This window comes from Lactuca serriola, chromosome 3 (genome assembly GCF_051521515.1).
Source record: "Lactuca serriola cultivar US96UC23 chromosome 3, Lser_US96UC23_V15, whole genome shotgun sequence".
Classification (NCBI taxonomy): domain Eukaryota; kingdom Viridiplantae; phylum Streptophyta; class Magnoliopsida; order Asterales; family Asteraceae; genus Lactuca; species Lactuca serriola.
This window is the reverse complement of record NC_136410.1, coordinates 54,423,894-54,495,982: the sequence shown is the minus strand read 5'-3', so window position 1 is coordinate 54,495,982 and position 72,089 is coordinate 54,423,894.

Genomic DNA, 72,089 nt, shown 5'->3' with positions numbered 1-72,089 from the left:
AAGCACGAAGCAAGAAGCATTCAGACAAGGGTAACAATCTCAATCAACTCTATCTACTTACAGGAACTGTACTAGCATACAATGCTAAGTTCATACTATCAGGCATAACCTAATCAGGCTATCCTACTTGCTGTCTACTCAATACTAGCATGCAATTCTCATACAGCTGAAACATATAAAGCAGACACATAAGGCATCACTCCTAGATCCTTAGTCCTATTCTAGCATGCTGTTCCACAAAAGCTGATAAACATAACATAAACTTGTATGGGTACTTTGGGGAATACTTACTTGAGCTCGGCCGGTCGCGCACATCACACACTTCGTTCTTTCTCAAAACTCTTTTCTCAATTTTTAGAAAACATTTTCTTTTTGGAAAATCTTTTAATCCCTCGATTTGAGTTCAGACACCCCCGAAGGTGTGTCCGAATCCCTCAAACCAGGGCTCTGATACCAACTTGTAACGTCCCAAAAATACCGGTTAAAAATTTCATTTTTAATTTAGGTTAATACATAGAAACATCATTACAAAACATTCATAACAATAATCCATGTCTAAAAACCGGTAATATCATAGTAATAATTCAGAGTACATCCCATAAATCCATAGTGCGGAAAACAAGAGTGTGTGTGATATGCCGCTACCGTGCCGGCTCCTTTCCCCTAGATAAAGAGGTACCTGAAACAACAACTGAAAAACATAAGCACAAAGCTTAGTGAGTTCCCCCATCGTACCACATACTATACAAACACATAACATACATACTGCCAGGCTATTCTAGGGTGCCTAACTACCCGGTACGGCCATTCTGGGGTGCCGACTACCAACTTGGTGTTATAAAACATATTGTTGTGTGTGATTCGGTGAGTAAGTGCAAGCAAGCATTGTATCAAAGTTTATCCGTTCCTTTTATCCAAAGTAGGATAAAAGCGATATCTTTGGGCTCCTCGATGATTTAGTGATGACAAACGTAAATGCTCGGCCGGGCTAGGGCTAATTTGATTTGTTCAATTAGTCAGTCGTCATAAATCGGGAATCGAGATATAGTACAAAGAGAATGATTTGAAATCATGTCTCATATGATATCTAGAATGGAGGAATATATGATCCCTTATCTAAAGGACACGCGTATCTGATATGATCAGAGTTGACAACGGCTTTGGAAAGCTACGATTGCAGATCAGGATCTGAAGTCATACGCATAATAGTTATTAGACTCATCCAAGTGGGAGACTGTTGGATTAGTGTCTAAGTCCATAACTATTTTGGTATGTACTTGACCCGATGGTGCATGGTCCTTTTGGGTTGCCTTCACCAAAGCAACTTGATAGGATGAATTATGGAGAGAAAGGATTAAATATGATTTATTAATATATTATGAGAATAATATATTAAAGGAGAAATCATATTGTTTAATTAATATTAGTCAATAATTAATTGATAATTAGTTTTGTGACTAAACGAGATTAATTAAACTTAAGGGACTGGAATTGTAATTATAAGATAATTGCAATTTGGGGCATGGATTGCCTTGTATCAAGGGGTGGACGAATTCTATGGGGAAACACATAAGGAATTCGTCCAAGGGCTTGATTAAAGGAGTCTATGGGTTGCTTAGGGCTTAAGCATCCAAATTAGGGTTTCCTTGTTAGATAACCCTAATAGCCTCACTATATATAAGACCCTTATGACCCAAAAACGGAGAGAAGCTTTCTTCTAGGGTTAGAAAACGTTTTGGGTAGCCTCCATCCTCTCTCCTCTTCATCCTCTTGCTTATGGTGTTTGTGAACCATTAGAGGAGTGACAATTGTGACTCTAAGCTTTCTAAAGTCAATACAAGGAGATTTGGGATTGTTATTGCTACATAACAATCAAGGTAACATCTTAACCTATTCTCATGTTAATATGATTACTTGAATGCTAGAATTAGGGTTTATAGTCTTGGATAACTTGCATGTACAATAGAGAAACCTAGATCCAAGCATTAGGGTTTGTATGAGCATATAGGATGTCTTATGACCAAAACCCATCAGTGGTATCAAAGCCTTGATTGGTTTCTCTTGTATTGATACATTATATGATTGAAAATTTGATTTTTTGATGTTCTGGAGGCTGGACTCGCCGAGTCCATAGCTGAACTCGCCGAGTCCATGCTGACTCGACGAGTCCATGCTTGACTCGACGAGTCAACTCGTCAGAAGGAGCCAACTTCGGGATTTCTTGCTGTTTATGCTTAAGGATAGTTGCATTATCATATTAGATCAATATTAATCCGATTTTATGATATATTTGACTATATTCTTGATCTAATTGAAGATATTTATCAATTAATAAGATAATTGTTTCCTTATGTGATAACTGATTAATTATTTTGATTAAATTTGTAAATTGTTTTGCAAGAAATCATTTAATAAATCAAATATGGATAATTATGTAATTAAATGTTAATTTAGATTATTTGTCATTTGATCCTTGTTGTTATGAAAAGTTTCATATTTTCCCCTTTAGGTTTTATAGTTTAAATTTGAACCCAAAAGTTTTGTTGTTTTGAAATTTAAATAGTTAAAACCCTAATGTTTTGAAAGGTTTCAAAACTTGCCCTCAAGTTTTGGAATTTAAATTTTGATTAATAGTTTAATTTTGATGTATATTTAAATTCTAAACCCTAATGTTTTGAAATGGTTCAAAACTTGCCCTCAAGTTTTGGAATTTAAAAGTTGATTAAAAGTTTAATTAGGAATGTTAAATTCTAAAACCCTAGTATTGTTTTGAAAAAGGTTCAAATCACACCCTTATGGTTTTATTAATTAATTAAGGTGTATAATTAAAAGAGGTTTAATAAATCCATAAAGTTTTTGGTTTAAAAATTTAATTGAATTAATAGTATAATTGTTAAATTTGACCACCTAATATTTTAAAAGTGTAAAATACACCCTATACTATATATATAAGATTAAAAGTCTAACATTGTATATATGTATGAGTAAAAGTCAGTCTTACCGTTAGTAGGCCTCATTCACGAAGCTGGTCTATAAGGGGTGTTTAAGGAAATTGCCTATAAAATGGCGATTGAATGGGTATCCACTCTTACCCACCGCACTCTTGACTAGTGGAGGGTCGTTAGCCGAACGGGTAGGATAGGACGAAACCTTCCATTATAAGTATAATGAATTATTAAAGTAACTAAATGTTTTCATAAAATTCCCAATCTTAGTTACTTAGGCAAAAGTGAATTGATGCAATTCCATGAAATTACACTTTATGCCCTTGCAAAGACGTTAGTGGAGCGTGTGTGGTTTACCGGCACACTAAATGGTTCTAAGCAAAGGTAGCAAAGGGTGACTCAATGTTTGTCATAGTTCGGTGGAGCGTGTGTGGTTTACCGGCACATCGAATAGGTGACTGTAACATGTGGGGGCACCATGTAGTTTGCATGGTTATTCACACCCGCTTTGTGATCCTCGGCATCCCAGTCACAAACAAGAGGGGCATATCGAGATTTAAACATGCCATTGAAATGTTCAATGAATCTCATAGGATCTAGGAGTTTTCATAGATTTAAAACTTAAATTTCTTTTTTGTTTTTCATGGTGGAAATTAGTGAATCGTCATTCACTTACCTTCAAATGTTCTACAATTTGGGTTACGGCATCCCTCTCCCGAGTTGTAGAATATTGTGTTGGGTCCTAGCCTTAGTATCTCATTTGGGTGATTTACCAAGGACTCAATCAATCAACTAACTTGAATTCGTTTTTCTCCCGTTTTCTAGATGTCAAAGTTCGACAACTATGGTCTTACCAAATTCCGTGGAACAAGCTTTCCGCATGAAGATGATATTCCACGATTCGATCGAGGAACAAGAGATCATGCTTCACTTCCTCCACCTCCTCCAATTATTCTCCCTAACCCACAAGTTCGAAGGCTTGAAAAGTTCAAGATCACTTAAGCCCTTTTGGCAAGTAAACATAAAGAAGGAAAGTCGGTGTGTGCACACGTTCTAGGGATGAAGTCACACATTGATAGGTTAAGGTTGTTGGGATCCGTTGTCTGTGAGGAAATGGCTGTTGATTGGGTTCTTCAGTCACTTCCTAACTCATATAGTGAGTTTGTAAGAGAGTACTATATGATGAACCGCGACGTGACCGTTATAGATCTCACCTATATGCTTATTGCTGCTGAATCAGTAATGGTTTGGTGCAATAGAAAAGCAAAGTTGATTGGTGAATCTGCCTTCAAGACCTCTATGGATATAGACAATGGCAACGAAATACATGCTATGATCGAAAAGTTTGATCATAAGAAAAAGGCAATGTCTGAAGTAGTTCCATGTCATGTTCCAAAAGAGTCAATTTGCTTTTATTGCCAAGAGAAAGGGCATTGGAGACGAAGCTGCCCCATTTACCTAAGAGATCTAAGAGATGGGAGAGTCGAAACGTATGGCTCTAATATAGGTAAAATCCATTAACTAACTCTTTTAAGCTTCTATTCTAGATTCTTAATACATAATGTGATAAGATTACAATTGATGTTTTGTAGGATCGAAGAAAAGAAAGGAAGCTTAAGGGAAGAAGTGAGCATAATCTAACCGTGAAGGAATGGATTTCGATCGCATTTCTCGAAGATTAGATTCTTGAGCTACTACTTAGAGTTAGAATTAGATAGCTAAGAAAGATGTATTAGCATAGTTTTTCAATGAATTGCATTGAAATGACAAAAATTTTCCGCAATAAAATAAAATTTGATTTTATATTATTTATTTATCCTTGAAATGGCGTATATGAAAAATTGATGTTTGAATGTTTCTATTATTAGCAATAATGGATTTGGTTCTTATTATGTTATTTATGGAAAGTCGAGAGTTTACCAAATAGGGAGAGTTTCTCATCGCCTAAATTTCAATTGGACAGAAACTTGGAATCATGCAACTTGGTTGCATGATGAATGAGAAATTTCATATTTGGAAATTAGACTAATTCGTTGACAAAGTGTCAAGTGAAAGGACTAGGAGATCGAGCACACAAAGTTGTGTGTTGATCAAGTTCGCCATAAGAGTAACAAAGGTTTTCGTCATGATTTACTAAAGGTTTAATAAATATGATTATACTTATAAGATTAAGTGTAATTTTGAATTGATTAAAAAGGTTTAAATCAATAGCAAAACGAATAAAAAGAATCAAGTAGGCAGAAAGATAAAAGTTTCTCCATTCTAAGAAGAAGGGAGAGTAGCTTTTATGCTTTATGATAGGTCTTAATGATAAGAACCATATCTCAATTGATCCTCTAAGTGAGTCTTAGTACAATCGTATGTTTAAGAAGAGGAATCAAGGATTGAAGAAATGGTAAAATCAAGAAGTCAATCATACTTCGTTCCAAGACAAGTCTTAGAGTTAAGATTGTGACAATGAGTGACAAGTATTAAGAAGGTTTATAACATTCATCAAATATGGAAAGTTGTGATGTCTTGGATAAGACAAAGACCAACTAGGACCAATTTATGAAGTGTTTTGATAAAAGCTACACTAACTCTTGAATATTTGTTTGTCAAGAAATGGTTATTGACAAGAGAATCTTATATGTCAAGGAGTCAGTGGGAGTCTTAATGGTCTTGAAAGGCTTCAAGAACAAATCAAATGAACCTTATCGATCATCGCTAGCCCACGAGTTGAGGTTTACAACCTATCGTGTTGACACTATTTTGTTTCTATGATGTTCCAATTGAGTTAATTATGCATATGAGTTCTATGAGTTCTCATTTTGAACGCATAAAAGGCAAGGCACCTTGATCAATGAAAGGTACATTGATAGGAAAGGGTGAGCTGCTTAACTACTTGGAAGACGTGGTGGGCAGCTGTGCTACCATAAGGCAAGAAAGCAAGATTAAGAAAGTTCGGTCCATATGAGTTTGAATTTTTCGTAAACTTTGGTTTTAACAAATTCACATGGATAGGAACACATACACTATTTAAATCTAAGTGTCATAAGATTTTCTCCTTCATGAAAATGATTGTGAGGAAATGCTTTCACTAAGAAAGATTTTAAGAAGATAGTGATTGTAAAATTGCATTCTCGAATTCGATTATGGTTACGGTATCCCTTTCCATAATTTGAATTGTGAGGTTTGGCAATTAGTCTTAATTGTTTAGACACACATATGAACTATCTAAGGCAAAGGTGTATAAGTTCAAGAAGCATTGATAAAAGATTATCAAAGTACTAAGTATTAAAAACATGGACTTAAGAAATTCAATAAGTATTGCTTTTCTGAAAGTTAAGATGTTTATGAATACATGTCGAAGCTAGTGGGAGCATAAGTGTTATGTTTTATAATAATCATCATGATAGTGGGAGCATAAAAGTTATGATTGTATGATTATTATGGAAAGTATTGCAAGGTGGCAATATTAATTATAGAAAACAAGAGTTATACCTTGCAAAGTCGTAAGGGTTGTAAAGTTGTTTTGCTATAATTAAGGGAGAGAATATTATGCTTCATTTCAAATCTAAAGGATTAGGTTGAGAAATGTTAATAAATTTAGTCAATGGTACATAGTGTGTTCTTAAAATTTCGATTATGATTACGGCATTCCTCTTCACAATTCGAATTTTGAGAACATAGCAAATAAAACATTATGCGTCGTGTCCCATACGCTTCGGGTATAGGATCGATTGCAAATGCTTTAATGTTTGACCATTCTAAAATTTTCCAAATGTCTAGCGCGTTTAGAGGGAAAAAGGACTAGAATCAGTTTTGACTAAAATAATTAAACAACTATCAAAGGACAATCCAAAGTTCGATGAGGATTGGTTGCTTGTGAGTAGTTGGAAGCATGGTATTGAATGGAACATATCGACATTATTATGAATAGAAAAGATTCTATTAAGAATGAGTTGTCATAAGGAAATTGTGGAAATGTTTCATATTAGATGGACCATATCGACATTATTATGAATAGATAAGATTCTATTAAGAATAAGTTGTCATATGGAAAATATGGAAGTGTGTCCATATTGGGAATTGAATATTGAAAAATCTATGACTAGATTAGAAACTTTTATGCAAAAGGATGTTCAAAGGAATGTACTTTGAATGAGAGACATCATATCTAAGGAATTGTCTTGTAACAATCTCCGTTAGAGGACTTTGTAATATCATTGGCAATAGTCTTTGTGACTTTGGTGCAGTGACATTACGAAAGGATCGTTGCATAGAATGTTAGAATCTAGCATATTCTATAAGTAGCAAGAATTTGATATTCTTATACTTATGAAAAAGGATTTGGAGTTGTGAAATGAGAATGATTGGAAATGTGTTCAATTTGATCTGTTTCACAAAAGTAAGAACCATAGGTAAACATTGTGTGCATGCTAAGAGCATGGGACAGTGTAATAATTCAAGTAAGAAGTTGATTACCCGAAACGACAAATAATGAGTAATCGATATGGTGATAAATAAAAAGAGTTTTATTTATACTCAAAGGTTTGAGGCCATATGGGATTAGTATTATTCTTGTGTTTCACTTTGCATGTTTTGACTTCCAGAATAATTGAGTTTATTAAGAATAATCGAATTATTCGAACGGGCCACAGTCATTCATATGTTGGAAGTAGATATGAATGAAGACTGTTGTGAATTGGTGTGTGGATTGTCTAAAGAGCATTAGACATAAGCAAATGTTTGCTGCAACGTTCATGAGTGCTTATGAATATGATTTGAGCATTGGATTAAACTCACGCTCACTTGGATCACTCCATGAATTGTATCACGAGTGATTGGTGAGACGATAACATCTTATATTCTTGAAACCGAGATGTGTGAGTTGTATCTTGCAAATCGGTTGCACATTGATAATATGTAAACGCACTACTAAATTGGTGTTATAAAACATATTGTTGTGTGTGATTCGGTGAGTAAGTGCAAGCAAGCATTGTATCAAAGTTTATCCGTTCCTTTTATCCAAAGTAGGATAAAAGCGATATCTTTGGGCTCCTCGATGATTTAGTGATGACAAACGTAAATGCTCGGCCGGGCTAGGGCTAATTTGATTTGTTCAATTAGTCAGTCGTCATAAATCGGGAATCGAGATATAGTACAAAGAGAATGATTTGAAATCATGTCTCATATGATATCTAGAATGGAGGAATATATGATCCCTTATCTAAAGGACAGGCGTATCTGATATGATCAGAGTTGACAGCGGCTTTGGAAAGCTACGATTGCAGATCAGGATCTGAAGTCATACGCATAATAGTTATTAGACTCATCCAAGTGGGAGACTGTTGGATTAGTGTCTAAGTCCATAACTATTTTGGTATGTACTTGACCCGATGGTGCATGGTCCTTTTGGGTTGCATTCACCAAAGCAACTTGATAGGATGAATTATGGAGAGAAAGGATTAAATATGATTTATTAATATATTATGAGAATAATATATTAAAGGAGAAATCATATTGTTTAATTAATATTAGTCAATAATTAATTGGTAATTAGTTTTGTGACTAAAAGAGATTAATTAAACTTAAGGGACTGGAATTGTAATTATAAGATAATTGCAATTTGGGCCATGGATTGCCTTGTATCAAGGGGTGGACGAATTCTATGGGGAAACCCATAAGGAATTCGTCCAAGGGCTTGATTAACGGAGTCTATGGGTTGCTTAGGGCTTAAGCATCCAAATTAGGGTTTCCTTGTTAGATAACCCTAATAGCCTCACTATATATAAGACCCTTATGACCCAAAAACGGAGAGAAGCTTTCTTCTAGGGTTAGAACACGTTTTGGGCAGCCTCCATCCTCTCTCCTCTTCATCCTCTTGCTTATGGTGTTTGTGAACCATTAGAGGAGTGACAATTGTGACTCTAAGCTTTCTAAAGTCAATACAAGGAGATTTGGGATTGTTATTGCTACATAACAATCAAGGTAACATCTTAAACCTATTCTCATGTTAATATGATTACTTGAATGCTAGAATTAGGGTTTATAGTCTTGGATAACTTGCATGTACAATAGAGAAACCTAGATCCAAGCATTAGGGTTTGTATGAGCACATAGGATGTCTTATGACCAAAACCCATCAGGATGATGGAGAGAAGAAGTGTTCAACGCAAGAACACTTGAAGAATCACTTGACGGTTCGAAGATCTAACAAGAATGTGATGATGTTTGTGTAAGAAATCAATGATTTGAGTAGAATGAGGTGTAATAATCACAAGGAGGATGAATTATACTTACCAAGAGAAGAATAAAGCTTGAAAATCAGCCTTAGAGTCTTGAAATAGAGAGAAAAAGTTTGAGAGAAAAGTTGTGTTTGATTTTTGGTGAAATGAGAGCAAGTGAGTGAGAATGAGGAGAGAGGATGAATATCCAGCTCTATGAACGTGGAAATAACTTGTTAGAGAGGTAAAAAGGACAAAGAAGTGACAAGGTATGGTGGGGAGGAGTGTGGGTTAGTCATGGAGTGGGTATGGTGGTTGCTTGTGTCATAGAATAAAGGAAAGTCAACACTCCACCTCTTGTACTTCACCCACTCTTTTGGATAAGGTTTTATCCTTAAAAACGTGATAATTTAATAATTATGGGTCCTTATATGTTAAAATAAAGTTTTGGGTGAAAATACCGTGTTAAAACAATTAAAACGGGCCTAAAACGCAAAATTAGACGAAAACCGGGAGAAAAGAAGCTTCCCAGCGAGACCTCTCGGTCCTGGCCTAGGTTCGGTCCTCCTGAGGCTGGGCGAGAAGCGAAGCGGAGCAGATCAGCAAGCGAGGGTCAGGCTCGGTCCGAAGGGTCAGAAGCGAGGAGACCGAAGTGAACAGTACCTTCGGGTTCGGGTGTGTGTGCGCGAGGTTCGGTCCTGAGAGGACCTTTCGGGTTCGGTTCTGAGAAGGCTCTCGGGTTCGGCTCTTCCAGCTTCGGTTCATAGCAGGTTCGGTCCCTATAGGGACCTTCGGTTCTAAGAGGACTTTCGGCCCTAAGAGGGGTTTCGGGTCCTTAAGAGAGGTTTCGGGTCCTCAAGCCTATTTTACTCGTTTTTACCCCGTTTTAAGCCGTTTTTGACCCGGTTAAGGGTCGGAATGACCCGAACGACTTCAAAAAGTTACGGAAACTTTTGAGAGAGATTTGGGAGAGATTTCACATTCTTGGAGAGATTTCTCATACAAAGAGATATTTGGGAGAGATTTCACATTCTTGGAGAGATTTGGGAGAGATTTGACATTCTTGGAGAGATTTCACATACAAAGAGATAATTGGCAGAGATTTCACATTCTTGGAGAGATTTGGGAGAGATTTGACATTCTTGGAGAGATTTCACATACAAAGAGATATTTGGGAGAGATTTCACATTCTTGGAGAGATTTGGGAGAGATTTGACATTCTCGGAGAGATTTCACATACAAAGAGATATTTGGGAGAGATTTCACATTCTTAGAGAGATTTGGGAGAGATTTGACATTCTTGGAGAGATGTCACATACAAAGAGATATTTGGGAGAGATTCCTCATACTTGGAGAGATTTGGGAGAGATTCTCGATAAGAAGAGATAGAGTGAAAACGATTGAGAGCGGTTTCGTGTGTGACAAATGTGAGTGTCCGGCTTCGCAATGCAAGGTCTGTAAACCCCGTTAAGCCTTGTTTAAGGATCTTACACACTCCCGAGGAGTATGCAACATTGTTTTATCGGTTTGGTTCGTCACTTACCATAGTTTTAGGTTAAGGAGATCTAGATGTACGTGCTTTTCGATTTATGATCTCTCATTAGAATAACGAGTTGTTTAGTAATTACAGAATGTAAGCCCTAGTACACAAGGATTAGTTGAGTTGACTGGTTTGACTTGTTGACTTTATTTGACTTTGAATTGACCAGAATTTGACGGTTGTCACATCATCCCCCCGTTAGAGGGAATTTCGTCCCGAAATTTGCACTTTGAATGGGGATCCAAGAATTCGGAGGAAAGATGGGGGAAAATTTTCGCAATACAAGAAATTGATTATGGTGTGGAATAACCCACCAGATGTCACATGTCGGCCTTGGAATTTCTTATTGTTTATGCTCTCAGTTTAATCCTTGGCATTACTAGTATGCATGCTTTAATCGATGCTAGATTTAACATATAAAGAAGTTTAGAATTTAAACATCGATGTTAGAAACACGTACTGATATTTGCGGGTTCCGGGGTGGTCTCTCCTTCGGTGATCGCAAGCACCCTTCCACCACCCCTGGCATCTCTTGTTCTTGGGCAGTCCCTTTTAAAGTGTCCCGTTTCTCCACACTTGTAACAGGTTGGGCTTGCTCCAAATCCAGGGACTTGATTGATGGGTCGTGCTGGTGCCTTACAGAAACGGACAGTGTGCCCCTCTTTATCGTAGTTTTTGCAATGCATCTTCCGGCAAGCCCCAGTGTGATGGAAGTTACACTTGTTGCATTTCGGAAGGGTTCCAGCGTATTGTTTCATGGGGGTTGGCCTGGTGAGGGTTGTGGCAGCATGAACATCAAAAATTAGCGTGGTTGTCGTAGTGTCATGGCTGGCACGATGGTCGATGAGTTGTTGTGCCAACTCCTTGGCACTGTCGAAGGTAGTTGGTCTTGAGGCCAATACACTATCATGAATCTGGGATGATAGCCCCCAAAGGTACCGTTCTACCTTTTTCTCCTCTGGGGTGACCATCGCAGGACAAAAGAGTGTTAGGTCATTGAATCGGGCGGTATAAGCTTCGAGATCCGTCCCCGACATTTTGAGGTTCCAGAGTTCCTCTTCCAGTTTTTGCACTTCGCCTCTTGGGTAATATTCTTTCAGCATCAAAGCTTTTAAATCCTCCCAGCTTATAGATTTAGCCACTGCAGGAGTAAGCGACTTAACTTTGCCGTTCCACCAAGTAAGAGCTTTTCTTGTGAAGGTGAATGCCGCATACTTGACCTTGCTCGCTTCGGGACAAGCACAGATTTCGAAGACTGCTTCGGTCCTTTCGAACCATTGCATCAGCGCGATGACGCCCGCTTCCGTCGAAAGGATCGGGTTTGCCATTCGTGAAGTCTTTGTAAGAACACTCTTTAGTACGCCCCGTGTTGTCCCCCTGATTCGAGTTAGTATTCCTGGATCCGAAACCGCCGGAACCATTTGTACCCATTTGCGACATTGTTGCCGCCACGGATGCTGTTACTGCAGCCTGAAACATCACAGGATCAAACTCCGGAGGTGGTGGCGGAGGGGGCGGTGCTGAGTTTCCGGAAGGTCTTAGTCTTTTCCTTGGTGGCATGGTTCTGTCATAAAATTTGCAAGAGAATGATCAGATGGTAAGTTCCTACTAGCAAAGACAAGTCAGTTGTTATTGAATTAGATTTTTCTGCATTATGCTCCGATTTAAGAATGCCTTATTTGTAATTCATAAAGGAAGTCCATATGAATAAAATTCATGAGTTTAGTAGGTTTTGTATCCAAGTGAAACCTTGAAATTTGATCCAACCTTTGAAAGAGAATTGGGAATGATCCAGGAGCTAAGTTACTCTAGTCCAACAACTTGACTAGAGTGGGTTTCAGATAGACTCCTATGGTAGCATGATGGAAGTATTTGGACAAAGAGTGTCACAAAATTTAGCCGACTGACAAAGTCATTGATGTTTAAGATGTAACAGGCTTGGGAAAATTGACCTTGTAGAGGGTCTTACATCACATCCGGAGCAGGAGAGTTTTGGCTGCCAAAAGGCCTAACCAAGAGTACCTACAGTACAATATAGTTTCATAGAGGATGCCACATAGGACATTGATAGGAAAAAAGATTCCTTTTTAACAGAGAAAGAAAGTAAGGTATCTACTACTGGCGGCGGTCATCCTTCTGGTGAACCCTCAGTTCAGCTAGTTGCCGCTCCTTATCAAAGCATGTGCCTTTCGTACACCCTCTGGCGTACTCGGAGTTCTTATGACTTCGGTTCGTGTTTCAGCCAGTGCTTGCATTAGGGTTTCATGGTCTCTCTCAGATTTTTCACGAGTGTACTCAAGGTGATTGATGCGGATTTTATGCATTCTTGTATTTGCATCGACCTCTACGATATGATGGAGAGTTGTTCTGCCCTGAATCTCATTTCGGGCAACTCTACGGACCAGGATTGGAAGAATTCCATCTGCTGAGCTTCCTTCGCTTATGTCGTAGAAGCTTCGGTCTCCACTAAATGGCATAGGTTGGTCTTGCTCTTCGCTCCAGGTTTCTAAGCACTGTACCCAAGGAGGCGTCGGGCCTTGAAAAGCCGGACGAGGGATAGGATTCGGAACAAGAGCCATCGGGTTAGGTTCTCCACTTCAGGCTCGGTGTCGGAACTGTCAGCAAAGCCTTCAGCTTGGTAACCATCCACAGGGATTGGGTAATCATTCTTCGGCTCCTCTCCGAGCCATTCAGTATTGTCGTGGTTAGGGTAGTACGGGTCGTCGTGGGGATAGAATCCAGCCATGATATCTTTGCGAGAAATGGGAATATAAGAAATAATTAGGTAGACGTACTAATTAGATAATTATAAGATGATCTTTATCAGGTACTTCAGTACATTGTTTAGTGCATACTAGTCATATGTATTTGGGACAGGATAGACCTTCTAATAAGCGACCCTAACTCTAAATCCCCAATCCAACGAGAACAGGAAGTAAAACAAAGATCCACAGATTCTAAGTCTATGACGTCCTGGATACATATAATTTTAATGTATCCACTAAGCAATTATTGACCTATTGATAAAAATCTATTTAGTTCTCAGATAAGTAATTATAATAACACCGAATACCCCTATGGTATTTCATTGTGGTAGTGTTGGTAAGTTTTTAGACTTGTTGCCACATCACAACCATTCGTGGGCATATGCTAATCACTCCTCGGACCAGCATAGTTGATCAGGCTATGCCAATACCAAGACTGACCATACATCCCCAAGCTTACCTGTGATATCCAACAATCATTACTTTTGTTTTGTTCTAGAATGATGCTGACCTTAGTATGTATGCATGCATGTATACTTTTAATAAGAAACTATTTATTTCTCAAAGTATAGTTGTTTTGAAAACTTTAAATCAGAGACTTTAGTCCCAATGCATTTATAGTTTGTATATCTTATGTGGTTCGATATACTGAGTTCACTATAAACAATGCTATGATACCAATCTGTCACACCCCCAAACCAAGGATGGCGGAAACGTCCAGGGGTGGAGGACTGCATGTACAGTATCACAACAACATGTATAATTGTGCTCAAAGTAAATACAACCATCATAAATATAATTGAAAATTTTACACCAAAGTATATGTTTACATGTTCCAAAATCAATTACATTATGATGACAAAAATAAATTGTTGACGGTTTAACGTCCCATCCTCAAAGCGCTGAAGTTTTCCTGTTTCACTGATTTCCTAAGAATACAAGTAGTTTTGAAAAAGTGTCAACAATTAAGTTGGTGAGTTCATAAGAGTTTTGTTTGAAGTAGAAACCGTTTTCCTTGTAAAATCGATAGAGTTTGATTTCCAGAAAATCCAATATTTTCTTAGTTAAGTGTGAACAGACTATTCCTATATGATGTGTTAATGAACCCTGGAATGACCCGTAGATTTCCCCTATAATCCTCCAGCGTATATAAGTTATATAAGATTTAAGTTAGATAAAACGTTGAATATAGTGGGTCTGCCCTAGGTCCACAACCCAACGAGGAACAGGAGATGAGGCGGGCACCACCAATTCTAAGCCAATCAAGACTAATTTCTTATATGACTCAAGCATATACGCTCAACGATTATAGTTGAAGTCTAACAATTCTAGACGAAATATAGTTTTAATATCATAACAACTATTTTATGTGAGCCTGGTACTTTGGAATGTACCCTATTTGTAGTTAAAAAAAACCCGGTACTTTGTATCTGTACCCCTTTTTGTATAAAACCCGGTACTTTGGAATGTACCCCTTTTTGTATAAAACCCGGTACTTTGGAATGTACCCCTTTTTGTATAAAACCCGGTACTTTGTATCTGTACCCCTTTTTGTATAAAACCCGGTACTTTGTATCTATACCCCTTTTTGTAATTAAAAACCCGGTACTTTGTATTTGTACCCCTTTTTGTATAAAAAAACTTGGTACTTTGGAAGGTACCCCATTTATGTGAAAACCTGGTACTTTGGAATGTATCTATTCATGTGAAAACCTTTTGTAATGTAATGATCATAAACTATACCTATTATAGTTTATCAAAATGTTTGAAATGTACATGCAACCTAAATATACTTATTATAGTTTAGTATGTTTATTTGTGGTGTATTTGAACCCTTTCTATGTAAGTCAAATGTATAATACAATATAACTATGTTTATCTTGCTTTGTTTTGTACTAATGGTTATGATGGAGGATTCTTATAAATTCAGTAAGTAATTTTCCTATTATATAAATATATCTTTACAAGAAATACGTGTAATATATGAAGTCATCAAAGATTTAACACTTTGCTCAACATGTTACAAAGTGTTTTGAAAGTTAGAAGCTGTTAACTAACTCTTAACCTTTCTGCACTGTTTTAGAAACATCATAGAAAAATCATACGAAGTCGAAAACTAGATCCGTAAATTCTGAGAGTTCCTAAATTGTGTCTAGTTTACTGATAATTTTTATCATGATTTTTAGAAGCTTTAACTTGTATTAAAATGCTCATATTCACAGACTGGTCCGGACTTGTGTTTAAAAAGATAGGCTGTTTTGTAAAAATAACCATAAATTGTAGAAACATCTTGTGGAGATGTGCAAGTAGTCATTTTAAAGATAAGAAGTGGAACTACTTGCACCTAAAACAGTTTTGAAAACTAAAATGTTTAAGTTGTCCAAAACAGTCCGTGAATGGAGTTGAACGTTTCTGATGAAGGCTGTTAGAAAAGTTTAGTTATGTTCTTGGTGTTTTAACTTGTATCCCCCCCTAAAAACTTGAGAAAACATGAAAATGTAGGGGTATGAACTCACCTTGAGTGCTTTCAGAAGATGGATGTGTTGGATTAGTGTCTAAGTCCATAACTATTTTGGTATGTACTTGACCCGATGGTGCATGGTCCTTTTGGGTTGCCTTCACCAAAGCAACTTGATAGGATGAATTATGGAGAGAAAGGATTAAATATGATTTATTAATATATTATGAGAATAATATATTAAAGGAGAAATCATATTGTTTAATTAATATTAGTCAATAATTAATTGATAATTAGTTTTGTGACTAAAAGAGATTAATTAAACTTAAGGGACTGGAATTGTAATTATAAGATAATTGCAATTTGGGGCATGGATTGCCTTGTATCAAGGGGTGGACGAATTCTATGGGGAAACACATAAGGAATTCGTCCAAGGGCTTGATTAAAGGAGTCTATGGGTTGCTTAGGGCTTAAGCATCCAAATTAGGGTTTCCTTGTTAGATAACCCTAATAGCCTCACTATATATAAGACCCTTATGACCCAAAAACGGAGAGAAGCTTTCTTCTAGGGTTAGAAAACGTTTTGGGTAGCCTCCATCCTCTCTCCTCTTCATCCTCTTGCTTATGGTGTTTGTGAACCATTAGAGGAGTGACAATTGTGACTCTAAGCTTTCTAAAGTCAATACAAGGAGATTTGGGATTGTTATTGCTACATAACAATCAAGGTAACATCTTAACCTATTCTCATGTTAATATGATTACTTGAATGCTAGAATTAGGGTTTATAGTCTTGGATAACTTGCATGTACAATAGAGAAACCTAGATCCAAGCATTAGGGTTTGTATGAGCATATAGGATGTCTTATGACCAAAACCCATCAGTGGTATCAAAGCCTTGATTGGTTTCTATTGTATTGATGCATTATATGATTGAAAATTTGATTTTTTGATGTTCTGGAGGCTGGACTCGCCGAGTCCATAGCTGAACTCGCCGAGTCCATGCTGACTCGACGAGTCCATGCTTGACTCGACGAGTCAACTCGTCAGAAGGAGCCAACTTCGGGATTTCTTGTTGTTTATGCTTAAGGATAGTTGCCTTATCATATTAGATCAATATTAATCCGATTTTATGATATATTTGACTATATTCTTGATCTAATTGAAGATATTTATCAATTAATAAGATAATTGTTTCCTTATGTGATAACTGATTAATTATTTTGATTAAATTTGTAAATTGTTTTGCAAGAAATCATTTAATAAATCAAATATGGATAATTATGTAATTAAATGTTAATTTAGATTATTTGTCATTTGATCCTTGTTGTTATGAAAAGTTTCATATTTTCCCCTTTAGGTTTTATAGTTTAAATTTGAACCCAAAAGTTTTGTTGTTTTGAAATTTAAATAGTTAAAACCCTAATGTTTTGAAAGGTTTCAAAACTTGCCCTCAAGTTTTGGAATTTAAATTTTGATTAATAGTTTAATTTTGATGTATATTTAAATTCTAAACCCTAATGTTTTGAAATGGTTCAAAACTTGCCCTCAAGTTTTGGAATTTAAAAGTTGATTAAAAGTTTAATTAGGAATGTTAAATTCTAAAACCCTAGTATTGTTTTGAAAAAGGTTCAAATCACACCCTTATGGTTTTATTAATTAATTAAGGTGTATAATTAAAAGAGGTTTAATAAATCCATAAAGTTTTTGGTTTAAAAATTTAATTGAATTAATAGTATAATTGTTAAATTTGACCACCTAATATTTTAAAAGTGTAAAATACACCCTATACTATATATATAAGATTAAAAGTCTAACATTGTATATATGTATGAGTAAAAGTCAGTCTTACCGTTAGTAGGCCTCATTCACGAAGCTGGTCTATAAGGGGTGTTTAAGGAAATTGCCTATAAAATGGCGATTGAATGGGTATCCACTCTTACCCACCGCACTCTTGACTAGTGGAGGGTCGTTAGCCGAACGGGTAGGATAGGACGAAACCTTCCATTATAAGTATAATGAATTATTAAAGTAACTAAATGTTTTCATAAAATTCCCAATCTTAGTTACTTAGGCAAAAGTGAATTGATGCAATTCCATGAAATTACACTTTATGCCCTTGCAAAGACGTTAGTGGAGCGTGTGTGGTTTACCGGCACACTAAATGGTTCTAAGCAAAGGTAGCAAAGGGTGACTCAATGTTTGTCATAGTTCGGTGGAGCGTGTGTGGTTTACCGGCACATCGAATAGGTGACTGTAACATGTGGGGGCACCATGTAGTTTGCATGGTTATTCACACCCGCTTTGTGATCCTCGGCATCCCAGTCACAAACAAGAGGGGCATATCGAGATTTAAACATGCCATTGAAATGTTCAATGAATCTCATAGGATCTAGGAGTTTTCATAGATTTAAAACTTAAATTTCTTTTTTGTTTTTCATGGTGGAAATTAGTGAATCGTCATTCACTTACCTTCAAATGTTCTACAATTTGGGTTACGGCATCCCTCTCCCGAGTTGTAGAATATTGTGTTGGGTCCTAGCCTTAGTATCTCATTTGGGTGATTTACCAAGGACTCAATCAATCAACTAACTTGAATTCGTTTTTCTCCCGTTTTCTAGATGTCAAAGTTCGACAACTATGGTCTTACCAAATTCCGTGGAACAAGCTTTCCGCATGAAGATGATATTCCACGATTCGATCGAGGAACAAGAGATCATGCTTCACTTCCTCCACCTCCTCCAATTATTCTCCCTAACCCACAAGTTCGAAGGCTTGAAAAGTTCAAGATCACTTAAGCCCTTTTGGCAAGTAAACATAAAGAAGGAAAGTCGGTGTGTGCACACGTTCTAGGGATGAAGTCACACATTGATAGGTTAAGGTTGTTGGGATCCGTTGTCTGTGAGGAAATGGCTGTTGATTGGGTTCTTCAGTCACTTCCTAACTCATATAGTGAGTTTGTAAGAGAGTACTATATGATGAACCGCGACGTGACCGTTATAGATCTCACCTATATGCTTATTGCTGCTGAATCAGTAATGGTTTGGTGCAATAGAAAAGCAAAGTTGATTGGTGAATCTGCCTTCAAGACCTCTATGGATATAGACAATGGCAACGAAATACATGCTATGATCGAAAAGTTTGATCATAAGAAAAAGGCAATGTCTGAAGTAGTTCCATGTCATGTTCCAAAAGAGTCAATTTGCTTTTATTGCCAAGAGAAAGGGCATTGGAGACGAAGCTGCCCCATTTACCTAAGAGATCTAAGAGATGGGAGAGTCGAAACGTATGGCTCTAATATAGGTAAAATCCATTAACTAACTCTTTTAAGCTTCTATTCTAGATTCTTAATACATAATGTGATAAGATTACAATTGATGTTTTGTAGGATCGAAGAAAAGAAAGGAAGCTTAAGGGAAGAAGTGAGCATAATCTAACCGTGAAGGAATGGATTTCGATCGCATTTCTCGAAGATTAGATTCTTGAGCTACTACTTAGAGTTAGAATTAGATAGCTAAGAAAGATGTATTAGCATAGTTTTTCAATGAATTGCATTGAAATGACAAAAATTTTCCGCAATAAAATAAAATTTGATTTTATATTATTTATTTATCCTTGAAATGGCGTATATGAAAAATTGATGTTTGAATGTTTCTATTATTAGCAATAATGGATTTGGTTCTTATTATGTTATTTATGGAAAGTCGAGAGTTTACCAAATAGGGAGAGTTTCTCATCGCCTAAATTTCAATTGGACAGAAACTTGGAATCATGCAACTTGGTTGCATGATGAATGAGAAATTTCATATTTGGAAATTAGACTAATTCGTTGACAAAGTGTCAAGTGAAAGGACTAGGAGATCGAGCACACAAAGTTGTGTGTTGATCAAGTTCGCCATAAGAGTAACAAAGGTTTTCGTCATGATTTACTAAAGGTTTAATAAATATGATTATACTTATAAGATTAAGTGTAATTTTGAATTGATTAAAAAGGTTTAAATCAATAGCAAAACGAATAAAAAGAATCAAGTAGGCAGAAAGATAAAAGTTTCTCCATTCTAAGAAGAAGGGAGAGTAGCTTTTATGCTTTATGATAGGTCTTAATGATAAGAACCATATCTCAATTGATCCTCTAAGTGAGTCTTAGTACAATTGTATGTTTAAGAAGAGGAATCAAGGATTGAAGAAATGGTAAAATCAAGAAGTCAATCATACTTCGTTCCAAGACAAGTCTTAGAGTTAAGATTGTGACAATGAGTGACAAGTATTAAGAAGGTTTATAACATTCATCAAATATGGAAAGTTGTGATGTCTTGGATAAGACAAAGACCAACTAGGACCAATTTATGAAGTGTTTTGATAAAAGCTACACTAACTCTTGAATATTTGTTTGTCAAGAAATGGTTATTGACAAGAGAATCTTATATGTCAAGGAGTCAGTGGGAGTCTTAATGGTCTTGAAAGGCTTCAAGAACAAATCAAATGAACCTTATCGATCATCGCTAGCCCACGAGTTGAGGTTTACAACCTATCGTGTTGACACTATTTTGTTTCTATGATGTTCCAATTGAGTTAATTATGCATATGAGTTCTATGAGTTCTCATTTTGAACGCATAAAAGGCAAGGCACCTTGATCAATGAAAGGTACATTGATAGGAAAGGGTGAGCTGCTTAACTACTTGGAAGACGTGGTGGGCAGCTGTGCTACCATAAGGCAAGAAAGCAAGATTAAGAAAGTTCGGTCCATATGAGTTTGAATTTTTCGTAAACTTTGGTTTTAACAAATTCACATGGATAGGAACACATACACTATTTAAATCTAAGTGTCATAAGATTTTCTCCTTCATGAAAATGATTGTGAGGAAATGCTTTCACTAAGAAAGATTTTAAGAAGATAGTGATTGTAAAATTGCATTCTCGAATTCGATTATGGTTACGGTATCCCTTTCCATAATTTGAATTGTGAGGTTTGGCAATTAGTCTTAATTGTTTAGACACACATATGAACTATCTAAGGCAAAGGTGTATAAGTTCAAGAAGCATTGATAAAAGATTATCAAAGTACTAAGTATTAAAAACATGGACTTAAGAAATTCAATAAGTATTGCTTTTCTGAAAGTTAAGATGTTTATGAATACATGTCGAAGCTAGTGGGAGCATAAGTGTTATGTTTTATAATAATCATCATGATAGTGGGAGCATAAAAGTTATGATTGTATGATTATTATGGAAAGTATTGCAAGGTGGCAATATTAATTATAGAAAACAAGAGTTATACCTTGCAAAGTCGTAAGGGTTGTAAAGTTGTTTTGCTATAATTAAGGGAGAGAATATTATGCTTCATTTCAAATCTAAAGGATTAGGTTGAGAAATGTTAATAAATTTAGTCAATGGTACATAGTGTGTTCTTAAAATTTCGATTATGATTACGGCATTCCTCTTCACAATTCGAATTTTGAGAACATAGCAAATAAAACATTATGCGTCGTGTCCCATACGCTTCGGGTATAGGATCGATTGCAAATGCTTTAATGTTTGACCATTCTAAAATTTTCCAAATGTCTAGCGCATTTAGAGGGAAAAAGGACTAGAATCAGTTTTGACTAAAATAATTAAACAACTATCAAAGGACAATCCAAAGTTCGATGAGGATTGGTTGCTTGTGAGTAGTTGGAAGCATGGTATTGAATGGAACATATCGACATTATTATGAATAGAAAAGATTCTATTAAGAATGAGTTGTCATAAGGAAATTGTGGAAATGTTTCATATTGGATGGACCATATCGACATTATTATGAATAGATAAGATTCTATTAAGAATAAGTTGTCATATGGAAAATATGGAAGCGTGTCCATATTGGGAATTGAATATTGAAAAATCTATGACTAGATTAGAAACTTTTATGCAAAAGGATGTTCAAAGGAATGTACTTTGAATGAGAGACATCATATCTAAGGAATTGTCTTGTAACAATCTCCGTTAGAGGACTTTGTAATATCATTGGCAATAGTCTTTGTGACTTTGGTGCAGTGACATTACGAAAGGATCGTTGCATAGAATGTTAGAATCTAGCATATTCTATAAGTAGCAAGAATTTGATATTCTTATACTTATGAAAAAGGATTTGGAGTTGTGAAATGAGAATGATTGGAAATGTGTTCAATTTGATCTGTTTCACAAAAGTAAGAACCATAGGTAAACATTGTGTGCATGCTAAGAGCATGGGACAGTGTAATAATTCAAGTAAGAAGTTGATTACCCGAAACGACAAATAATGAGTAATCGATATGGTGATAAATAAAAAGAGTTTTATTTATACTCAAAGGTTTGAGGCCATATGGGATTAGTATTATTCTTGTGTTTCACTTTGCATGTTTTGACTTCCAGAATAATTGAGTTTATTAAGAATAATCGAATTATTCGAACGGGCCACAGTCATTCATATGTTGGAAGTAGATATGAATGAAGACTGTTGTGAATTGGTGTGTGGATTGTCTAAAGAGCATTAGACATAAGCAAATGTTTGCTGCAACGTTCATGAGTGCTTATGAATATGATTTGAGCATTGGATTAAACTCACGCTCACTTGGATCACTCCATGAATTGTATCACGAGTGATTGGTGAGACGATAACATCTTATATTCTTGAAACCGAGATGTGTGAGTTGTATCTTGCAAATCGGTTGCACATTGATAATATGTAAACGCACTACTAAATTGGTGTTATAAAACATATTGTTGTGTGTGATTCGGTGAGTAAGTGCAAGCAAACATTGTATCAAAGTTTATCCGTTCCTTTTATCCAAAGTAGGATAAAAGCGATATCTTTGGGCTCCTCGATGATTTAGTGATGACAAACGTAAATGCTCGGCCGGGCTAGGGCTAATTTGATTTGTTCAATTAGTCAGTCGTCATAAATCGGGAATCGAGATATAGTACAAAGAGAATGATTTGAAATCATGTCTCATATGATATCTAGAATGGAGGAATATATGATCCCTTATCTAAAGGACACGCGTATCTGATATGATCAGAGTTGACAGCGGCTTTGGAAAGCTACGATTGCAGATCAGGATCTGAAGTCATACGCATAATAGTTATTAGACTCATCCAAGTGGGAGACTGTTGGATTAGTGTCTAAGTCCATAACTATTTTGGTATGTACTTGACCCGATGGTGCATGGTCCTTTTGGGTTGCCTTCACCAAAGCAACTTGATAGGATGAATTATGGAGAGAAAGGATTAAATATGATTTATTAATATATTATGAGAATAATATATTAAAGGAGAAATCATATTGTTTAATTAATATTAGTCAATAATTAATTGGTAATTAGTTTTGTGACTAAAAGAGATTAATTAAACTTAAGGGACTGGAATTGTAATTATAAGATAATTGCAATTTGGGCCATGGATTGCCTTGTATCAAGGGGTGGACGAATTCTATGGGGAAACCCATAAGGAATTCGTCCAAGGGCTTGATTAACGGAGTCTATGGGTTGCTTAGGGCTTAAGCATCCAAATTAGGGTTTCCTTGTTAGATAACCCTAATAGCCTCACTATATATAAGACCCTTATGACCCAAAAACGGAGAGAAGCTTTCTTCTAGGGTTAGAACACGTTTTGGGCAGCCTCCATCCTCTCTCCTCTTCATCCTCTTGCTTATGGTGTTTGTGAACCATTAGAGGAGTGACAATTGTGACTCTAAGCTTTCTAAAGTCAATACAAGGAGATTTGGGATTGTTATTGCTACATAACAATCAAGGTAACATCTTAAACCTATTCTCATGTTAATATGATTACTTGAATGCTAGAATTAGGGTTTATAGTCTTGGATAACTTGCATGTACAATAGAGAAACCTAGATCCAAGCATTAGGGTTTGTATGAGCACATAGGATGTCTTATGACCAAAACCCATCAGGATGATGGAGAGAAGAAGTGTTCAACGCAAGAACACTTGAAGAATCACTTGACGGTTCGAAGATCTAACAAGAATGTGATGATGTTTGTGTAAGAAATCAATGATTTGAGTAGAATGAGGTGTAATAATCACAAGGAGGATGAATTATACTTACCAAGAGAAGAATAAAGCTTGAAAATCAGCCTTAGAGTCTTGAAATAGAGAGAAAAAGTTTGAGAGAAAAGTTGTGTTTGATTTTTGGTGAAATGAGAGCAAGTGAGTGAGAATGAGGAGAGAGGATGAATATCCAGCTCTATGAACGTGGAAATAACTTGTTAGAGAGGTAAAAAGGACAAAGAAGTGACAATGTATGGTGGGGAGGAGTGTGGGTTAGTCATGGAGTGGGTATGGTGGTTGCTTGTGTCATAGAATAAAGGAAAGTCAACACTCCACCTCTTGTACTTCACCCACTCTTTTGGATAAGGTTTTATCCTTAAAAACGTGATAATTTAATAATTATGGGTCCTTATATGTTAAAATAAAGTTTTGGGTGAAAATACCGTGTTAAAACAATTAAAACGGGCCTAAAACGCAAAATTAGACGAAAACCGGGAGAAAAGAAGCTTCCCAGCGAGACCTCTCGGTCCTGGCCTAGGTTCGGTCCTCCTGAGGCTGGGCGAGAAGCGAAGCGGAGCAGATCAGCAAGCGAGGGTCAGGCTCGGTCCGAAGGGTCAGAAGCGAGGAGACCGAAGTGAACAGTACCTTCGGGTTCGGGTGTGTGTGCGCGAGGTTCGGTCCTGAGAGGACCTTTCGGGTTCGGTTCTGAGAAGGCTCTCGGGTTCGGCTCTTCCAGCTTCGGTTCATAGCAGGTTCGGTCCCTATAGGGACCTTCGGTTCTAAGAGGACTTTCGGCCCTAAGAGGGGTTTCGGGTCCTTAAGAGAGGTTTCGGGTCCTCAAGCCTATTTTACTCGTTTTTACCCCGTTTTAAGCCGTTTTTGACCCGGTTAAGGGTCGGAATGACCCGAACGACTTCAAAAAGTTACGGAAACTTTTGACAGAGATTTGGGAGAGATTTCACATTCTTGGAGAGATTTCTCATACAAAGAGATATTTGGGAGAGATTTCACATTCTTGGAGAGATTTGGGAGAGATTTGACATTCTTGGAGAGATTTCACATACAAAGAGATAATTGGGAGAGATTTCACATTCTTGGAGAGATTTGGGAGAGATTTGACATTCTTGGAGAGATTTCACATACAAAGAGATATTTGGGAGAGATTTCACATTCTTGGAGAGATTTGGGAGAGATTTGACATTCTCGGAGAGATTTCACATACAAAGAGATATTTGGGAGAGATTTCACATTCTTAGAGAGATTTGGGAGAGATTTGACATTCTTGGAGAGATGTCACATACAAAGAGATATTTGGGAGAGATTCCTCATACTTGGAGAGATTTGGGAGAGATTCTCGATAAGAAGAGATAGAGTGAAAACGATTGAGAGCGGTTTCGTGTGTGACAAATGTGAGTGTCCGGCTTCGCAATGCAAGGTCTGTAAACCCCGTTAAGCCTTGTTTAAGGATCCTACACACTCCCGAGGAGTATGCAACATTGTTTTATCGGTTTGGTTCGTCGCTTACCATAGTTTTAGGTTAAGGAGATCTAGATGTACGTGCTTTTCGATTTATGATCTCTCATTAGAATAACGAGTTGTTTAGTAATTACAGAATGTAAGCCCTAGTACACAAGGATTAGTTGAGTTGACCGGTTTGACTTGTTGACTTTATTTGACTTTGAATTGACCAGAATTTGACGTTTGTCACATCATCCCCCCGTTAGAGGGAATTTCGTCCCGAAATTTGCACTTTGAATGGGGATCCAAGAATTCGGAGGAAAGATGGGGGAAAATTTTCGCAATACAAGAAATTGATTATGGTGTGGAATAACCCACCAGATGTCACATGTCGGCCTTGGAATTTATTATTGTTTATGCTCTCAGTTTAATCCTTGGCATTACTAGTATGCATGCTTTAATCGATGCTAGATTTAACATATAAAGAAGTTTAGAATTTAAACATCGATGTTAGAAACACGTACTGATATTTGCGGGTTCCGGGGTGGTCTCTCCTTCGGTGATCGCAAGCACCCTTCCACCACCCCTGGCATCTCTTGTTCTTGGGCAGTCCCTTTTAAAGTGTCCCGTTTCTCCACACTTGTAACAGGTTGGGCTTGCTCCAAAGCCAGGGACTTGATTGATGGGTCGTGCTGGTGCCTTACAGAAACGGACAGTGTGCCCCTCTTTATCGTAGTTTTTGCAATGCATCTTCCGGCAAGCCCCAGTGTGATGGAAGTTACACTTTTTGCATTTCGGAAGGGTTCCAGCGTATTGTTTCATGGGGGTTGGCCTGGTGAGGGTTGTGGCAGCATGAACATCAAAAATTAGCGTGGTTGTCGTAGTGTCATGGCTGGCACGATAGTCGATGAGTTGTTGTGCCAACTCCTTGGCACTGTCGAAGGTAGTTGGTCTTGAGGCCAATACACTATCATGAATCTGGGATGATAGCCCCCAAAGGTACCGTTCTACCTTTTTCTCCTCTGGGGTGACCATCGCAGGACAAAAGAGTGTTAGGTCATTGAATCGGGCGGTATAAGCTTCGAGATCCGTCCCCGACATTTTGAGGTTCCAGAGTTCCTCTTCCAGTTTTTGCACTTCGCCTCTTGGGTAATATTCTTTCAGCATCAAAGCTTTTAAATCCTCCCAGCTTATAGATTTAGCCACTGCAGGAGTAAGCGACTTAACTTTGCCGTTCCACCAAGTAAGAGCTTTTCTTGTGAAGGTGAATGCCGCATACTTGACCTTGCTCGCTTCGGGACAAGCACAGATTTCGAAGACTGCTTCGGTCCTTTCGAACCATTGCATCAGCGTGATGACGCCCGCTTCCGTCGAAAGGATCGGGTTTGCCATTCGTGAAGTCTTTGTAAGAACACTCTTTAGTACGCCCCGTGTTGTCCCCCTGATTCGAGTTAGTATTCCTGGATCCGAAACCGCCGGAACCATTTGTACCCATTTGCGACATTGTTGCCGCCACGGCTGCTGTTACTGCAGCCTGAAACATCACAGGATCAAACTCCGGAGGTGGTGGCGGAGGGGGCGGTGCTGAGTTTCCGGAAGGTCTTAGTCTTTTCCTTGGTGGCATGGTTCTGTCATAAAATTTGCAAGAGAATGATCAGATGGTAAGTTCCTACTAGCAAAGACAAGTCAGTTGTTATTGAATTAGATTTTTCTGCATTATGCTCCGATTTAAGAATGCCTTATTTGTAATTCATAAAGGAAGTCCATATGAATAAAATTCATGAGTTTAGTAGGTTTTGTATCCAAGTGAAACCTTGAAATTTGATCCAACCTTTGAAAGAGAATTGGGAATGATCCAGGAGCTAAGTTACTCTAGTCCAACAACTTGACTAGAGTGGGTTTCAGATAGACTCCTATGGTAGCATGATGGAAGTATTTGGACAAAGAGTGTCACAGAATTTAGCCGACTGACAAAGTCATTGATGTTTAAGATGTAACAGGCTTGGGAAAATTGACCTTGTAGAGGGTCTTACATCACATCCGGAGCAGGAGAGTTTTGGCTGCCAAAAGGCCTAACCAAGAGTACCTACAGTACAATATAGTTTCATAGAGGATGCCACATAGGACATTGATAGGAAAAAAGATTCCTTTTTAACAGAGAAAGAAAGTAAGGTATCTACTACTGGCGGCGGTCATCCTTCTGGTGAACCCTCAGTTCAGCTAGTTGCCGCTCCTTATCAAAGCATGTGCCTTTCGTACACCCTCTGGCGTACTCGGAGTTCTTATGACTTCGGTTCGTGTTTCAGCCAGTGCTTGCATTAGGGTTTCATGGTCTCTCTCAGATTTTTCACGAGTGTACTCAAGGTGATTGATGCGGATTTTATGCATTCTTGTATTTGCATCGACCTCTACGATATGATGGAGAGTTGTTCTGCCCTGAATCTCATTTCGGGCAACTCTACGGACCAGGATTGGAAGAATTCCATCTGCTGAGCTTCCTTCGCTTATGTCGTAGAAGCTTCGGTCTCCACTAAATGGCATAGGTTGGTCTTGCTCTTCGCTCCAGGTTTCTAAGCACTGTACCCAAGGAGGCGTCGGGCCTTGAAAAGCCGGACGAGGGATAGGATTCGGAACAAGAGCCATCGGGTTAGGTTCTCCACTTCAGGTTCGGTGTCGGAACTGTCAGCAAAGCCTTCAGCTTGGTAACCATCCACAGGGATTGGGTAATCATTCTTCGGCTCCTCTCCGAGCCATTCAGTATTGTCGTGGTTAGGGTAGTACGGGTCGTCGTGGGGATAGAATCCAGCCATGATATCTTTGCGAGAAATGGGAATATAAGAAATAATTAAGTAGACGTACTAATTAGATAATTATAAGATGATCTTTATCAGGTACTTCAGTACATTGTTTAGTGCATACTAGTCATATGTATTTGGGACATGATAGACCTTCTAATAAGCGACCCTAACTCTAAATCCCCAATCCAACGAGAACAGGAAGTAAAACAAAGATCCACAGATTCTAAGTCTATGACGTCCTGGATACATATAATTTTAATGTATCCACTAAGCAATTATTGACCTATTGATAAAAATCTATTTAGTTCTCAGATAAGTAATTATAATAACACCGAATACCCCTATGGTATTTCATTGTGGTAGTGTTGGTAAGTTTTTAGACTTGTTGCCACATCACAACCATTCGTGGGCATATGCTAATCACTCCTCGGACCAGCATAGTTGATCAGGCTATGCCAATACCAAGACTGACCATACATCCCCAAGCTTACCTGTGATATCCAACAATCATTACTTTTGTTTTGTTCTAGAATGATGCGGACCTTAGTATGTATGCATGCATGTATACTTTTAATAAGAAACTATTTATTTCTAAAAGTATAGTTGTTTTGAAAACTTTAAATCAGAGACTTTAGTCCCAATGCATTTATAGTTTGTATATCTTATGTGGTTCGATATACTGAGTTCACTATAAACAATGCTATGATACCAATCTGTCACACCCCCAAACCAAGGATGGCGGAAACGTCCAGGGGTGGAGGACTTCATGTACAGTATCACAACAACATGTATAATTGTGCTCAAAGTAAATACAACCATCATAAATATAATTGAAAATTTTACACCAAAGTATATGTTTACATGTTCCAAAATCAATTACATTATGATGACAAAAATAAATTGTTGACGGTTTAACGTCCCATCCTTAAAGCGCTGAAGTTTTCCTGTTTCACTGATTTCCTAAGAATACAAGTAGTTTTGAAAAAGTGTCAACAATTAAGTTGGTGAGTTCATAAGAGTTTTGTTTGAAGTAGAAACCGTTTTCCTTGTAAAATCGATAGAGTTTGATTTCCAGAAAATCCAATATTTTCTTAGTTAAGTGTGAACAGACTATTCCTATATGATGTGTTAATGAACCCTGGAATGACCCGTAGATTTCCCCTATAATCCTCCAGCGTATATAAGTTATATAAGATTTAAGTTAGATAAAACGTTGAATATAGTGGGTCTGCCCTAGGTCCACAACCCAACGAGGAACAGGAGATGAGGCGGGCACCACCAATTCTAAGCCAATCAAGACTAATTTCTTATATGACTCAAGCATATACGCTCAACGATTATAGTTGAAGTCTAACAATTCTAGACGAAATATAGTTTTAATATCATAACAACTATTTTATGTGAGCCTGGTACTTTGGAATGTACCCTATTTGTAGTTAAAAAAAACCCGGTACTTTGTATCTGTACCCCTTTTTGTATAAAACCCGGTACTTTGGAATGTACCCCTTTTTGTATAAAACCCGGTACTTTGTATCTGTACCCCTTTTTGTATAAAACCCGGTACTTTGTATCTATACCCCTTTTTGTAATTAAAAACCCGGTACTTTGTATTTGTACCCCTTTTTGTATAAAAAAACTTGGTACTTTGGAAGGTACCCCATTTATGTGAAAACCTGGTACTTTGGAATGTATCTATTCATGTGAAAACCTTTTGTAATGTAATGATCATAAACTATACCTATTATAGTTTATCAAAATGTTTGAAATGTACATGCAACCTAAATATACTTATTATAGTTTAGTATGTTTATTTGTGGTGTATTTGAACCCTTTCTATGTAAGTCAAATGTATAATACAATATAACTATGTTTATCTTGCTTTGTTTTGTACTAATGGTTATGATGGAGGATTCTTATAAATTCAGTAAGTAATTTTCCTATTATATAAATATATCTTTACAAGAAATACGTGTAATATATGAAGTCATCAAAGATTTAACACTTTGCTCAACATGTTACAAAGTGTTTTGAAAGTTAGAAGCTGTTAACTAACTCTTAACCTTTCTGCACTGTTTTAGAAACATCATAGAAAAATCATACGAAGTCGAAAACTAGATCCGTAAATTCTGAGAGTTCCTAAATTGTGTCTAGTTTACTGATAATTTTTATCATGATTTTTAGAAGCTTTAACTTGTATTAAAATGCTCATATTCACAGACTGGTCCGGACTTGTGTTTAAAAAGATAGGCTGTTTTGTAAAAATAACCATAAATTGTAGAAACATCTTGTGGAGATGTGCAAGTAGTCATTTTAAAGATAAGAAGTGGAACTACTTGCACCTAAAACAGTTTTGAAAACTAAAATGTTTAAGTTGTCCAAAACAGTCCGTGAATGGAGTTGAACGTTTCTGATGAAGGCTGTTAGAAAAGTTTAGTTATGTTCTTGGTGTTTTAACTTGTATCCCCCCCTAAAAACTTGAGAAAACATGAAAATGTAGGGGTATGAACTCACCTTGAGTGCTTTCAGAAGATGGATGTGTTGGATTAGTGTCTAAGTCCATAACTATTTTGGTATGTACTTGACCCGATGGTGCATGGTCCTTTTGGGTTGCCTTCACCAAAGCAACTTGATAGGATGAATTATGGAGAGAAAGGATTAAATATGATTTATTAATATATTATGAGAATAATATATTAAAGGAGAAATCATATTGTTTAATTAATATTAGTCAATAATTAATTGATAATTAGTTTTGTGACTAAAAGAGATTAATTAAACTTAAGGGACTGGAATTATAATTATAAGATAATTGCAATTTGGGGCATGGATTGCCTTGTATCAAGGGGTGGACGAATTCTATGGGGAAACACATAAGGAATTCGTCCAAGGGCTTGATTAAAGGAGTCTATGGGTTGCTTAGGGCTTAAGCATCCAAATTAGGGTTTCCTTGTTAGATAACCCTAATAGCCTCACTATATATAAGACCCTTATGACCCAAAAACGGAGAGAAGCTTTCTTCTAGGGTTAGAAAACGTTTTGGGTAGCCTCCATCCTCTCTCCTCTTCATCCTCTTGCTTATGGTGTTTGTGAACCATTAGAGGAGTGACAATTGTGACTCTAAGCTTTCTAAAGTCAATACAAGGAGATTTGGGATTGTTATTGCTACATAACAATCAAGGTAACATCTTAACCTATTCTCATGTTAATATGATTACTTGAATGCTAGAATTAGGGTTTATAGTCTTGGATAACTTGCATGTACAATAGAGAAACCTAGATCCAAGCATTAGGGTTTGTATGAGCATATAGGATGTCTTATGACCAAAACCCATCAGTGGTATCAAAGCCTTGATTGGTTTCTATTGTATTGATGCATTATATAATTGAAAATTTGATTTTTTGATGTTCTGGAGGCTGGACTCGCCGAGTCCATAGCTGAACTCGCCGAGTCCATGCTGACTCGACGAGTCCATGCTTGACTCGACGAGTCAACTCGTCAGAAGGAGCCAACTTCGGGATTTCTTGTTGTTTATGCTTAAGGATAGTTGCCTTATCATATTAGATCAATATTAATCCGATTTTATGATATATTTGACTATATTCTTGATCTAATTGAAGATATTTATCAATTAATAAGATAATTGTTTCCTTATGTGATAACTGATTAATTATTTTGATTAAATTTGTAAATTGTTTTGCAAGAAATCATTTAATAAATCAAATATGGATAATTATGTAATTAAATGTTAATTTAGATTATTTGTCATTTGATCCTTGTTGTTATGAAAAGTTTCATATTTTCCCCTTTAGGTTTTATAGTTTAAATTTGAACCCAAAAGTTTTGTTGTTTTGAAATTTAAATAGTTAAAACCCTAATGTTTTGAAAGGTTTCAAAACTTGCCCTCAAGTTTTGGAATTTAAATTTTGATTAATAGTTTAATTTTGATGTATATTTAAATTCTAAACCCTAATGTTTTGAAATGGTTCAAAACTTGCCCTCAAGTTTTGGAATTTAAAAGTTGATTAAAAGTTTAATTAGGAATGTTAAATTCTAAAACCCTAGTACTGTTTTGAAAAAGGTTCAAATCACACCCTTATGGTTTTATTAATTAATTAAGGTGTATAATTAAAAGAGGTTTAATAAATCCATAAAGTTTTTGGTTTAAAAATTTAATTGAATTAATAGTATAATTGTTAAATTTGACCACCTAATATTTTAAAAGTGTAAAATACACCCTATACTATATATATAAGATTAAAAGTCTAACATTGTATATATGTATGAGTAAAAGTCAGTCTTACCGTTAGTAGGCCTCATTCACGAAGCTGGTCTATAAGGGGTGTTTAAGGAAATTGCCTATAAAATGGCGATTGAATGGGTATCCACTCTTACCCACCGCACTCTTGACTAGTGGAGGGTCGTTAGCCGAACGGGTAGGATAGGACGAAACCTTCCATTATAAGTATAATGAATTATTAAAGTAACTAAATGTTTTCATAAAATTCCCAATCTTAGTTACTTAGGCAAAAGTGAATTGATGCAATTCCATGAAATTACACTTTGTGCCCTTGCAAAGACGTTAGTGGAGCGTGTGTGGTTTACCGGCACACTAAATGGTTCTAAGCAAAGGTAGCAAAGGGTGACTCAATGTTTGTCATAGTTCGGTGGAGCGTGTGTGGTTTACCGGCACATCGAATAGGTGACTGTAACATGTGGGGGCACCATGTAGTTTGCATGGTTATTCACACCCGCTTTGTGATCCTCGGCATCCCAGTCACAAACAAGAGGGGCATATCGAGATTTAAACATGCCATTGAAATGTTCAATGAATCTCATAGGATCTAGGAGTTTTCATAGATTTAAAACTTAAATTTCTTTTTTGTTTTTCATGGTGGAAATTAGTGAATCGTCATTCACTTACCTTCAAATGTTCTACAATTTGGGTTACGGCATCCCTCTCCCGAGTTGTAGAATATTGTGTTGGGTCCTAGCCTTAGTATCTCATTTGGGTGATTTACCAAGGACTCAATCAATCAACTAACTTGAATTCGTTTTTCTCCCGTTTTCTAGATGTCAAAGTTCGACAACTATGGTCTTACCAAATTCCGTGGAACAAGCTTTCCGCATGAAGATGATATTCCACGATTCGATCGAGGAACAAGAGATCATGCTTCACTTCCTCCACCTCCTCCAATTATTCTCCCTAACCCACAAGTTCGAAGGCTTGAAAAGTTCAAGATCACTTAAGCCCTTTTGGCAAGTAAACATAAAGAAGGAAAGTCGGTGTGTGCACACGTTCTAGGGATGAAGTCACACATTGATAGGTTAAGGTTGTTGGGATCCGTTGTCTGTGAGGAAATGGCTGTTGATTGGGTTCTTCAGTCACTTCCTAACTCATATAGTGAGTTTGTAAGAGAGTACTATATGATGAACCGCGACGTGACCGTTATAGATCTCACCTATATGCTTATTGCTGCTGAATCAGTAATGGTTTGGTGCAATAGAAAAGCAAAGTTGATTGGTGAATCTGCCTTCAAGACCTCTATGGATATAGACAATGGCAACGAAATACATGCTATGATCGAAAAGTTTGATCATAAGAAAAAGGCAATGTCTGAAGTAGTTCCATGTCATGTTCCAAAAGAGTCAATTTGCTTTTATTGCCAAGAGAAAGGGCATTGGAGACGAAGCTGCCCCATTTACCTAAGAGATCTAAGAGATGGGAGAGTCGAAACGTATGGCTCTAATATAGGTAAAATCCATTAACTAACTCTTTTAAGCTTCTATTCTAGATTCTTAATACATAATGTGATAAAATTACAATTGATGTTTTGTAGGATCGAAGAAAAGAAAGGAAGCTTAAGGGAAGAAGTGAGCATAATCTAACCGTGAAGGAATGGATTTCGATCGCATTTCTCGAAGATTAGATTCTTGAGCTACTACTTAGAGTTAGAATTAGATAGCTAAGAAAGATGTATTAGCATAGTTTTTCAATGAATTGCATTGAAATGACAAAAATTTTCCGCAATAAAATAAAATTTGATTTTATATTATTTATTTATCCTTGAAATGGCGTATATGAAAAATTGATGTTTGAATGTTTCTATTATTAGCAATAATGGATTTGGTTCTTATTATGTTATTTATGGAAAGTCGAGAGTTTACCAAATAGGGAGAGTTTCTCATCGCCTAAATTTCAATTGGACAGAAACTTGGAATCATGCAACTTGGTTGCATGATGAATGAGAAATTTCATATTTGGAAATTAGACTAATTCGTTGACAAAGTGTCAAGTGAAAGGACTAGGAGATCGAGCACACAAAGTTGTGTGTTGATCAAGTTCGCCATAAGAGTAACAAAGGTTTTCGTCATGATTTACAAAAGGTTTAATAAATATGATTATACTTATAAGATTAAGTGTAATTTTGAATTGATTAAAAAGGTTTAAATCAATAGCAAAACGAATAAAAAGAATCAAGTAGGCAGAAAGATAAAAGTTTCTCCATTCTAAGAAGAAGGGAGAGTAGCTTTTATGCTTTATGATAGGTCTTAATGATAAGAACCATATCTCAATTGATCCTCTAAGTGAGTCTTAGTACAATTGTATGTTTAAGAAGAGGAATCAAGGATTGAAGAAATGGTAAAATCAAGAAGTCAATCATACTTCGTTCCAAGACAAGTCTTAGAGTTAAGATTGTGACAATGAGTGACAAGTATTAAGAAGGTTTATAACATTCATCAAATATGGAAAGTTGTGATGTCTTGGATAAGACAAAGACCAACTAGGACCAATTTATGAAGTGTTTTGATAAAAGCTACACTAACTCTTGAATATTTGTTTGTCAAGAAATGGTTATTGACAAGAGAATCTTATATGTCAAGGAGTCAGTGGGAGTCTTAATGGTCTTGAAAGGCTTCAAGAACAAATCAAATGAACCTTATCGATCATCGCTAGCCCACGACTTGAGGTTTACAACCTATCGTGTTGACACTATTTTGTTTCTATGATGTTCCAATTGAGTTAATTATGCATATGAGTTCTATGAGTTCTCATTTTGAACGCATAAAAGGCAAGGCACCTTGATCAATGAAAGGTACATTGATAGGAAAGGGTGAGCTGCTTAACTACTTGGAAGACGTGGTGGGCAGCTGTGCTACCATAAGGCAAGAAAGCAAGATTAAGAAAGTTCGGTCCATATGAGTTTGAATTTTTCGTAAACTTTGGTTTTAACAAATTCACATGGATAGGAACACATACACTATTTAAATCTAAGTGTCATAAGATTTTCTCCTTCATGAAAATGATTGTGAGGAAATGCTTTCACTAAGAAAGATTTTAAGAAGATAGTGATTGTAAAATTGCATTCTCGAATTCGATTATGGTTACGGTATCCCTTTCCATAATTTGAATTGTGAGGTTTGGCAATTAGTCTTAATTGTTTAGACACACATATGAACTATCTAAGGCAAAGGTGTATAAGTTCAAGAAGCATTGATAAAAGATTATCAAAGTACTAAGTATTAAAAACATGGACTTAAGAAATTCAATAAGTATTGCTTTTCTGAAAGTTAAGATGTTTATGAATACATGTCGAAGCTAGTGGGAGCATAAGTGTTATGTTTTATAATAATCATCATGATAGTGGGAGCATAAAAGTTATGATTGTATGATTATTATGGAAAGTATTGCAAGGTGGCAATATTAATTATAGAAAACAAGAGTTATACCTTGCAAAGTCGTAAGGGTTGTAAAGTTGTTTTGCTATAATTAAGGGAGAGAATATTATGCTTCATTTCAAATCTAAAGGATTAGGTTGAGAAATGTTAATAAATTTAGTCAATGGTACATAGTGTGTTCTTAAAATTTCGATTATGATTACGGCATTCCTCTTCACAATTCGAATTTTGAGAACATAGCAAATAAAACATTATGCGTCGTGTCCCATACGCTTCGGGTATAGGATCGATTGCAAATGCTTTAATGTTTGACCATTCTAAAATTTTCCAAATGTCTAGCGCATTTAGAGGGAAAAAGGACTAGAATCAGTTTTGACTAAAATAATTAAACAACTATCAAAGGACAATCCAAAGTTCGATGAGGATTGGTTGCTTGTGAGTAGTTGGAAGCATGGTATTGAATGGAACATATCGACATTATTATGAATAGAAAAGATTCTATTAAGAATGAGTTGTCATAAGGAAATTGTGGAAATGTTTCATATTGGATGGACCATATCGACATTATTATGAATAGATAAGATTCTATTAAGAATAAGTTGTCATATGGAAAATATGGAAGCGTGTCCATATTGGGAATTGAATATTGAAAAATCTATGACTAGATTAGAAACTTTTATGCAAAAGGATGTTCAAAGGAATGTACTTTGAATGAGAGACATCATATCTAAGGAATTGTCTTGTAACAATCTCCGTTAGAGGACTTTGTAATATCATTGGCAATAGTCTTTGTGACTTTGGTGCAGTGACATTACGAAAGGATCGTTGCATAGAATGTTAGAATCTAGCATATTCTATAAGTAGCAAGAATTTGATATTCTTATACTTATGAAAAAGGATTTGGAGTTGTGAAATGAGAATGATTGGAAATGTGTTCAATTTGATCTGTTTCACAAAAGTAAGAACCATAGGTAAACATTGTGTGCATGCTAAGAGCATGGGACAGTGTAATAATTCAAGTAAGAAGTTGATTACCCGAAACGACAAATAATGAGTAATCGATATGGTGATAAATAAAAAGAGTTTTATTTATACTCAAAGGTTTGAGGCCATATGGGATTAGTATTATTCTTGTGTTTCACTTTGCATGTTTTGACTTCCAGAATAATTGAGTTTATTAAGAATAATCGAATTATTCGAACGGGCCACAGTCATTCATATGTTGGAAGTAGATATGAATGAAGACTGTTGTGAATTGGTGTGTGGATTGTCTAAAGAGCATTAGACATAAGCAAATGTTTGCTGCAACGTTCATGAGTGCTTATGAATATGATTTGAGCATTGGATTAAACTCACGCTCACTTGGATCACTCCATGAATTGTATCACGAGTGATTGGTGAGACGATAACATCTTATATTCTTGAAACCGAGATGTGTGAGTTGTATCTTGCAAATCGGTTGCACATTGATAATATGTAAACGCACTACTAAATTGGTGTTATAAAACATATTGTTGTGTGTGATTCGGTGAGTAAGTGCAAGCAAGCATTGTATCAAAGTTTATCCGTTCCTTTTATCCAAAGTAGGATAAAAGCGATATCTTTGGGCTCCTCGATGATTTAGTGATGACAAACGTAAATGCTCGGCCGGGCTAGGGCTAATTTGATTTGTTCAATTAGTCAGTCGTCATAAATCGGGAATCGAGATATAGTACAAAGAGAATGATTTGAAATCATGTCTCATATGATATCTAGAATGGAGGAATATATGATCCCTTATCTAAAGGACACGCGTATCTGATATGATCAGAGTTGACAGCGGCTTTGGAAAGCTACGATTGCAGATCAGGATCTGAAGTCATACGCATAATAGTTATTAGACTCATCCAAGTGGGAGACTGTTGGATTAGTGTCTAAGTCCATAACTATTTTGGTATGTACTTGACCCGATGGTGCATGGTCCTTTTGGGTTGCCTTCACCAAAGCAACTTGATAGGATGAATTATGGAGAGAAATGATTAAATATGATTTATTAATATATTATGAGAATAATATATTAAAGGAGAAATCATATTGTTTAATTAATATTAGTCAATAATTAATTGGTAATTAGTTTTGTGACTAAAAGAGATTAATTAAACTTAAGGGACTGGAATTGTAATTATAAGATAATTGCAATTTGGGCCATGGATTGCCTTGTATCAAGGGGTGGACGAATTCTATGGGGAAACCCATAAGGAATTCGTCCAAGGGCTTGATTAACGGAGTCTATGGGTTGCTTAGGGCTTAAGCATCCAAATTAGGGTTTCCTTGTTAGATAACCCTAATAGCCTCACTATATATAAGACCCTTATGACCCAAAAACGGAGAGAAGCTTTCTTCTAGGGTTAGAACACGTTTTGGGCAGCCTCCATCCTCTCTCCTCTTCATCCTCTTGCTTATGGTGTTTGTGAACCATTAGAGGAGTGACAATTGTGACTCTAAGCTTTCTAAAGTCAATACAAGGAGATTTGGGATTGTTATTGCTACATAACAATCAAGGTAACATCTTAAACCTATTCTCATGTTAATATGATTACTTGAATGCTAGAATTAGGGTTTATAGTCTTGGATAACTTGCATGTACAATAGAGAAACCTAGATCCAAGCATTAGGGTTTGTATGAGCACATAGGATGTCTTATGACCAAAACCCATCAGGATGATGGAGAGAAGAAGTGTTCAACGCAAGAACACTTGAAGAATCACTTGACGGTTCGAAGATCTAACAAGAATGTGATGATGTTTGTGTAAGAAATCAATGATTTGAGTAGAATGAGGTGTAATAATCACAAGGAGGATGAATTATACTTACCAAGAGAAGAATAAAGCTTGAAAATCAGCCTTAGAGTCTTGAAATAGAGAGAAAAAGTTTGAGAGAAAAGTTGTGTTTGATTTTTGGTGAAATGAGAGCAAGTGAGTGAGAATGAGGAGAGAGGATGAATATCCAGCTCTATGAACGTGGAAATAACTTGTTAGAGAGGTAAAAAGGACAAGGAAGTGACAAGGTATGGTGGGGAGGAGTGTGGGTTAGTCATGGAGTGGGTATGGTGGTTGCTTGTGTCATAGAATAAAGGAAAGTCAACACTCCACCTCTTGTACTTCACCCACTCTTTTGGATAAGGTTTTATCCTTAAAAACGTGATAATTTAATAATTATGGGTCCTTATATGTTAAAATAAAGTTTTGGGTGAAAATACCGTGTTAAAACAATTAAAACGGGCCTAAAACGCAAAATTAGACGAAAACCGGGAGAAAAGAAGCTTCCCAGCGAGACCTCTCGGTCCTGGCCGAGGTTCGGTCCTCCTGAGGCTGGGCGAGAAGCGAAGCGGAGCAGATCAGCAAGCGAGGGTCAGGCTTGGTCCGAAGGGTCAGAAGCGAGGAGACCGAAGTGAACAGTACCTTCGGGTTCGGGTGTGTGTGCGCGAGGTTCGGTCCTGAGAGGACCTTTCGGGTTCGGTTCTGAGAAGGCTCTCGGGTTCGGCTCTTCCAGCTTCGGTTCATAGCAGGTTCGGTCCCTATAGGGACCTTCGGTTCTAAGAGGACTTTCGGCCCTAAGAGGGGTTGCGGGTCCTTAAGAGAGGTTTCGGGTCCTCAAGCCTATTTTACTCGTTTTTACCCCGTTTTAAGCCGTTTTTGACCCGGTTAAGGGTCGGAATGACCCGAACGACTTCAAAAAGTTACGGAAACTTTTGAGAGAGATTTGGGAGAGATTTTACATTCTTGGAGAGATTTCTCATACAAAGAGATATTTGGGAGAGATTTCACATTCTTGGAGAGATTTGGGAGAGATTTGACATTCTTGGAGAGATTTCACATACAAAGAGATATTTGGGAGAGATTTCATATTCTTGGAGAGATTTGGGAGAGATTTGACATTCTTGGAGAGATTTCACATACAAAGAGATATTTGGGAGAGATTTCACATTCTTGGAGAGATTTGGGAGAGATTTGACATTCTCGGAGAGATTTCACATACAAAGAGATATTTGGGAGAGATTTCACATTCTTAGAGAGATTTGGGAGAGATTTGACATTCTTGGAGAGATTTCACATACAAAGAGATATTTAGGAGAGATTCCTCATACTTGGAGAGATTTGGGAGAGATTCTTGATAAGAAGAGATAGAGTGAAAACGATTGAGAGCGGTTTCGTGTGTGACAAATGTGAGTGTCTGGCTTCGCAATGCAAGGTCTGTAAACCCCGTTAAGCCTTGTTTAAGGATCTTACACACTCCTGAGGAGTATGCAACATTGTTTTATCGGTTTGGTTTGTCACTTACCACAATTTTAGGTTAAAGAGATCTAGATGTACGTGCTTTTCGATTTATGATCTCTCATTAGAATAGCGAGTTGTTTAGTAATTACAGAATGTAAGCCCTAGTACACAAGGGTTAGTTGAGTTGACCGGTTTGACTTGTTGACTTTATTTGACTTTGAATTGACCAGAATTTGACGGTTGTCACAAATAACACTTAAGGTTTGTTAATATATTATAAGTTCTAATATATTAATAAGATTATTTAATTAGTATTGATCAAGAATTAATTAAGTGATCAAAAGAAGACTAATTAAATATATGGGTTGATTGTGTAAATCATCCATACTTGTATAGTGGGCTAATGCTCCATTGATTGTCAAGTTGGGCTAAAACCCATAAGATGCTCCATGGTATATTTGAACCCATGGATCCAAGGAAATAGAAAGCCATGACAATTAGGGTGATGGGTTTTGAGCATTCTAACACTTCCTAAGTGTACATGAAACCCTAACAAACCTTGGATCTATGTTTGTCTAAGATACATGCAAATAATTATTTTTCCAAGGTTCTTATCCTATCTAGCATGGCATGGGGAACTTGAATCAAATAAAGCTAGTAGAATTACTTACCTTGTAGTTGTAGTTGATTGCTTGGAGTTTTAGAGCCTAGCACCAATAGTGTGGATGCCTCAAATGGAAATCACAAATCACCACAAACTTTGGAACCTTGAGAGAATAGTCACAACTATCTAGAAATCGGCCCTCTACTTTACTCACCACAACTAGTGTGATTTCAAGAACCAAAGCCTCATTTATATAGTGTGGTGGATTAGGGTTACATCCATGTAAACCCTAATACACATGTCTCTTCATTTCCATGAGATCCATGGGTTAAAGCTCCATGGAGTATCCATGGACTTTCCAAGCAAGCCTAGCCCATTCCAAATAAGCATTAGCCCACACTATATAAATATAAGAGCCCATATTTAATTAGTAATACTTTTGATCTCTAAATTAATCCTATATTAATTATAGATCAATACCAATTAAATAATATGATCTTACATTAATATATTAGAACTTATAATATATTAATAAATCATAAGTTATACTATTCTCAAAAGATTATCCATAAATTGTTCGGGTGAAGTGCAACCCAAATAGACCATGTCGGGTCGGGTCAAGTACATGCCAAATATAGTTATGGACTTAGACACTATATCCAACAGTCTCCCACTTGGATAAGTCTAATAACTATAGTTGCAAGTATGACTTCAGGAACCGATCAGCAATCGTAGATCTTTAAACTCTGTTGAACTAGAACGCGCCATTTTAGATAAGTGATCATATAATCCTCTGTTCTAGATATCAGCCGGACAAATACATGGAACATGGTCTTGCTTATTTTCCAGCATTTGTTTCCCGATTTTCGATTTGTTTGACATAGAACTTAACTGAACACATCAATTTAGTTCTGACCGGGCCTGGTACATAGGTCAAAACAAAATCATCGAGGGGCCCAGATATCGCTTCTAATACTAGAATGAACAAATAAACTTCGACTCATATGTTTTCTCTACTACTTGTTGAATTACACACAAAGGTACGTTTTATAACATCGAGTTACCAATGTGTTTTCGTACAATCAATGCATAACCAACTCATAGGCAACAAATCATATCTCTAGGTTTGAAGAATTATATGATATTACCGTCTCACGATCACTCGAGATAAATTCCATGAAGTGATTCCAGTGAGCGTGGGTTGAGTCCAATGCTCAGAACTTATGAGCACTCATGATTGTTGTAGCCATGTCCAACATCTTAGACCTCTACAACCAATCATGACAGTCTTGATTCATACCTACTTCTGACATATGACCGACTGTGGAGGTTCGAATAATATGATATACCAAACATAATTATTCTGGAAGTCAAAACATACAAAAGAAATATAGTAAACGATTGACAAGTGATAACAACACTTTACTCATAAATAACAACTTTTATTTATCATCAAATGTCAATTACATTTTTACAAATTTCAAGATTATCTAACTTCTAAAACTAATATCATCCTTCAGCCCTATGCTCCGAGCATGCTGGAGATGCTTAGCCCGAGTCTGTCCCTTCATGAGGGGATCTGTTGGGTTCTCATCCGATGATACCCCCTTTACCACGAGGATTCCTTCTTCTATTCGATGTCTGATGAAGTGATATTTTCTGTCAATGTGTATGGATCTTCCATGATCTCTTGGTTCCTTGGCTAAGGCAACCGCACTATTGCTATCACAAAAAATCTCCATTGGCTCCTTTATAGCTGGTACAACTCCAAGGTCTCCGATGAAGTTCTTTAGCCATATAGCCTCCTTTGCTGCCTCGCTTGCTGCTATATACTCTGATTCACAAGTGGAATCAACCACTGTCTCCTTCTTGGAACTTTTCCAAGTAATTTCCCCTCTGTTTAGGGTAAAGACCCAGCCCAACTGATAGAGGAAATTATCCCTGTCAGTCTGAAAGCTAGCATCACTGTACTATACAACTCTCAAGTCATCACTCCCACCAAGGGTAAGGACCCAGTACTTAGTCCTTCGTAGGTACTTGAGGATATTCTTTACCGCAGTCCACTGTGCCTGGCCAGGGTTCCCCTGATACCTGCTAACCATGCTCAAAGCAAAGGCTACATCAGGTCGAGTACACGTCATAGCATACATGATTGATCCTACAACTGAAGCATAAGGTATTTGACTCATTTCTGCTATCTCAGCCTCAGTACTAGGGCTTTGTGTCTTACACAATCTGGCGTTACTCTGGATGGGTAACTCACCTTTCTTGGAGTTATGCATGTTGAATCTTTTCAACACTTTGTCCACATAGCTGCTTTGACTAAGTCCAATTAGACTTTTACTCCTGTTTCTCAAAATCCTTATCCCTAGGATATAGGCAGCTTCACCAAGGTCCTTCATAGCGAAACACTTCCCAAGCCAGGATTTTACTTTCTGCAGGGTTGGGATGTCATTTCCTATGAGTGGTATGTCATCCACATACAGTACCAAAAAGCTGACTATGCTCCCACTAGCCTTGATATAGACACAAGATTCATCTTCACTCCTTGAAAAGCGAAATTCTTTGACTTTCTCATCAAGGCAAAGATTCCATCTGCGAGGTGCCTGTTTCAATCCATAAATGGATTTCTCGAGTTTACACACTCTATTGGGGTACTCTGTACTGACAAAACCCTCTGGTTGAACCATGTAAACATCTTCAGCCAACTTTCCATTAAGGAAAGCGGTTTTGACATCCATTTGCCATATTTCATACTCATGAAATGCAACAATGGCTAACAGAACCCTAATAGACTTAATCTTGGCCACTGGTGAATAGGTCTCATCATAATCAACTCCCAGAGTTTGAGAATAACCCTTTGCAACCAGTCGTGCCTTATAAGTGTTTACATTACCATCCATGTCGGTCTTATTCTTGAAGATCCATTTACACCAAACTATCTTACGATCAGGTACATTGTCAACCAAGTTCCAAACTTGATTGTCATACATGGACCGTATCTCGTTATCCATAGCCTCTTTCCATTTAGCAGCCTCAGGGCCTGCCATGGCTTCCCTGTAGCTATTAGGCTCATCTAGATTTACCAGTGTGTTATCACTGATAAGTGTCTCACCTTCTGCAGTAATATGGAAACCATAATAATGCTCAGGTGCATTCCTAACTCTGGTGGAACGCCTCAGAGGTATAGATTCTTCAGTCGGCTCAGCAGGAGTTTCCTCCTCAGGTTGAGAGCTAGGGTTTGAGGTTCCTTCACCAATTGACTCTTGAATTTCCTCAAGGTCAATTTTCATCCCACTGTCTCCTTGGCTCATGAATTCTCTCTCTCGAAAGAATCCTCTTCTTGCTACAAAGACCACATTATCACTGGGTCTGTAGAAGATGTAGCCAAAGGATTTCTGTGGGTAACCGATGAAAATACACCTTTCGCTTCGGGGTCCAAGCTTATCGTGAGCCTCGCGTCTCACGAAAGCCTCACAACCCCAAATCTTGATGTGGTCTAGATTGGGAATTTTTCCAGTCCACATCTCGTGATGTGTTTTGGCAACCTTCTTTGTAGGGACTAGATTAAGGATATGGGCGGCAGTCTCTAAGGCATACCCCCAAAATGAGATTGGTAGCGAAGCTCGACTCATCATGGAACGAACCATGTCCAACAAGGTCCGATTGCGCCTCTTAGCTACACCATTCAACTGTGGTGTCCTAGGAGGTGTCAATTGTGAGATAATCCCACATTCCTTAAGATAGTCAAGGAACTTAGTACTAAGACACTCACCACGACGATCAGATCGAAGCATCTTAATGTTCCTGCCCAACTGATTCTCCACTTCTTGCTTAAAATCTTTGAATTTCTCAAAGGTTTATGTCTTATGCTTGATTAAGTAGACATATCCATATCTACTTAAATCATCCGTAAAAGTCACATAGAACCGATTAGCATCTCTTGTGGCGGTTCTGAAGGGTCCACGCACATCCGTGTGTATGAGGTCCAACAAACCTTCACCCCTAGCACAAGTGCCAGTAAAAGGTGACTTTGTCATTTTACCAAGCAAACAAGATTCACAACTATCATCTGACTTTAGGTCAAATGACTCCAAGACTCCATCCTTTTGGAGTTGGCCTATGCGTTTCTTGCTTTACATGTCCAAGACGACAATGCCATAAAGATGCTTTATCTAAGCTAGTGGAAGAGTCAATACACAATACATTATTTCCTAGATTATCTACAACGGATACAGTTTCATACACACCATCACAAGGTAATGCTTTAAAATAATGAACATTATTAAAGAAAGCATCAATACTACCATTAGTATTATCAAAATAAAAGGTAAAACCTTGTTTATACAATGCATGAAAGGAAATAACATTTCTTGCCATTTCTGGTGAATAATAATACTTATTCAAATCTAATGTAAACCCACTATTTAGCACTAAGGAATAAACTCCTATCTTGGTGATAGGTGAAGCTTTCCTGTTTCCCATGATCAAGTTTATCTTTCCCTGCTCCACATTCTCACTTCTTCTTACTCCCTGCAAATCACAACATATGTGAATACCACAACCTGTGTCAAGGACCCAAGACTTAGAATGAGGTGAGTTATTAGACAATATAGTGTATATACCTGCATGGTTGGGTTTTACTTTCCCATCCTTCACATCTTGCTGGTACTTTGGGCAGTTTCGCTTCCAGTGCGACTTTTCATGGCAATATAAGCATTCAACCTCATTAGGGTTAGCAAAAGGAGTGACAAAACCTTTCTTGGTTTTGCTTGAAGAGGAGCCTTCAAGGGTCTTACCCTTGGTACCCTTATAAGGGTTCTTTCTCTTCCTCCCTTTGCTATGCCCGATTGCCAAGACATTGGCCGCAGTTGGAGTAGGAGTAGGAGTAGTAACAACCAACTTACCCTTTAGACCACTTTCCGCGGTCTTCAAGAGTCCCTGAAGTTTGCTGAGGGTGACTTCTTCCTTGTTCATGTGATATGTCATGCGGAATTGATCATAACACGATGGTAAGGAGTGCAAAATGATGTCTATTGCTAACTCCTCGGGGAAGTTCACATTCAGCTTCAGTAAACGGTCCACATACCTTTGCATTTTCTGCATGTGGCCCGTGATGGGTTCACTATCCTTCATTCAGGTTGTTATCATGGAGGAGATTATTTCATATCGCTCTTGACGAGCACTTTGATGGTAGCGGTCCATCAAGTCCTGGTGCATCTCAAAAGGATAATAGTCCTCATAGGACTTTTAGAGCTCGGTTGTCATGGTGGCCATCATGATGTATGCTACTTTTGTAGCATCTCTTTCATGTACCTCATATTCAGCAAGCTCTTCAGGAGTAGCAGTTAGCTCGGGTACCCTTAACTCCTTGTCGAGAACATATTCTTTGTTCTCATATCGAGTGACCATCCTGATGTTTCTGATCCAATTAGTAAAGTTGGATCCATCAAAGATGACTCTCCCACAAGGATTCATGAGATAAAAGGAGCTAGTAGGGTTAGAGCCAGAAGCGTTTTTATTGGAAGAAATCTGAAAAGAAGAGGGAATAGATTAGATTAGATTTAGGGATAGTCCTTAATAAAACACCCAAATGTAGTATTAAGGCTAGGATCCAACACAATATTTTATAACTTAGAAGAGGGATGCCGTAATCTAAGCTATAATATATTTGAAGGTATGTGAATGACGATTCACCAATTTCCACCATGGAAAACGAAATTTTTAATTAGGTTTTAATTGGTTTAGAAACTCCTAGATTCTTTAAGATTCATTGAACTTTCTTCAATGGCATGTTTCAATCTCGAGTGTGCCCTTCAAGTTTTGTGACTGGGATGCCGAGGATCACAAAACAAGGTGTGAAGTAACCATGCAAATTACTTGGTACCCTTAATGTATTACCCCTCAATCGATGTGCCGGTTAACCACACACGCTCCATCGATACTTTGATAAACATTAAGTCACCCTTTACCTACCTTGTTAAGCTCAAGTTAGTGTGCCGGTTAACCACACACGCTCCACTAATGACTTAAACAAAGTGTAAAGTGTAATTTCATGGATTAGCACCTTATTCACATTTTCCTAAAATAACTAAGATTGGGAATTCAATAAAGTTTAGTTACTTTAGTATTATCATTATACTTTTAATGAGAATTTATAAGTCCTTGTCCTACCCGTTCGGCTAACGACCCTCCACCGATCAAGGAAGCGGTGGGTGAGAGTGGACACCCATTAAGTTGCCATTTTATAGGCAACAACCTTATACCCCCCTTATAGACCGGCTTCGTGAATGAGGCGTACTAGCAGTAAGACGACTTGATCTTATACATATATATATATATATATATATATATATATATATATATATATATATATATATATATATTATTAACTTATAATATTATAAAGTATAAGGGTTGAATTTTAACTTTTAAAATTCTAAGGGTTGGAACTAAAGTTTTAATCATGACTTTACTTGTTCCAAAACTTGAGGGCAAGTTTTGTAAACTTTCAAAACTTTTCATTTCTTATAACTCATGAAGTTAATTGAGTATTAAAATGAAGACTCTTCATTTTTCTAACTCTTGTGTTCTTTTAATGGTTTTAATTCAAGTGTGACTCTTGGTTTTCCATAACTTGAGGACAAGTTATGGACTCCATTAAAACACATTATGATCAAGAATTAAACTACCAAGTAGGTTACAAACAATTCCTATGATCATCTAATCTTCATAAGTTCAAGAACATGAATATGAACATTTCAAGAATCATAAATTGCTCATAAATCTTGTAATTTTTTATTATAGCCATTGTAAATGGATTAGCATAAACATTACACCATCTAAAACAAGTTTTATTACACCAAAACAGTTTAGGGTAATGTTTCTAGTCCATTTCCAGCAACAAAAGTCGAAAATCTGCATTCTGAGGCTCCTACTCGTCGAGTGCACGAACCTACTTGGCGAGTAGGATGAAGATACACATGAACTCGGTGACACGGCGAGTTCAACAGGCAGATAACAAAATTTTGACTTTTTCCAATATTTTGCATCAAGTATCAAACAAACAAGCATAGGCTCTGATACCACTGATGGGTTTTGAGCATTCTAACACTTCCTAAGTGTATATGTAACCCTAATAAACCTTGGATCTATGTTTGTCTAAGATACATACAAATAATTATTTTTCCAAGGTTCTTATCCTATCTAGTATGGCATGGGGAACTTGAATCATATAAAGCTAGTAGAATTACTTACCTTGTAGTTGTAGTTGATTGCTTGGAGTTTTAGAGCCTAGCACCGATAGTGTGGATGCCTCAAATGGAAATCACAAATCACCATAAACTTTGGAACCTTGAGAGAATAGTCACAACTATCTTGAAATCAGCCCTCTACTTTACTCACCACAACTAGTGTGATTTCAAGAACCAAAGCCTCTTTTATATAGTGTGGTAGATTAGGGTTACATCCATGTAAACCCTAATACCCGTGTCTCTTCATTTCCATGAGATCCATGGGTTAAAGCTCCATGGAGTATCCATGGACTTTCCAAGCAAGCCTAGCCCATTCCAAATAAGCATTAGCCCACACTATATAAATATAAGAGCCCTATTTAATTAGTAATACTTTTAATCTCTAAATTAATCCTAGATTAATTATAGATCAATACTAATTAAATAATATGATCTTATATTAATATATTAGAACTTATAATATATTAATAAATCATAAGTTATACTATTCTCAAAAGATTATCCATAAATTGTTCGGGTGAAGTGCAACCCAAATGGACCATGCCAGGTCGGGTCAAGTACATACCAAATATAGTTATGGACTTAGACACTATATCCAACATAGGGTTCACCCTAATTGTCACTAACTATATAAGCATCTTATTGTTGACAAAATCGGACACTAGATAATATGTGAAAGGGCTAGCCGATGTTTAGGAAGTGTGGATTTCTCTCTAATCTATTCCAAGTGTATTTGGTGTTGTGTGAACCATTTGAGGTGTCACACTTGGGGCACTAGGCACTCAAGCTTCGTGAAGAAATTCTACATCAAAGAGGTATGTAATTCTAACTTGATATATTCATATGAATCTATGTTATTATGCTAGTTAGGATGAATATATGTTATTATTCATATAAATCTATGTTATTATGCTAGTTAGGATGAATACCTTGGAAAGTTCATATTTGCATGTATAATAGAGAAAACATAGATCCAATGTATTTAGGGCCTCAGTGGCCCATTTCGCATTTGATTTATTTAGACCTTACTACCAATGCTTATGGGTCACTGAGGCCCAATAGCACATAAAAGCCATTGAGGGTCCCTTAAGCATGCAATTGGGTCACAGGAGGCCCAATAGACATGGTTTATTATTGTTAGGCCCAAAAGTCATGTCAATGGGTCACGAAGGCCCACTAAGCGTGATTAGAATCTTTCACGCCCAACAAGTTGAATATTTACTTGTTTTAGGTATAGTATAATTGTCGGAAACTTGATTGAACAATTGTTAAATTCGTAACGGCACGAAGCTTGTCGATTGTTTATAATGATATTTGAAAATATATGTATATTCATCATCCTATTTTCATAAGTTGTAATTTTGGTATTTTTGACCCAAATATCTTAATAATAAAATAATTGACTCAAAATATTTGTTTGACCCTTTTCAGCCATTCTTTAATAAAAATGACAATTTAAGTCCCTTATTTAAAAAAAAGACATTTTAGGCCCTTAAACCATTTTCTTTACATTTTTGACCCATACACTTGTTTAAGTAATGTTTTTAGCTCAAAATTTACTCTTTGGCAGTTTCAACCTCTTCAGTAAAGAGTTTTTTAGTTAAAGTCCAAACTTTTCGCAACTTTTACAATTTTGACCCAAATTCCAAAAACTTTACATTTTTGATCCTTTTTCGAAAAAATCATTTTATCCCTGAAATAATTTTGTTTACCCTTTTTACCCCCTGTTTTGAGAAATTTACCATTTCAATCCCTTGAAAACCATATTTTCGCAATTTTTGGGCCTATGGGCCGAAAAGCCCAAAAATTGGCCCATTAGGCTACAAATTACATTTCTAATCCTTTGAAGAGTATAATATTCATAAAAACATTTATTTTTACTGTGTTTACTCCTTTGGTCCTTAAGAAAATCGTGAATGACAACTTTCAACCCAAAGTTTGTTTATTTGACAAATGTAGCCCAAAAATGAGTTTTATGTTGCAATATGTTTATTATAACCTTAGAGGGTAATTTTTCTTGACTTGTTTAGTGTAATATATCATAGATCATGTTTATTTTCCTCCTTGAGCCATAGATCTCGAGATTTCTTTCCTTTTTGTTACATATTTACCACATAAACACATGAAACCACACATAACATACACATACACATAGATCTACACATTTTACTTGTATTCTCCCCCATAAAACTTGTGAAAACCGAAAATAGAGGGGTATGAACTCACCTTTTCTTGTTGATCATGGTTTTGAAGAAGAAATGGAAGAAAGTGAGGTGATTTTCGGCCCTAGGAAGCTTTCTTGGGTCAATTTCAAACTTAAGAAGCTTCTATGGAGTAGAGCACAAAAATTTTGTGAGTTAGGAAGAAGTTTTGATGAAATACAGAGAATAGGTTATGGATCTAAACAATATCTTACCAATGATGATGATTCTTATGGAATAACCTCCTTGTAATGCCCTAAATCTTGAAATTTTTTGATGAAGAAGAGGAGATATGATGGTGTTCTTGAGAGAAAACTTAAGTGAATTGTGTGTGTATTGTTCTTCCTTTGGGCCGAGAGTGATAAGAAGAGATGGAGAAGAGAGAGAAGTGAAGGGATGGTGCATGGAGACATGTGAGATTTGCATGGAAATCCCATAGTTAATAAGGAGGTGGCTAATCCTCCTTAATCCTCTAATTTCCCTTTTTTTCTCTTCTACTTGGGTCGAGAAAGGGAGAAGAAAGAAGATGGCTTGGCACTTTTTATGCTTGAGCCCATATTTCGGACCCAATTTGATGGTTTTCGGCCCATTTGGCCTTTGGAGATGGTACACGGCCCAATATTCATCAAAGTATGAGTTTTATGGCCCATTAGGGCTAATTAGATTTGTTATGGCCCAATAAGACCCATTAAATATAAACTAGTCCATTTTAGGCTTATGAGGCCCAAAATGTTAAGTTCCATGCAAATGGGTCCAATTAGGGTTCATTTAGGGTCCATTTAAGAGTTTTAAGCCCAAAATAGTCAAATTGGAAGCTTATTGGTCCATTAGGCCCAATAAGAAAATCCTAGTCCAAAATGGACTTAAACCGGGATTTTTAGGGTTTCCAACCTTTTGTTGACTATTTGAATGTTTGTATAGGGTATTTGATGGAATTTTGTTGTCATTGAATAAACACCATACATGTTTTCAAGCTTTAGCGACAATGTCATTCTTTGTTAAGTGTTTACAACGTATCAGAATTCCTAGTTGTGACATATCAGATGTTGCGGCACACCTTTTAAGGGCACACAACACAACACAACTCTTGCCTAATGGGGTGATCGTGTTATTAGGCTTTTAGGAGTATTTAAAGGACATTAACCCCTAGGATTTTGATCATTCTCTGCCTCCATGACCCTTTGAGCGATTTTTAGAAACCCTAACTCTTTCTTTCTTTCTCTTTATCTCTCTCTCTCTCCCCCTCTCTCTCTATCTCTCTCTCTCTTTCTCTCTCTCTCTCTCTCACTATCTCTCTCATATTCTTGAGCATTTGGTTGATCTGTGAGCTTATTTCTCTGTTTTTTTTGGGAAGCTTGAAGATCAATAAATTCTCCCAGTGTCGTTAAAAGAAGGTTCAAGTTTGGATCCAACCAAGTTACCTCATTCTTGGGTCTTTGTGAGTATAAAGTTCCTAACTTTCTCGTTGGTTCATTTGATTTTGTTATTGGTCATATTTGTAATGTTTTGGTCCAATTTGTTTGTGACCTTAGAGTTGAGATGACTCCACCACCCTTTGAGAAACTAGGAATGCTCTATGGACCTTTTGGAGTTGAAAGTTTGGCACTTTGTGCATGTTCTTTAATCCATGTAAGTTATTTAACCCTTTAGGTCATTTTGGAGTGTTAATGTTTAGATCTTGCATGTTGGGATGTCTTAATGGATAAAGTTGGAAACTTTATCCATTAATACATCAGTAAGATTCAGATCTAGAAAGTTGGGCCATGACTTAATGGATTAAGTCAAAAAACCCTTATGAAAAGGTTGAGGGTGTAACGCATCTGGCTTGGCGCGATACGACTTCTGAGTTTTACAAGATGAACATTTGATTTTCTGAAAATGCGACTATTTGTTCTTGTAGCGAACGCAATGCATCCAGGAGAGTCTGCGGTGCGCCTGGTTGGCCATGTGTTGACTTTTTGACTTTTGGTCAGACTTGGAGGGTAACCAACAGTTGAGTTGTTATCATTCGGTCCCTTTTTTGTACTCAATATACCATCAAACTTGTTGTTTGTGTTCATCATAACCCTTTGACCGACTATCACAGTTTAAAAGACGGTCAAAAGGGTTATGGTGAACACAAACAACAAGTTCGATGATATATTAAGTACAAAAAAGGAAAAAGTCCAAATGAAAACAAACGCAACAGTTAGTTACTTCAATAGTCATTTTCCCGGGTAAACAATCCTGAAAGACGCATAAGCATCACTTCAAATGGTATCAAGTGATATTATGTCCACATATCCTCATATTAGGATGCGTTTCATAATAACTAGGTGTGAAATCCATGTATCACATGAGTTTAATAAAAAAAAATTAAATATGAAATTTTAACAATTTAAAAAAATTGAATTTATAAGAAGAATGAGAAAAAATTTGAATTATTAAAATTACTAAGGCTTTAATATATTGAATACATTACATATATAAATCCTTTCTAATAAATACCTTACATGTTAAATATGAAAATTTAATTTAATAAAATGAAAAATACAATAAAATGATAAGTGGAAAAAAGAAAATTTATAAATTCTAGAAAATGTTAGGCGTCCAAATGAAAGAGAAAGAATATGTGACAAAAAACTTTCACTTATTAAAGTAGATACAATTAGATTTGTAAATGTGGAAAAAATACGTATGGCCAATAATACGGCATGTGTACATGGTAGCTGTGTTAGGTAGCTATAATTCCCCAACTCAGAATCAAAAAATAGATTACAAATGTTTTCATTAAATCCTAATAATCACAATCTTCTTTTATAAAAGAAAAACGCATCATTGTATTTTGCTTTCTTGATTTAGTAACAATAACACGTCATATTACTATATTCATATAAAAAGAGAAAAATTCAATACATTTCTTTATTTTATTTTTAGCCGTTAACGGTGTTCGATATTATATAGATTTGTAGATCTGTCGTTAGGCAAAAGAGGAAAATTTAGTTCGCCTGTACCAGTGCTAAAGTGACACCTGGCATATTTCTCGCTTGCAAAAAAAATATATTCTAAATTATTAATTCATGTGGAAGAAAACAGGATGCATAAAGTGGAAACATGATATAATATATTATTATCAAATCCCAGTTGACTTATGTTGCTTGGCTTGAAACAAACCTTGTCACTTATGTAATTTTATTTAATTTTTCAAAAATTATTTCAATAATTGAGCGATATATATATATATATATATATATATATATATATATATATATATATATATATATATATAATGTTTGGCCACGTAAATCGACACCCATAAATAACTTTTTCTGGTGAATAGTTTTTTTATGAGATAATAATTATTAGATTTTATTATTAATATTATATAATAAAAAATTAACACTTTAAATAAAATATTTATGTTTAAATCTTATGTTTATATTGTTTGTTTATACTATTAATTAATATTATGTTTAATTTAAGATATATATATATATATATATATATATATATATATATATATATATATCTTATCCTATACTATAAAAGATATCAGTGATATCCTGAATTTTAAGATATATAAGTTACAAAGTTTTTTGTACGTATCAATTACGCATAAATAATTTCTTAATACTTGTCAAAAGTTTAAAACTCGAATTAAGGAATGTAATTAAGAAATTAAATTTGGAGCAAAATAAAAATTTTAAAATATTAAATTCTTATATATATATATATATATATATATATATATATATATATATATATATATATATATATATATATATATATACTATAAAAATCCCGACTAGGTCCCAATTAATCTCTGATTAATCCTTATGCGCAACTCGACCGCCTAGCGGACGCCCAACGATTAATCACTACATACACAATGAGTGAAGCAGTAGAAAACGATGAAGCTTTAACATTTTAAAGAAAATTTTATCTTAATAAAAAAAATTGACGAATGATTAGTGTTGTATTAATCATATCAACCTATTTTGTTATGATATTAGAGGTATTTACAAACTTTGTTATGATATTAGTCAAATTTAATTTAGGCGTGTTCGGCAAAACTAGCTGGTAGCGGGTAGCTTATAGCTTGTAACGTTTTGTTAAAAGCTACATGAAGTAGCTTTTGGATTTGAAGCGTTTTGTTTAAACTAAACGCTAGAAGTTTGTAATGTCAAACAAAACTTTATGTTCAAAACGGAGCGTTTTGTCAAACGCTAAAAGCCAGAAGCTCTCAAAAGCTCCCAAACGCTCCGTGCCGAACATACCCTTTTTAAAAATTCACCAAAATATTAATTAATAGTCCCCGAATAATCACCCGATTAATCTCCACCTAGCCGATTAAATCCTTAACACATGTCCACCGACTAGCTAACGTTGAACGTTTTTTTACAACATTGACATATATATATATATATATATATATATATATATATATATATATATATATATATATATATATATATATATATATATATATAATACTTTCTTATCCGTTGTGTATTCAAATTTTGAATATAAATTACAAGTTTAATATATTCATTTTTATTAAATGATTCATATGAAATTTAATAAATATTTTCTTATCATGTGTATATTCAATATGACATAAAAATATGAATACTTTCTTATTCTTTATATATTTTAATATTAAAAATAAATGTGAATAGTTAGTTTGTTTCCATCGTTATAAGGATATAATCGAAGTAGACAATTATATAAAATCAAATGAGGAAAAATTGAACATTCTTCTACATTTTTCTCCCATTATCTTTCTACTCAGATTAAACGGTGACAAGTGGATCAAAATATTATTAATTTCATTAAATGTGACAATGACAATATTTTATATGGTAGGAGGATAAGTATGAATAAATTGTAGGGTGATATTTAATTTCTCTTTCACACACACACACACACACACACATATATATATATATATATATATATATATATATATATATATAAAGGGCTAGGGCCTAGGTTAAAGTGTTTCTTATATTTATTGTGTGCTAGAATGCACCAATAAGAATTTAGTAAAATTATATTATTATTTAATTAAATAACGATAGATATTAAATGGTTTCCATAATTGTATGTATATTAAAAGATATCCATAATTATAATTTTCTCTTTATAGAAAGTAATTAAATTCGTCATTAATATCAGCAATAACATTATTTCAGAATGAATTTGTATGTAGGTTTTTATGTCAGCAATAACATTTTTTCAGAACTCACTCACTTAAAATTCAATAAAGTTGTATGGAATATGAAGAATGAGCTGTATTCTAATAGAATATACTGTGGTTCTGCTAGAATACACTCTTAGTATTCTATATATGAATTCATTCTGAATTAATATTATTATTGACATTAATAACGAATTTAATTAGTTCCCATAAAAACGAATTATAAGTATGGATATCATTTAATATGCATTTAATGTTTACCCAGTTCTTATTGGTGCATTCTAGCACATAATAGATGTAAGAAACATTTGAATCTATCTTTTTCTCTCTCTCTCTCTCTCTCTCTATATATATATATATATATATATATATATATATATATATATATATATATATATATATATATATATATATATAGGGTGAAGTTCAATAGAGAACCATAATTAACCAAGGACTCAATGAACCAATCTTTTTATCAATTTTATAATTTATTTTTTATCAAAAAAAACTAAAAATACAGAAATTCATAACTTTTTATCCTTATTCCAATGATATCAAATTCGATTTTTTTTACGTCAAATCCACAATGTGAATCTTTGAAAATTTACAACGTGAATCCAGATTCACACGGTGAATCCGAAAAATATTTTTCACATTCACAATGTTAATATATGAATTTAGATATTTTTAGATTTTTTTTTTCGATAAAGAATAAGCTTTAGAAATTGAAAAAAAAAATTGTTCCTTGAAGAACCAATAATTATGGTTCTCTATTGAAAATTTCCCTATATATATATATATATATATATATATATATATATATATATATAGAGAGAGAGAGAGAGAGAGAGAGAGAGTGAGAGAGAGAGAGAGCTAGGTTCAAGTATTTTACCTAATTATTTTGCGGATATCATATGCTATAAGAATTACTAAAAGAATAAGTTGTTTAGCAATGCGAAAATGTTCAACCTTACAAAAATATCGTCATTTTCATGCATTCTTACTAATTATTATTTATTTTTGTTCTCACACATCGGTTTTCACTCATTTTAATTCTGACAGAATACGACCAAATAAGCATTTTGACAAACATTATGATAGAAATGAGAATAATAATAATAAGTGTATAATAACCTTATAGACGATATAATTAGTGAGAATGTGTGTTAATGACGATAGTTATGTAAGATTGAACGTATTTATATTATCAAACAATATATTTTCTTTATTATTCTCATAGCATACGATATTCACATATTGATTAGTTAGAATAGAATAACCTAAGCCTATATATATATATATATATATATATATATATATATATATATATATATATATATATATATATATATAGGCAAAAGATCAAATAAAAACCACTAATAATTAAGAACACTACAACCCACTTATTTTTATATTTTCTAATATTTTGATATTTTAGTGTTTTTATAAATGGCAAATATAACAATAGGGAATAATGGTAGTTTTAAGAACAAAAAGAATCTGATACTTCTAGAAACTCTCAAAATCTCTCAACCTCTCTCACCAAGTTAAAACTTGAAGAACACACAACCATTTCCACCAGTTGCCACTAACCACTAACCCATACATCTGTCGCCTCCTACCGTCGACTCCTCCTACCACCAATGATCGGCCACATCCGACCACCGTTGTTAACCAATCCCATGACCGCCTATCCTCTCGTTGAATCTGGTTTAGATCTGTTCAGATCTGGTCCAGATCTAGTCCACCACCAACCTTAGGCTTATCAGATTTGTTACTGGACCGCCGACATTTGCTCCAACACCGTTTACAATTGCCAACGATAGTTCCACCACCACATCGGATCTGCTCCACCACATCCTTTTCTTATCAGCGAGACCAGATCTACGATTTCTACCATATCTCTTCCCCTCCGACGACTTTTTCCGTCTTCATTTCCTTCGTCAGCTATTAGAAACCGAGATCCCTAAGAATTTATCGGCAATGTTTTAGTTTAAACTATCAATAATCACAACAGAGTGTAAATCATATCTCAGTATGCGATGATTTGTCACATGTTACGACAGAGATGTGTTCCGACGAGTATTTCATGTTGTTTTCAAGTATTGTTATTAAAAACAAAATGTGATATTTGCAAGAAGTGAGAAGTCGTAGTTATCGTTCTCCGGTCAGGTAATGGAGATGCTCGAACATGTGAAGGTATAGGTGTGTGCTATTGTGTTGTATGTGTGGTGGTTGGATGGAGAGGGTAAAAGTTTTCAATTCTCCACACTAATTACTGCCACAAAGCCGACAAAGAGAAGATAATAAAGGTATACTCTTTTTTATTGTTTACTTTTAAATAGTCTCACATATCTAAGTAAATAGGGATAGCTAATCCTTTAATCTAACGAAAAGTTTCACAAATATATGAATTGAATATGATAAATGTGTTGGGTTATGAGGATAACAACATTCCTATGATGTACATGCAACCCTAATTGCTTTGATCTAGGTTTTTCTAATTTGAACATACAACATTGAATACCAAAGCAATAAACCATAATCTAGCATGCTTATTTCGAAATTGGCATAATAAACAAGTTAGAATGATTACCTCAACTTGTTATGTAGTAATAACAAGAACTCTTTGACCTTTGAAAGCTTAGTGCCTTAAGTGTTGCACCTCTAAAGGAGTCACAAACACGCAATGCAACAAGATGACTTAGGAGAGGGGAAGAAATTGGCTATGGCTCACTTAAAAGACTTAGTGTCCAAAAATCCTTAGTAGAGGGTTCCTTATATAGTTGTAGCAGCTAGGGTTTTCAGGTGGAAACCCTAATACATGACTTAGGCAACAAGCAGCCCATGAACTCTTTTACTTAGAGCCCATGGATGAATTATATAAGGCTTCCTTATAGAAATTCGTCCACTCCACTCTATCGAGTCCATCAACCCATTTATGAAACTATCAATGATTTGCATAACAGTCCCTCAATTATTTAATCAGTCTCTTTTGACCACTAAATTAATTCCAAATTAATTTCTGATCAATACTAATTAAATAATATGATTTCCAAATAATATATTAATCTTGTAATATATTAATAAAACCATTTTGAGTATGAATTTATTATTCATATAATAAATTCTACTCTCTCTCGTGTTGTCATCCTATCAAGTTGCATGAGAGAAGGCAACCCAAAAGGACCATGTTCATAATCAAATCAAGTACACACTAAAAATAGTTATGGGCTTAGACATCTAATCTAACAAAATGAATTAAATAATCTAGTCATTTAATCAAAGGAAAAGTCCCATAAATATATAAATATATGATAAAAGAATTTTTAATGTACGATTTATTATGTGGAATTCAAAGATAAACTATATAGTCTTAAAACTTGTTACTCAATATTCGAATAAATGTCTTTACAATTTTACAAGTTATTAAGCCCTATTAAACTGTGAATGATAGTCTTGAACTGGTATTGTGAACTATTTAAATGGGAGTCATAAACTACTTTATTAAACTATGAATTAAAGTCTTAAAATATAAGTTTTAAGTTGAGAATATGATTATGAATGCATGATTTATGTATATTAAACTATAAATTTATTGTATTAAGTTGTGAATTTTGTGTATTAAACTGTGAATTGAGTGTATTAAACTGTAAATTTACTATATTAAGCTGTGCATTTTTTTTTTGAATTTTGTGTTTTCTTCTGAAATATGAGATGAAAGAAGAATTATGCACATATACGATTTTCTATAATTTTGAATAAAAAGTATATAAAGTTTAAGTTGTGAATTTTCTATTTAAATTATGAATTAACTATATTAAGTTGTGAGTTTGTGTATCAAATTGTGAATTTACTATACTAAGGTGTAAACTTTTAATTAATTGTATTAAACTATGAATTTTCTGTTTAAACTTCAAATTGACTATATTAAATTGTGCATCTTGTGTATTAAATTGTGATTTTTGTGTTATAAACTATAAATTGACTGCATTAAGATATGAATTTTCTAGTTAAAATGTGAACTGACTATGTTAAGCTGTAGTTTTTAATGAATTTTGTGTTAAATTATGAATGATTTATATGTGAATGTTTGTATTAATTTCTTGTGAAAATGCTTATTTTTTGTTGAATACATATGTAAAAATATATTAGTTTTTATAATTATTTTTCATTAAATAATGAATAAATGAATTAATTTGTTTATTAAATTATGAATATAATATTTAAGCTGTCAATCAATGATTTTATATACATATTTGATTTTGAAGGAATGATGAGTGTGATGGTAACACATGTGGTTGGTGGTGACGTGTGGTAGTTGTTCGTGGTGGTGGTTGGAGAGTTTGAGTTTAACTTCTTTAAATATGTTATTAATGTATAATAAATTGTATTATGTTATGTTGTGAATTTTATGTATTAAACTAAAAATGGACTGTATTAAGTTGTATATTTTGTATAAATTTTGCGTTAAAATATGAATGATTGTATGAATGAAAATATTAATGTGTATTAATGAATTATTATGTTTATTAAACTGTGAATATTGTATTTAAAATGTGAATATTTATTATACACGATATCCTTTTTAAGAAATCTACAATTTAGAAAAAAGAAAATTGATTTTTCTAGAGATAGTTCTATTTTTTTTATTAAAATTTTGTATATTTTGGCAGAAAAAGAAAAAAGTATTACCAAAGAAATTGGAGCTACAATGTTTGTTCTATTAAACTATGAATACGACCAAAAAAATTCCAACGAATTTAATATTAGTCCGACGACGGTCGGATGGTGGTCCGACGATCAGTGGCGAAGCTATTCACATGTAAGGTGGGTCAAATGACCCACCTAATTTTTCTAACTTATGTAAAATTTCTATTGAAATTTTTTTTGACCCACCTTAAGAAACATTTAGGACCTACCTTCTTAATAAAAACTTTGAATTTATGTAGAAAATTTACTATACAAAATTAGTGAACAATGTGGTTTTCTATTCTAGACTCGCCACTGCCGATGATAGGTGGCAAGAAGAATGTAAATTACGGAATGAAAATTTGGCTAAATACAATATAATTGTTGGATTTGTCCTAAATGTTCATAATGAAAACATTTAAAAAAATAGTTCTTAGGAGTTTAACTTTTTTGGCTTCTTAGAACATATATATATATATATATATATATATATATATATATATATATATATATATATATATATATATATATATATTGTAGGTCTGGAAGACATCATATTCATATCCTTATTGATTTTATGATGGACCATCAATATATTGTTTAAATAGGTCACGAAGGATACACGCATGTATATGTTTGAGCATTTTTAGGTAATATATTAATTAATAATGTAGCACCTGGTTCCTGGTACGTAAATCTTATTTGAGTATTTTCCATTTTTAGCCTTGGACTCGGCGAGTCATAGGTCCGACTCGCCGAGTAGAGACGGGACCCGGGACATGTTTAAGTTGGTGACTCGGCGAGTCCATATTCCGGACTCGGCGAGTCACCGCTGTTGGATGAAACCCTAAGTTTCAGGGGTTTGCACCCTATTTAAGCCTCATGTCCGCCCCAAGCCAGCCCCCATTCACCCTCAGAGCTCCCAACCCTCGTTCAAAGCTTATTTCCTTGAGAGTTTGAAGCATTATTGTGTGTTCTTGAAGGTTTTGAGAAGGAAGTGGAGTAGATCAAGAGGAAGGAAAGGAAGCCAAGCATCTTCGTGTTCTCTCAGTGATTCCTTTAAGGTATAACCCGTTTTCCCTCTGTTTCTATGCTTATTACTCCATTAGGTCTTTCTTGAGCCCTTCCCCAAGCTTGTATGTGCAATATAATTCGTAATAAGTTGATTGGCCTTTAGATCTAGGCATGGTTGAGCTCCAGGAGCTCAGATCTGTTGCCTTTATGGACCCACATTGCATGAAGACCCTAGATCTACCCTTTTGGGTGCATTTTGAACCCTAAAACCCTTATTGGCGATTATCTACACGTAAAGTTGGAAACTTTACGTGTGATTCATGCTCTAGGAACCCAGATCTGTGAATGGCATGGACTGGAATCGAGAAAAACCGCATAGTTAGTGGTTGTATGGCAACGACTCGGCGAGTCGTTCATCTGACTCGGCGAGTCTGCTCGCGAGTCTCCGAGTTTGTCCCCTTTTCGTAGTGTCGAGTGTGAGCAGTGAGTCACGGGGTGTGACTCAGTGAGTTGGAAGCCAAACTCATCCATGAAGGAACTCGGCGAGTCAATGCCCTGACTCGGCGAGTTCAAGGAAATCTCCTTAGATCAAGAACAGACTCAGCGAGTTGTTCATACAACTCGGCGAGTCGCAGCATAAGTGTTCTTCGGATGAAGATGAACTCGACGAGTTGTTCATACAACTCTGCGAGTCGCAGCATAAGTGTTCTTCGGATGAAGATGAACTCGGCGAGTTGTTCATACAACCCGACAAGTAGGATGAAGGGCTTGAACCTCAGTTTAGAAGGAGAACTCGTCGAGTCAACGCCTAACTCGACGAGTAGGGACGGGATTCAGGACAACCGATTTGATAGGGACTCGGCGAGTTGGTGAGCCAACTCGGCGAGTCGGGTCAACTGAAAGTTGACTTTGACTTTGACTTAGGGCATGATTAGGGGTAAAATGGTCATTTTACCCAAAGGCCAGTTAGCAGTGTTTGATTGAGGATGTTGTGGGAATTACAGCCGGAGGATTTCCGGAGCAGCAGCAGCAACAGTAGACAGTCAGTTCCCGATTAGATCAGCAGCTACTTCGAGGTGAGTTACCTTCTAGTAGCGGTGGGTCTACGGCCACAATGCCGGCCCACCAGTAGGAGTTGTATGTAGATGATTATCTCTGTGATATTCATCTAGGGATTACTACTACATGTGCTATGTTTATGTGCTAGTATGATATGATGCTATGTGCTAGTGACAGTAGGGGGAGATAGTCCCCGAGATATCCGGTCGGTAGGGCCGAAGGGGTAGTCATACCCAGCCATGATAGATAGATTCTGATATTGTGATACATGTTATGTGGTAGTAATAGAGGGGAGAAATAGTTCCCTAGTACCCGGTCGAGAGGACGGAAGGGGATGCCAGCACCCAGATATGCTAGGCAGTATCCAGTCGAGAGGACCGAAGGGGAGGCCAGCACCCATATATGCTAGGCAGTATCCGGTCGAGAGGACCGAAGGGGTAGGTCGGGCACCCAGATATGCCTGACAATATATGTATGTTATGAGATTATATGGTATGTGGTACAGTGGGGGAACTCACTAAGCTTCGTGCTTACGGTTTTCAGTTTTGGTTTTCAGGTACCTCTTCTTCGAAAGGGAAGGAGCCGGCGCGGTAGTGGCATATCACACACACTCTTGTTTCTGCAGTTATGAGTTTATTCTGGGATTGATACTCTGATATTTTGGTTGTTCAAATGTTGTGGATTTCAAATTTGGTTTTCGATGTGAAATGGTTTAATTAAACAATGTTTTACTTACTAATGTTTTCTAAGTAATGTTTTAAAAACGAAATTTTTGGACGTGAAAATTGGGTCGTTACAAGTTGGTATCAGAGCCCTGGTTTGAGGGTTTCGGATACACCTTCGGGGGTGTCTGAACTCAAATCGAGGGATTAAAAAAAATTTCCAAAAGAAAATGTTTTCTAAAGATTGAGAAAGGAATTTTGAGAAAGAACGAAGTGTGTGATGTGCGCGACCGGCCGAGCTCAAGTAAGTATTCCCCAAAGTACCCATACAAGTTTATGTTATGTTTATCAGCTTTTGTAGAACAGCATGCTAGAATAGGACTAAGGATCTAGGAGTGATGCCTTATGTGCCTGCTTTTTGTGTTTCAGTTGTATGAGAATTGCATGCTAGTATTGAGTAGACAGCAAGTAGGATAGCCTGATTAGGTTATGCCATATAGTATGAACATAGCATTGTATGCTAGTACAAGTTCCTGTAAGCAGATAGAGTTGATTGAGATTGTTACCCTTGTCTGAATGCTGCTTGCTTCGTGCTTTGTGGGACTCTGAATAATGGGAGTTAGCCATTAGGTGAATACGTCACGTCACATGTGATCAGGGTCGAATAATCTTAGAGTGCCGGACTTGATCCTACTGCGCAACTCTTGTTTGAGTCCAACCGTTGTAGGGATGGGTCGGGTACTCGAAGGATTATCTGATCCTCGTCACATGTGATGGTATTCGGGTAATGGCTAATTGGCATTACAAGGAGGCCTGCAGCAGCTGAGGACTGGATAGAGTAGAATCAGAGATTTCCCTAGGGCAAGCCTAGGATGAGTATAGCAGTGATCAGCAATAGTGAAAGGGATCTGGTGGAGTCGAGGCATTCCTTGAAGAAGGTACGGATAGATGTGGAAGGTAGTATGGGCCCGTACTACTGAAAGCAGAGGATCCGTACCCGAACCAAGGAAGGCCAAGATAAGACCAGGGAACTTGTAAGTAGCAGTGATCCCTCAGGAAGTATCGGTATCACTAATGATTGTTATTATGTATTGCAGAATGGTGGTACTTCGATCGAGGCCGATAGATGGCGGTTCAGGAGAGGGGTCAGGTTCGGGATCAGGTTCCGAGCTGGTAGATGAGGGACTACGCGAGTTCATCGCGTCAGAGATCACCAGGGGAATCCTTGAGTCGACTCCCATTATCTTTGGGTCGATCAAGGAAGGGATCATCGAGTTGATGGAGGATCGCCTCAGGGCGTTCAGGAGTGACATGGCATCTGCCCAGTCGGGGTCTCGGACGCTGTCCTTTAAGGACTTCAGGGGCAGTGGTGCGCCGGATTTCCACGGGGTGAAAGACCCCATTGCTGCCAGGCGATGGATTGCGGACATCGAGTCTGCACAGTTGACTAGCTTCTGCTCCGAGGGGTCGAAGGTGAGGTATGCAGCAGGATGTTTACGAGATCGAGCTCGAGATTGGTGGGAGTCAGTGGGTGACTCGTTGGGAGCCTCAGCTATCGAGGCTATGACCTGGTCGAACTTTGTGACCAGGTTCAGGGCAGAGTTTGCGCTGGCTGTCGAGCTTTAGCAGCTGGCCAGGGAGTTTCTGGACATGAGACAGACGACGGAGACTATGGCGGAGATCACCGCCAAGTTCCGGGAGAAGGGCACTGTTGGTGCCCCAGTATGCGGGCGATGAGGACATGAGGAGGACCCGCTATCATGACATGCTCCAGGCTGATATCCGGGAGCACGTTAGTTTTTCAGCTTGCCCCACCTTGGACTCCATGATTGCCAGGGCGAGGGAGAGGGAGATAGATTTGGAGCACATCCGGAAACGGAAGACAGAAGAGGGTCAGTCAGGAGGGGCTTCGGGGAAGAAGCCCAATGGATCAGATGCGGGGCCGAAAGGCCAACAGGGACGGGGACACTGCAGGAAATGCGGCAAGACGCACGAGGGGGCATGCAGGTTGGGATCATCAGGCTGCTACAAGTGCGGCAAGTCTGGGCACTATAGCAGGGATTGCACTGCTCCGGCAGCAATTATTCAGACGTCTGAGTTGCTGTGTTTCCACTGCAACCAGAGGGGCCACAAGAAGGCCAATTGCCCCCAGTTGACAGTTTCAACGCCAGTGAAGGTGCCAGATCCAGCGACCCTGCGGATCACAGATGGCCGGCAGGGCAGGGCAGAGGCTCCAGTGGTGAGGAGCCGGGCATTTCAGCTGACCGCCGAGGAGGCACGCGCCGCACTCGATGTGGTGACGGGTATGATTCTTTCCTTCTATTTTATTTTTATGATGATATGATATTGATATGTGCTCCGTATGTATATGTATGCATTAGGATCGTTCCATGTGAATGGCATCCCAGTACAGGTGTTGTTCGACTCGGGTGCATCCCGATCATTTGTTTCCCTTGCGCTTAGCAAGAAGTTTCATGAGTCTTCGGGCGAGTTAGATTGCCCTTTAGAGGTAGAGATTGCTGATGATTGATCGGTGCGAGCATCGATGGTGTTTCGAGATTGCGTATTGCGTTTGTTTGAGGAGCGCTACTTGGTAGACTTGGTTCCCATTCTGTTGCGTGGGAACAAGGTGATTATAGGCATGGATTGGTTGAGCCCCAATGGGGCGGTGATAGATTGCGCACAACAGCTAGTGCGAGTCAGGACCCCAGGTGGGGGAGAGTTAGTGATTCATGGAGAAAGGCCACAGTGTGGACCTACAGTCTGTTCGGCAGCGAGGGCTAGACGATACCTTCAGCAGGGATGCGCAGGATATGTCGCGTACGTGATAGATACCCGGGAGGCGGGTAAGGCGACGGTGAGCGAGGTTCCGGTGGTGCAAGATTTTGTAGATGTTTTTCCAGAGGAGCTTCCTGGGATACCTTCGGAGCGACAGGTTGAGTTTAGGATTGACCTCGTTCCTGGTGCGACTCCGATAGCCAAGGCACCGTATCGGTTGGCTCCTCCTGAGCTGCAGGAGTTGTCTACACAACTGCAGGAGCTGTTAGACAAGGGATTCATTCGACCAAGTAGTTCACCTTGGGGAGCCCCGATTTTGTTCGTGAAGAAGAAGGACGGGTCGCATCGGATGTGTATAGATTACCGGGAGCTGAACAAGGTAACGGTGAAGAACCGTTACCCACTCCCGAGGATTGATGACCTCTTTGACCAACTACAGGGAGCATCTTGGTTCTCCAAGATTGATTTGCGTTCGAGTTATCATCAGATGAGGGTCAAGGAGGAGGATACGCAGAAGACCGCGTTTCGGACGCGCTATGGCCATTATGAGTTCGTGGTGATGCCGTTTGGGCTCACCAATGCTCCTGCCGCGTTCATGGACCTCATGAACCACGTATGTAGACCGATGCTGGATCGGTCTGTGATAGTCTTTATCGATGACATCTTGGTTTATTCCAAGACATAGGAAGAGCATGAAGAGCATCTGAGAGAGGTATTGGAGACCCTGAGGAGGGAGAGCTTGTATGCCAAGTTCTCCAAGTGTGAGTTTTGGTTGCGCGAGGTGCAATTTCTCGGACACCTTGTCAGCCAGAACGGGATTCTGGTCGATCCGGCCAAGGTCGAGGCCGTGATGAGATGGGAGGTTCCGAAGTCTCCATCTGAGATTCGGAGTTTCCTAGGATTGGCAGGCTATTATCGGAGATTCATTCAGGACTTCTCCAAGATAGCCGTACCCTTGACGCGGCTGACGAAGAAAGACATAGTCTTTTGGTGGGGACCCGAGCAGCAGGCGGCGTTTGAGACGCTGAGACGGAGATTGTGCGAGGCGCCAATCTTAGCCCTGCCAGAGGGCGTAGAGGATTTTGCGGTATACTATGACCTGTCCATTTCAGGGCTAGGCACGGTACTAATGCAGAGGGGGCATGTCATTGCTTACGCTTCGAGGCAGCTCAAGCCTCACGAGGCGAACTACCTGACGCATGATTTGGAGTTGGGGGCGGTGGTTTTTGCCCTTAAGATTTGGCGGCATTACCTCTACGGGGTTCGATGTACCATCTACACGGACCACAAGAGTTTGAGGTACCTCATGGATCAGCCAAATTTGAACATGAGGCAGCGTCGGTGGTTGGACGTGGTGAAGGATTATGATTGTGAGATCCTTTACCACCCGGGGAAGGCCAACGTGGTGGCCGATGCGCTTAGCCGCAAGGCGGCGCCGATCAGGGATGTTTGCATGAAGATGACCATTGTAACTCCCCTGTTGGAGCAAATTCGGGAGGCTCAACAGGAGGCTATCAAGGAGGAACATCGGAAGAGCGAGCGTGTGGTGGGCCAGGTTTCCTCCTTCGCTTATGATAGCCGAGGACTATTGACACTACACCGTAGGGTGTGGGTGCCGTATCATGGAGGTGTGCGCCAGATCTTGATGGAGGAGGCGCACAAGTCCCGATTCTCTATTCATCCCGGGGCGACGAAGATGTATAGGTATCTTCGTCCAGATTATTGGTGGCCCTGCATGAAGCGGGATATGACATGGTACGTCGAGCGGTGCTTGACCTGCAGGAAGGTCAAAGCCGAACATCAGAGACCGCATGGCAAGATGCAGCCGTTGGATATTCCACTGTGGAAATGGGAAAATATCACGATGGATTTTATCACGAAGCTTCCCAGGACTGCGCGTGGAGTAGATTCAATTTGGGTCATCGTGGATCGATTGACCAAGAGTGCCCACTTTATCCCGATTCAGGAGAGCATATAGGCCGAGAAATTGGCCGACATCTATATCAGGGAGATCGTGGTGCGGCACGGGGTGCCAGTATCGCTTATCTCGGACAGGGATGTGCGTTTTACTTCCAGGTTTTGGAAGAGATTTCATGACGAGTTGGGCACTCATTTACATTTTAGCACCGACTTTCACCCGCAGACGGATGGTCAGAGCGAGCGGACCATCCAGACTTTGGAAGATATGTTGCGGGCATGCGTGTTGGATTTCGGTGGTAGATGGGATACCTATCTTCCCTTGGCCGAGTTCTCTTACAACAACAGCTACCACGCTAGTATTGACCGTCCCCCATTTGAGATGTTGTATGGTCGGAGGTGCAGGACCCCGATATGCTGGGGTGAAGTTGGCCAGAGAGTCATGGGGAGCACCGAAGTGGTGCTCAAGACGACCGAGAGGATCCAGCAGGTTCGGAGCAGGCTTCAGACTGCTCAGAGTCGGCAGAAAAGTTACGCCAACAAGCGTCGATCCGACTTGGAATTCCAAGTCGGGGATATGGTTCTCCTAAAGGTGTCGCCTTGGAAATGCGTCATTCGATTCAGGAAGCGAGGCAAGTTGGGCCTGAGATTCATCGGACCGTTCCGAGTTGTGGCCCGGGTGGGCAAGGTGGTGTATAGGTTGGATCTGCTAGTCGAGCTCAGCCAGATCCACAACACTTTCCATGTTTCTCAGTTGCGGAAGTGCCTAGTGGACGATTCGGCAGTAGTGCCGTTAAAGGATATTCAGGTTGATGACAGCCTGAATTACATTGAGCGCCCAGTCGCAATCCTCGACAGGAAGTCGGAGGATTGGAGGAATAAGAGAGTGGAGCTCGTAAAGGTGCAATGGCAGCACCACAAGGGTTCGGAATGGACTTGGGAGCCGGTGGACGAGATGATGGAGCATGATCCCGAGCTGTTTCAGGATCGAGCAGCAGACTTCGAGGACGAAGTATAAAACAAGTGGGGGAGATTTGTAGCACCTGGTTCCTGGTACGTAAATCTTATTTGAGTATTTTCCATTTTTAGCCTTGGACTCGGCGAGTCATAGGTCCGACTCGCCGAGTAGAGACGGGACCCAGGACATGTTTAAGTTGGTGACTCGGCGAGTCCATATTCCGGACTCGACGAGTCACCGCTGTTGGATGAAACCCTAAGTTTCAGGGGTTTGCACCCTATTTAAGCCTCATGTCCGCCCCAAGCCAGCCCCCATTCACCCTCAGAGCTCCCAACCCTCGTTCAAAGCTTATTTCCTTGAGAGTTTGAAGCATTATTGTGTGTTCTTGAAGGTTTTGAGAAGGAAGTGGAGTAGATCAAGAGGAAGGGAAGGAAGCCAAGCATCTTAGTGTTCTCTCAGTGATTCCTTTGACGTATAACTGGATGATCTATTACCAATAAAGAGAATTTAATTATACTTGTAAGCTAATCATAAATATTGACATAAATTACATTAATTATAATGTGTGATTTTTGCATAAAAATATGTTAGGGTGTGACGTTACCTTTACAAAACTCTATATGTAAACACCTTAAAACCATTTTGAAGGAAACGTTTAGGCTGGAGATTTGGATTATGTGAGGGTTTGGAGTGGGTTACTCAGTTTTCTCATGTGAAATGTGAAATGTGTAAGTTATCTTTATCATTTAGATACTTGTTTTATGAATTTATTTGTTTTATTAGCTCTTAGTACGATAACATTTGTGTTGTGTTGGTAAATTATACGAAGCATATGTGAATGTCATGAGTGAGAAGTATGGAGACGACAACACTCAACATCAGGGGAATGATCATGTTGAGTTGTGGATGCACGAATAATATGGTAGGAAAAAAGGTAAGGTCTTCGAGGATAAGATGCTCATATCTACAACTCGTGTATAGTTTCAATGAGAATAAAATTTGAGTTCGGGTGTGGTCTGTCTCGTCATGATTATGCACAATCTCAACGACGTGTATAGTATGGATTGTGTTTTTATAAATAAAAATAAAGTATGGAACTATTACAAAAAATACTGAAGTACATTACATATATTAGTGAAAGAGTATAGTAGGTTGCTATATTGATAGAAAGTAAAACATGTTGCTAATATGTATAAAAACTGAAGTGTGTTGCTGTTTTGGATAAAGAAAGTAAAATATATTGTTATATGTTTAAAAATATAAAGAATGTTCCTATTATGGATACAAAGGCAAGTACATTGTCTATATTGGTAAAACCAAGTATAATACATTGCTATATGGATAAAAAGTGACTTATGTTGCTAATATGTATAAAAATAAAACGAAATGATAATATGAATAAAATGTGAAGTACATAAAAATTTGTAGAAAAAATAAATTATGTTGCTATTATGGATAAAAATATATAAACTTTGGGTATATTGAAAAAAAAAATATAGTACTTGCTATATGGAATAAAAAGTGAAGTACGTGCTATTATATATATAAAATATAGAATGTGTACTATTGTACACGAGAAAAGTAAATTACAATGCTAATAGTATGAAAAAACAAACTACTTTCTACTATGAATAAAAATATAAGCACATTTCCTATATTGATAAAAAAGAGTATAATACGTTCTTATTATAGACAAAAATAAAATATTTTGATAGTTTAAAAAAATATAAAGATGTTATTATCGGTAAAAAAATACAAGTACATTCCTTATATTTGTATATAAGTATAGTACTTTGCTATTATGGTTTAAAATAAGTATGTTACTATAATAGATAAAAAAAATCTTGCTATTTTGTTTACGAAGTGCAATGTTTTTATGTTGTTTGTTTTAATCTTTTTGTTGCATCACTACAAGAATAACCGGCAATAGCAGCGACGATGACTTTTAGCGGTGACAAAAAACAAACGTGTCATTTCAATCTCATCCGTCGATTTAAGAGATGATCCTATGACTAGGATGACATAAGAAATCCCGCGTTGTTTTCCCTCCAGTGTGTCGCCGCTAAAGAGTGCGCGTCGCCGCTAAAGGCTTATCTTGACGATCCGTGTCATTTTAATCTCATCCGTCGATTTAAGAGATGATCCAACGACGTAGAAAACCCCGCGTTGTTTTCCCTCTCATGTGTCGCCGCTAAAGGCCGTCGACAATAAAACCCCCCTCTGCTCCATTTTTCTGTGTTCTTCCTTCTTTCTCACCATTATCGTCGACCTCATCGGAATTTGACAAAGAACTTCGCAATTTCACCCATCTTTGCTCCATTTTTCTCCTTTTCCTTTCCTTTTCACTTCTTCTTACTAAATTTCTAGCATTGATGTGTATTTATATGTTTATTTTGTGTTTGGAAATATGGATGTGTATTTGTATGTATATGTGTATTTTGAATGTATTTTATGTATGTATATGTGCTTTTGTATGTACAATCCTATGTATATATGTATTTTTATGTATATGTATGTGTATGTATTTTCGTATGTATATGTGAATTTTGTATGTGTATTATATATGTATATGTGTATTTGTATGAATAGAAATGCATATTAATAGCAGCGATGCCTTTAGTGGCGACGGAGAGCATTAGCGGCAACGTATGGAGCATCAGCGACGAGCCAACAGCGACGACCCTTTAACGGCGACATGTCGCCGCTAATACCTTTAGCGGCGACATGTTGGACCTTTAGCGGCGACGCCTATCGCCGGTAATACTCTTATTTCTTGTAGTGCATATATATATTATTGGTAAAAATGTAAGTATATTCCTTACTTCTGTATAAAAGTAAGTATAGTACTTTGCTATTATGGATTAAAATAAATATGTTACTATAATGGATACAAATAAAAATTTCTTGCTATTTTGTTTATGAAGTACACTCATATATATATATATATATATATATATATATATATATATATATATATATATATATATATATAGTCAAGATCAAATAAGAAGGAAATTTTTGGTAGGAAGGTAAGAAGTTTTTTTTTCTACATATTTTATTCGCGAAAAAACAAAATGAATCATTAGATGATTCACAAGAAAAAATTATCAAAAAAAAATCTCGATGATTCATTTATACAATGATTTTGTTGTTATTCACTAAATTTGTCACAAAAGCGAATTTTTTCTTAATTTACTTAAAAATGAATCATAAAGATGTTTTTTTTGGAATTTTTTCTTGTGAATCATCTTACAAATGAATCATCTAGTGATTCATTTCTTCTGTTTGTCAAAAAAATATGTAGAAAAAAAACTTCTTACCTTCCTACCAAAATTTTTTTTTACCGGATATATATATATATATATATATATATATATATATATATAGTAGTAACAATATTTAGGGGAGAACCTAATAGGTTCCACGGAGTGGCTCGTGTTACTATTCAACTTTACGAAATGGTGTAAATTTCTTTTATATCCTATATATATATATATATATATATATATATATATATATATATATATATATATATATATATATATATATATATATATATAATGTAGGAACAATATTTAGGGGAGAACTTAATAGGTTCCACGGAGTGGCTCGTGTTACTATTCAACTTTACGAAATGGTGTAAAT